The following is a 70,412-nucleotide window of genomic DNA, read 5'->3' on the forward strand; positions in this document are numbered from 1 at the left end:
CGTGAGGTGTACAGAGGAAATGTTGAGTGACCGAACGCTGGGTGAGTCTGGTCGAGCATGACCGGACGTGTCCAGTCGTGAAATTTTGTGTTTGGAACCTTACTAGAAATGACTGGACGCTGGGGTCCTATGTCCGGTCACTTTCTAACTGACGCATCCGGTCATCACTTGACCATTGAGATCGGGTGATCGGCGTTTGAAGCCGATGACACATGGCAAGCATCAGGCAATCGGACGCTGGGGTCCAGCGTCCGGTTGAACTGACCGGAGCATCTGGTCACCCCGAGTTGTGCCTAGTGAAGGGGTGCAATGACTCTATTTCATGGGGGATTCTATTTAAGCCCCATGGCCGGCTCAAGCTCACTCTCTTGGCCATTTGCATTGACATAGCCTTGTGAGCTTAGCCAAAGCCCTCCCACTTATCTCCATCATTGTTTCATCATCATTGTGAGATTGGGAGAGAATCCAAGTGCATTGCTTGAGTGATTGCATCTAGAGGCACTTGGTGTTCGTGTTTTGCTACGGGATTCACTTGTTGCTCTTGGTGGTTGCCATCACCTAGACGGCTTGGTGCAGCGGAGGAGGATTGGCACAAGTCAGTGATTGTTTGTGGCCATCTTCGGTGATTGTGAGGGGATTTGTACCTTCCCCGGTGGAGCACCGAAAGGTAACTCTAGTGGATTGCTCATGTCATTGAGTTACCTCACTTATGGGTAGGTTCTTGAGGTGTCCAAATTGTGTGGACGAGGTTTGTGCAACACCTCTTAGCCTCCGAACCACCTAGTGTTGGTCGACACAACGGGGACGTAGCGTGTTGGCAAGCACGTGAACCTCAGGAGAAAATTGGTTGTCTCTTGCCATTTGGTATTCTCTGGGTGATTGATTTAATATTCACCTTGTGATTGGTTCACTCCTCTACACAGCAGTATAATCACCCTACTCACTCATTTATATTCTTGCAAACTAGTTGTGGCAAGCTCTTTAGTATAATTAGAATTGAGAGCTTGCTTTGTTATTTTAAGTTCATCTAGTGGAGCTCTTTAGAGTAGCAAGATTGAGAGCTCTTAGTGAGTAGTAACATTGCAAGTTGTGTGCCTAGTAATCATTGCAACTAGAATTGTTGGATAGGTGGCTTGCAACCCTTGTAGAGCTAGAGCAAGATTGCATTTCGCTATTTGTCATACTAATCAAATTGCTCTAGTTGATTTATAGATTTTTAAATAGGCTATTCACCCCCCTCTAGCCATATTAGGACCTTTCAAGTGGTATCAGAGCCATGGTCACTGTTTGATTGAAGACTTAACAACCTCGGTGTCAAATTATGGCTCAAGTTGTGTTCAACCATGTGGGGGGCAAAACACCGTTCTTTGATGGCACATGCTATGATTATTGGAAGAGAAAGATGAGGATGTATCTTGGTTCAATCAATGATCAAGTATGAGAGGTGACCGAGAATGACTATGCTATCATTGATCCCGATGACCCCACCAACCAAGACAAGATCAACAAGCAATGCAATACAATGGCTCTCAACACCATATACAATGCCATTGATTCCAAGGTGTTTGAGCAAATCAAGGATTGTGAAAGAGCAAATGAGGTGTGGAAGAGATTGGAGGAAACATATGAGGGCACACTGGTGGTGAAGAGTGCTAAGTTGTGCATTCTCAAGGATAAGTTGACAAGCTTCAAGATGAAGGAAGATGAGAGCATTCCAAAAATGTTCCATCGATTGCAAGTGATTATAAATGACTTAAAGTCCTTGGGAGAGAAGATCAAGGATGATGATGTCTCTCATCGGTTCTTGATGTGCTTACCTCCAAGATTTGAGATGTTGAGATTGCTTATCATAAGAGGAGGATTGAAGGAGATTACCCCTAACTAAGTACTAGGTGATGTCATGACCCAAGAGACATACCCTGTGGAAAGGGGGGATGACAAGGAAGACAAGAAGGAAGAAGAAGACAATAAGAAGAAGAGTATAGCATTCAAGGCTAGCTCATCATCATCCAAGAACAAGGGCAAGTCCAAGAAAGAATCAAGTGATGATAGTGATCTTAGTGATATTGATGATGAAGCTATGGCCCTCTTTGTACGCAAGATGGGAAAATTCATGAAGAAGAAAGGCTATGGTAAGAAAGAGAAGAGATCACACCAAAAGCAAAGAATATGTGAGAAGATGCTACAATTGCAAGAGTCCTAATCACGTTGTAGCAAATTGTCCCTACAATAGTGACAATGATGAGGATGAGAAGAAGAAGCACAAGAAGGATAAGAAAGAAAAGAAGGAGAAGAAAGAGAAGAGAATGACCTTCCAAAAGAAAAAGAAGGGTGGAGGCTATGTGGTCACTTGGGATCATGATGACTCTAGTGATGATGGTAAGAAATCTATCAAAAAAGCACTAGCAAGTATCACCATCAACAACAAGCCCTCCATCTTCGACACTCCTTCGACATGCCTCATGGCAAAATCCACCAAGGTAAAATATGATGTGAGTGATGATGATGAATGTGAAAGTGATGCTTGTAGGAGTGATGATGATGAGGAGGAGTACTCCAAGGAGGAGCTCATGGACATGTGTGAGCAAGTGCATACTTGCTTTGAGATGAAGAGAAAGGAGTGCAAGGAATTGAACAAGAAAGTCAAATTTCTTGAGCATTCCCTTGATGAGCTCAATGCCACTCATGAGAGGCTAATGGAAGCCCATGAGAAGCTTAGCAAAGCTCACTCTAAGCTTGAGAAAGCTCACTCCTCTCTCATCAAGCAAGTCAAAGAGGAAGCCTAGAAGGAGCAAGTGATTGTATCATATGATGTGGGACTAACTTGTGATCTTATTGATGAATCTTTTTATAAGCCCATTATAGTTGCTCCCACTAACACTTCTTGTAGCACTACTACTTCTACTTCACCTTTGAGTGATGGTCTCACTTGTGATGCCTCATTAATGGTGGAAAATGAGACCCTCAAGAAGGAGGTGAATGAGCTGACTCATGCCTTAGGCAATGCCTATGGTGGAGATGCCCGCTTGCTAAAGTGCTTGGGTAGCCAAAGGTTTTCTCTCAACAAAGAGGGATTAGGCTATACCCCCAAGAAAGGCAAGGTGGCCTTTGTCACTCCCAAAGTTAACTTTGTGAAGGGCAATGGTCGGTTTTGCAATAGATGCAAACAAGTTGGGCATGTAGAGCAATATTACAAGATTAACAAGAACAAGCTACCTATTGTATCCTCAATTAAATTTGATTCTTGTTGCATGCTTGTTAAGGGTTCCAATGGTGTGAAGGCTAAGTTTATTGGTACATCAATTATGGGCCCAAAGAAGAAGGCCATTTGGGTACCAAAGACTTTGGTAACTAACCTTCAAGGACCCAAGCAAGTTTGGGTACCTAAAAAGAATTGATCTTCTTTTGTAGGTCAATTACAAAGCTGGAGGAAGGCATTGAGTGCTTGATAGTGGGTGCACACAACACATGACCGGTGATCCAAGAATGTTCAATTCAATCAATGAAAACAAGAGCAATGAGATTGATAGTATCACATTTGGTGACAGTGGCAAAGGCAAGGTCAAAGGGCTTGGTAAGATTGCAATATCCAATGACTTGAGCATTTCCAATGTGCTACTAGTAGAAAGCTTGAACTTCAACCTTTTGTCGGTAGCTCAATTGTGTGATCTTGGTTTCAAGTGCATATTTGGTGCGGATGCTGTAGAGATTATAAGTGTAGATGGCTCTAACTTGATATTCAAAGGATTTAGAAATGAAAATCTATACTTGGTTGATTTCAATACTAGAGAAGCTCAATTGATAACATGTTTGATCACTAAGTCTAGCATGGGTTGGTTATGGCATAGAAGGCTTGGTCATGTTGGAATGAAACAATTGAACAAGTTGATTAAGCATGACTTAGTTAGAGGTTTGAAAGATGTCACATTTGAGAAGGATAAGCTATGTAGTGCATGTCAAGCTGGAAAACAAGTTGGTAACACACATCCTAAGAAGAGCATGATGAGCACGTCTAAGGCATTTGAGTTGATGCACATGGACTTGTTTGGACCAACCACATACACTAGCATTGGTGGAAACAAATATGGATTTGTGATTGTGGATGATTTCACTAGATACATATGGGTATTCTTTCTAGTGGAAAGAGTGATGTGTTTGCAACATTCAAATCATTTGTCAGGGGCATTCACAATGAGTTTGAAACAACCATCAAGAAAGTGAGAAGTGACAATGGAAGTGAGTTCAACAACACAAGAATTGATAAGTTGTGTGATGAATTTGGAATTAGACATCAATTTTCGGCCAAGTACACTTCACAATTAAATGGCCTAGTTGAAGAAAGAATAGAACTTTGATTGACATGGTAAGATCAATGTTGAGTGAGTACAATGTGAGTCATTCATTTTGAGCCAAAACAATCAACTAGGCTTGCTATTATAGCAACCGACTCTATTGTCACCCCATGATAGAGAATACACCTTATGAGCTATTGAATGGAAGAAAGCCCAATATAGCATACTTTTAGATTTTTGGTTGTAAATGCTACATATTGAAGAAAGGCACTAGATTGAGCAAATTTGAAAAGAAATGTGATGAAGGTTTCTTGCTTGGTTACTCCACTACTAGCAAGGCTTATAGAGTTTGGAATTTGGCTAGTGGTACTCTTGAGGAGGTTCATGATGTGGAGTTTGATGAAACAAATGGTTCCCAAGAGGAAGATAAGAATCTAGATGATGTAAGAGGCACTCAATTGGTCAATGCAATGAAGAACATGGACATTGGTGATATAAGGCCTAGAGAGATGATTGATGTTGAAGATGACAAGAATCAAGTGCTCTCTAACTCAAATGTGCAAGCTAGTGGTTCTCATGATCAAGTTCAAGCAAGAACTAGTGATGACAAAGTGCAAGATCAACAACAAGTGGCTAGTTCATCATCTCAACCAAGTGATCTATCAAATGCAAGCAATCAAGTGCAAGTGCTTCAATCAACCAATGTTGCAAGAGATCATCCCTTGGACACTATCATTGGTAATATTTCAAGAGGTGTGCAAACTAGATCAAGATTGGCTTCATTTTGTGAGCATTTCTTAGTTGTGTCATCCATTGAACCTAAGAAGATAGATGATGCTTTGAAGGATGTTGATTTTGTCAATGCTATGCATGAAGAGCTAAACAACTTCACAAGAAACCAAGTATGGGAGTTAGTTGAGAGGCCTAAGGATCCTAATGTGATTGGAACCAAGTGGGTCTTTCGGAACAAGCAAGATCAAGATAGGATAGTAATAAGGAACAAAGCAAGTTTAGTGGCTCAAGGTTACACTCAAGTTGAAGGTCTTGACTTTGAAGAAACATATGCCCCAATTGCAATATTGGAATCAATTAGGATCTTATTAGCTTATGCTTGTGCCCACACCATCAAGTTGTACCAAATGGATGTGAAGAGTGCATTTCTTAATGGATACATCAATGAGCTTGTGTATGTTGAGCAACCTCCCGGTTTTGAAAATGGAAAGAAACCCAACCATGTTTACAAGTTGAGAAAGGCTTTGTATGGATTGAAACAAGCACCAAGAGCATGGTATGAGAGATTGAGGGATTTCCTACTCTCTAAGGGATTCAATATGGGAAAGGTTGACACCACTCTCTTCACCAAGAAGCTTGGAAATAACTTGTTTGTAATGCAAATCTATGTTGATGATATCATTTTTGGGTTAACAAATCAAGATTTTTGTGAGGAGTTTGGCAAGATGATGGCAAGTGAGTTTGAGATGTCCATGATTGGAGAGCTTAGCTACTTCCTTGGTCTTCAAATCAAGCAAATGAAGAATGGCACATTTGTGAGTCAAGGCAAGTATATCAAGGACATGCTCAAGAAGTTTGGAATGGATGATAGTAAAGCTATTAGTACACCAATGGGGACAAGTGAAAGCTTGGATAGTGATGCTAGTGGCAACATGGTGGATCAAAAGATATATCGGTCTATGATTGGAAGCCTACTCTATGTGATCGTATCAAGGCCGGATGTGATGTTTAGTATATGCATGTGTGCTAGATTCCAAGCCTCACCAAGAGAAAGTTATTCGAAAGCAACAAAGAGAATATTGAGGTACTTGAAGCATACACAAAATGTTGGATTGTGGTATCCCAAAGGAGCAGGATTTGAGTTGATTGGATATTCGGACTCTGATTATGCGGGATGCAAAGTTGAGAGGAAGAGCACATCGGGCACATGTCAACTATTGGGAAGATCACTTGTGTCTTGGTCATCAAAGAAGCAAAATAGTATAGCACTTTCAACTGCCGAAGCGGAGTACATTTTGGCCAGTAGTTGTTGTGCTCAATTACTTTGAATGAAGGCTACTTTGAGTGACTTTAGAATTAAATTCAAGCATGTGTCATTGCTATGTGACAATGAGAGTGTCGTAAAGCTCACCAACAACCTGGTTCAACATTCAAGAATAAAGCATATTGATGTCCGCCATCATTTCATAAGAGATCACCAACAAAAAGGGAATATTTGCATTGAGAGTGTGGGCACCGAAGATCAACTTGCCGATATCTTCACCAAGCCACTTGATGAAAAGAGGTTTTGCAAGCTAAGGAATGAATTGAACATACTTGACTTCTCCAATATGTGTTGATGCACCCCCCATTATATGACATGCCTCTCCTTCAAGCAAAGCAAGGTAAAGTTGATTGACATGCCATCCATCCATTGCTAAGGACTTGTTTAGTGCATCTAGTCATTCCTATCATGTCCTAGGCTCATTTATTAAAATCAAATGACTTTGATGCTTGTATGGTACCACAATTGCTTGTATGTTTGAAATGATCTAGTGGTAGCATATGACATGTTTGTGGGCTTATAAACCTAGTGTTTGAACTAGAAAATAAGCTACAAGTGTTTAACTCAACATGGTACAAGATAACCCTTATTTGGAGGTGTGAAGAAGCTTGTCCTTGGATCAAACTGAGTTAAATATCTTTTGCAAGTAATCTAGATTGAACCAAATTGGGAAAATGATCCTCATTTCATATAGTTTCACCCCAACCTATCTATAATTTGGGCTCACCTTTTGTGCTAATTGTTGACAAAGGGGGAGAAATTCACAAATATAGTAAGATAGAAGGAGCAAACAAATGAAATGAAATGACATTGACATTGACATTGTAAGGGGATCATAAAAAAATACACACAAGTAGGGGGAGCAAGCTCATAAACTTGTATGTTGCATTTAAATGTGCATTTCATATATTTGCTTGCATGGCACAAGTTCTAATTTCAATATCCATGCTTGTGTGGTGTATGCTAGTTATATGCTTGAATGGTGAAATGAAAAACTAGCATGCATAGGCTAGAGTAACTAGACTTATGTTCATTTTATGGAAACTAGACCCTTGCTTGTAATGTTGATATCATGGGGTATTCTAGTTTTTATGTATGTATAGTTACTAATGGTGCTAAGGATGATATATTGGTGCACTCAGATTGGTATCATGCTTCAAAGGTCCATCTCTTATACCTTAGCATCATACGGTAGAAATTGTCTCCTATATTTCCTATCTAAGCATATGTGCAAGCTACAATCCAAACTCTTAGCACATATGTAGGGGGAGCAATTGCTACCATTTGGAGTTCATGAAACTTGTCCATATTCTTTTACACATGGTAAATATGCTTGGGCAAGCAACATGGATTCAATTAAATCTCAATTCATATCTTTATGTAAGGGTTGTCATCAATTACCAAAAAGGGGGAGATTGAAAGCTCTAGTTTGGTTTTGGTTAATTGATGAAACCCTAAGTGCTAACCTAGTTTATCAAAGTGATTATGAGATAGGTAGCACTACTCCAAGTGATGAAGCAATGGCACAGATCATGACGATGGTGATGGCATGGTGATGATCAAATGCTTGAACTTGAAAAGAAGAAAGAGAAAAACAAAAGGCTCAAGACAAAGGTATAAATAGTAGGAGCCATTTTGTTTCGGTGATCAAGACACTTAGCGAGTGTGATCACATTTAGGTTAGATAGTCGTACTATTAAAAGGGGTAAAACTTGTATTGAAATGCGGTTATCAAAGTGCCATTAGATGCTCTAACTCATTGCATATGCATTTAGGATCTAGTGGAGTGCTAACACCCTTGAAAATGCTTGTGAAAATATGCTAACATATGTGCACAAGGTGATACACTTGGTGGTTGGCACATTTGAGCAAGGGGTAGAAACTTCATCGGCGCCCTATACAGAAAAGACAGGGGTTCACAGAGTGACCGGACACTGGTGGTGCAGTGACCGGACGCTGGGTTTAGAGTTCGGTTAGTGACAGCAGTAAGCACATGGTCTCGGTTTTGTGACCGGACGCTGGTGTGTAAACTGACCGGATGCTCATGGTCTGAGTCTGGTCAGTGCTGACGTACGCTGATGTGAGGCACACAGAGGAAACGTTGAGTGACCGGACACCGGGTGAGTCTGGTCGAGCATGACCAGACACGTTCGGTCGTGAAATTTCATGTTTGGAACCTTACTAGAAACGACCGGACGCTAGGGTCCTGCATCCGATCACTTTCTAACTTACGCATCCGGTCATCACTTGACCATTGAGATCAAGCGATCGATGTTTGAAGCTGACGACATGTGGCAAGCATCGGGCGACCAGACGCTGGGGTCCTACGTCTGGTCGAACTGACCGGAGCGTCCGGTCACCCTGAGTTCTGCCCAGTGAAGGGGTACAACGGCTCTATTTCGTGGGGGCTTCTATTTAAGCCTTATGGCCAGCTCAAGCACTCTCTCTTGGCCATTTGCATTGACATACCAACCTTGTGAGCTTAGCCAAAGCCCTCCCCACTCATCTCCATCATTGTTTCATCATCATTGTGAGATTGGGAGAGAATCCAAGTGCATTGCTTGAGTGATTGCATCTAGAGGCACTTGGTGTTCGTGTTTTGCTGCGGGATTCACTTGTTACTCTTGGTGGTTGCCACCACCTAGACGGCTTGGTGCAGCGGAGGAGGATTGGCACGAGTCGGTGATTGTTCGTGGCCATCTCCGGTGATTGTGAGGGGATTTGTACCTTCCCCGGTGGAGCGCCGAAAGGTAACTCTAGTGTATTGCTCGTGTCATTGAGTTACCTCACTTGTGGGTAGGTTCTTGAGGTGTCCAAATTGTGTGGACGAGGTTTGTGCAACACCTCTTAGCCGCCGAACCTCCAAGTGTTGGTAGACACAACGGGAACGTAGCATGTTGGCAAGCACGTGAACCTCGAGAGAAAATTGGTTGTCTCTTGCCATTTAGTATTCTCCCGGTGATTGATTTAATATTCACCTTGTGATTGGTTCACTCCTCTACATGGCGGTATAATCATCCTACTCACTCATTTATATTCTTGCAAACTAGTTGTGGCAAGCTCTTTAGTGTAATTAGAATTGAGAGCTTGCTTTGTTATTTTAAGTTCATCTAGTGGAGCTCTTTAGAGTAGCAAGATTAAGAGCTCTTAGTGAGTAGTAACATTGCAAGTTGTGTGCCTAGTAATCATTGCAACTAGAATTGTTGGATAGGTAGCTTGCAACCCTTGTAGAGCTAGAGCAAGATTGCATTTCGCTATTTGTTATACTAATCAAATTGCTCTAGTTGATTTGTAGATTTTTAAATAGGCTATTCACCCCCCTCTAGCCATATTAGGACCTTTCAACGACACTTGCCTTTGACCCTGTCTCCACTCCCTCCACGGGCTAGATGACATCTTCCCAGCGCATGTCTTTAGCCATGGACAAACGACGAGCCTCCATCACCCACTACGCGGTGACCTGCTCGGCAACCATTTGTGCATGTGGCACCAAACTCTCCCCCAGCGCATGGATTTCGTCTACGCTCCACCTGTCGGTGTATCCTCTATAGATGGCCATGAAGTCTAGATTGGGGTGATGGGTCGCCACCAAGGTCAGCACCCCTGTCGTTCCGTAGAACATGTTGTCAGAGATGAGCGCCTGAACTTCATTCAGAACCTCCGCTAGCTAGACGACGGGCGTACTATTGCTCGGTTCTGACCTAAACACCTCGGAGACGACCACCTATGTGATGTTGCAAATCTACTCGAGCTCCCCCTCGAGAGCGCGTCACTCCTCAAGGGAGTGGGCTAGCACCTCTGTGCCCCCACCGACCACCACTTTGACCATCTCTAGCTCTTGCTCTAGAGAGCCGATCTTTCCACCCAGTTCTGGAAAAGCCAACAAATTTAGAAGCAAAGGAATGGAAAAATAAAGGCATCAACCGAGGGCGAAACATATATGTACCAAGGTGGGCGCTTTTGAGAATGGAGAGCCCTTCCTCTTGCCGGGTCACCCTCTCGAGTAGTTGAGCATTCGACTCCTCTACCCCGAGCATCTACCCCCAGAGCGCAACCACTTCTTGTTTGGCGTCTGACTGGGCCTTCCGCTCAGCCTCCAGAGCCTCCAAGGACTTCTAAAATGCCACCTCAGTCTCCGTCAAGTGGACCTTTGCCACGTTAAGTTCCCACTCGGCAGCAGTCGCCCGCTCGACCGCACGTAGCTCCGCCACCCGTGCCCCCATCGCCTCGGTCGCCTAGTCTTGGGACTCATGGTGGCCGAACTCCAGCTGGTGCCTAAGCTCATCAACCCACCATGATGCCGTTGCATCCTGCTCCATCCAACCGTGCTCCTCCCAAAGAAATCAGGACTTATGGATTGACATCATCTCTAGATCCTGTGAGACAAGAAGCAGGCATGTTGAGACAACCATTGAAAGGCCAAGGAGTCAAGGATAACACCAAAAACATAGAGAACTTACCTCTGCAATGCATGGTAGGTCAACTGTCATGGCCTGATGGATGAGCTCAACCCTCTCTAAGGCCTCCTTGAGCCTCGCCTTGGTAAGGGTGAGATCAGACTCCATCAATAGTCCTCTCTCCCTGAGAAGATGCCATAGCTTCACCTCCTCCTTGTCATGAAGGATGAACTGGGCCTTTCTCAGCTCGCTGGGGCAAGGCCACACCAGCTCGTGGGTCACCCCTGACCTGCTGGAAGATCTAGCCATCGCAGTATCATGCGACGATCGGATCATCACCAGCTCTCAGGACGGTGGGATGGTCGGCGGCTCCACCCTGGTGTCTTCCTCACTGGAGAAGGGGATGTCCACCACTAGGACTCCATGGCTCGCTAATGGATGCACTACCTCCGGCCTGGCCATGGTTCCTCCCAACCCCTCCAGCTCTGACTAGGCGGCGAACCATGCTCTTTTCCACCAGGCGAGGCAGGGAGCCTGATTTTCCTCCTCTCCTCCTCCACAACTATTGGGGGAGGGACTGCAAGAGTCACCTCCGGCCCAACCTCTGCCATCACCACAGGGATTGCCGCCATCACAGCCATGGCCATTCTCACGACCGACCGGGAAGACGCAACCCCTAGTAGGGAAGATCACGCCGCCGCCAACCTACCTCCCCCACCGCTCATCGTGACCCGCTGCAGGCTGGGTCTCCACTCTTCTCGCATAGAAGGTGGGGAGATTCCCAGTCCTGCCAGCCCCTAGCCACTGTCAAACAAGCGCAGGTTAGTCACACTCAAAAACTCAACTATGAGAACAAAAAGGAGCATGAATGCATACCTAGACGAAAGCGGTAGAGCCCTAAAGCCCTAACTAGCTAACGACAAGCCAACCGGATGGGGATCACTCGTGGGTCATGACCCACGCCCCCTCGCATCGGCCGAGGGAGGGGCCAACCTGACCGGTCCTTGATAGGCCTATGAACGGCCATGACCGCCAGCTCATGACAAAACCACCGGAGCAACTAGCGGGGCATCCCCCCTTTGGGGGTCGCACACACGTGCCGACCCCAAAGATGTAGGGGAACGATCACATCCCCCCGACCAATCGGCGTGCTCCGCCACATTTAGAGTAGGGGGCATGAAGCCGATGACGCCTCCAAAGGGTGCGGCGACCGCGCCTACTTCGCCTCTCGTTTAAGGGTGGTGTCTTCACTCACAGCACGCTTCCTCAACTTAGGAATGTCACCACGCGTATCCACATCATGCCCACCGCCGACGGACACAGCCATGGGCTCACGGTGCTCCACCGAGGTCACAACAGCGCCCCTGACTCCTTAATGCTCTGAGGCACTTGTGTCATCACCCATCTCCATGGGCTCCTCTGACTGGAGCTCCACCTCCATGTCACTCTGGCTCTTGCCCCTCCCCCTCGGACCCACCGGTTGATCTCCTTCTCCTTATCGAACCTCCTTCGGGCCTTTTTGGATTTCTTCTTCTTCTTGGCAAGCGCCGCCTCCCTCTAGGTAGCTTGTCGTGCTGCACCTTCTGGCCCTCTCGAAAGATGTGGCCAGGATTTATAGCCTGCGAGTCCCTTCAAAACGGGCAACTCGGAATTAATCAAAACTTCAAAACAAGAAGGAAAAGGTCACAAAAAGGGGGGCATACCAAATTGGATAGCTTCGCGGCATGAAAGGGACTGGGCATCCCTTCGAGGGAGTCTTTATCCCTCAACTGTAGCACCCGATCGAGACGACTCCAGACTTCATCCTTTGGCAACTCCTCCAGCGGCGCGCGGTCGGGATCCATTGGGCCAGAGTATTCCCACATCGGTCACGTTCTTTTCGCCAATGGGGTGACCCGATGGTGGAAGAAGGTATGGAAGACCCGCAACTCATCGAGGCCATGCTGCATAAGCCTTTGAAGCTCCATCTTGATAACCTCCAACTTGTTCTACCGACCAGCGGGACCCCACGACAAGCTTTCCATCCTGTCCGACCTTTCTTGGTGAACGTCGGGAATGGTGCTTCCATAGGGTTCCTGATGTAGAACCACTCACCATGCCACCCCGGTTGGGGTCACAGGGGGGTACGCAGGGTAGGGGACCAACGACTTTGGCTTCTTCTGCAAGGCAAATCCCCCAACCAGCGTGATTCTAGGCGGCTTCTCCTCGGACAGGGCTCGCCCACTAAAGATCTGTCATAAGAGGTCCACGTGTGGCTCCATCCCGAGAAAGGCCTCACAGATGGTGACAAAGCTAGCGATGTGTAGTACCCTAGTCGGGTTGAGGTGCTATAGGTCCAGGCCCCACTCATTGAGGAGCCCACGCAGGAACCACTATGTGGGATACCTAAGCCCACGCTCGTGGAAGGCGAGGAAGGAGACGACCTCGTTGGCCTGGGGTTGCGAAACAACTTCCCCGACGTAGGAGCCCTCAAATGGGCCACCTCCTTCGACGAGAGCAGCCCCTTCTTGGCGAAGGTGGCCAGCACCTCCTCATCCACGTTGGAAGGCCTCTAGTTCAACATCGTGCCTCAGATTTACGAATAAATCTGTGAGTCCTCCTCTCCGTCGCTCTACCCTCCTCTCTCCTAGAAACCGCCAGGACACACAAATAGACTTGGCGAAAAGGAGGAAGTAGGAACGACAGTGGTTGAAGGAAGGCGAAAGAATGGGAGGAAAATCCTCTCCCTTCCCCCTATTTAATGCGGAAAGGCATGCGGCGGGATGTGGCCCTGGCTGAAGGGACGCGCCGTGCCCGATGAAACATCGCCCGGTTAGTAGGACATGGCCTAGGTAGGGCCCACCACTACCACAACCCAGGGCGTAGGAAATAAGGCGCAACCGTATGCAAACGATCCTCCGCCTTCCCTAGGTAGGGTTTGGTAGGGCCCACCAATAGAATCTCTATCGAGGAGAGGCCAACAGAGTCACCCAAGTCGATCGGATGGCTCAGGCAACTGCCAAGAGATAGGTAAGGAGCAGCGAGATGCCTCATGTGGGTTATGTCGACCCCGTCATGAACGACTGGACACGGATCCCATTCAGACATATCCAATAGGAGCTCCCTAGACCCGTCACTCGAGCCATAGAGGTAACCTTACCAAACCCCCTTTTTTGTTTTCTAGTGCATAATAATTCATTCATCCATTCTTATGCATGCATTCATACATTCATCCATACATTTATCCCATACATTCAAGCATTGCATATGCAATTATTGCATCACAACGCTTCGTGTTGCATCACGAAGCGGTAGTCGCCTCATTCGATATGAGTGACAATCGACCAAGGTTTAAAGGCCGACCCACAAATGGCTCGAGGCCACCTCGCGTCAAACAGAGCCAGGGAAGAAAATGCAGATGAGCCCTAGTGGCCCTCGCCCAATCCACTCAGAAGCGGACAGGGTCATCTCAACCTTTGCGTTCGATCCTGACCTCAAGCCATGCCCATAGAATCTCCTTCGAGGGGAGGCCAGCGGGCCACCTGAGTCGGTGTCCAGAATGGCTCGGGCATCTGCTAGGAGGTGGGTTAAGGAGCAGTGGAATGCCACATGAGGGCTATGCTGACCCTGTTACAAACGACGAATTCAGATTCCACTCTGACGTACCCGTTATTAAGCTCATCGAGCGCGTCACTCAAGCCATCGAGGCAAGCAACATTAGCTCAACCCCTCCGATTGTGGAAACCACGGATGGGGTAACACACAAAACTTGCCCGACACTCGGCCATGCCCGACACTTGGGTTGGCGCTCCATCTCGCTCGACCCCTCTGCCGCGCCCGACGCTTGGGTTGGCGCTCTGTCTCGCCTGACTCCTCAACCGTGCCCGACACTTGGGTTGGCGCTCGACGCTTGGGTTGACGCTCTGTCTCGCCCAACCCCTCGGCCACGCCTGACACTTGGGTTGGCGCCCCACGCTTGGGTTGGCGTACCATCTCACCCGACCCCTCGGCCGCGCCCGACACTTGGGTTGGCGCCCGACGCTTAGGTTGGCGCTCCGTCTCGCCTAACCCCTCTGCCGCGCTCGACACTTGGGTTGGCGCGCGATGCTTGGGTTGGCGCTCTGTCTCGCTCGACCCTCGGCCACGCCCGACACTTGGGTTGGCGCCCCACGCTTGGGTTGGCGCACCGTCTCGCCCGACCCCTCGGCCGTGCCCGACACTTGGGTTGGCGCTCCGCCTCGCCCGACCCCTCGGCCGCGCCCGACGCTTGGGTTGGCGCTCCATCCCATCTGACTTCTCGGCCGTGCCCGACACTTCTGATTTGCGCTCCGTCTCGTCCGACGGCGACCCACGATCTTACACCTATCGGGTGCGCTCATGAAACGAGTGTAAACAACACCTTCACGACTTCACAGAAGTCCCAAAAGGGTTCGGGGGCTCCTATCGGGTTTATAAACCCAGGGTCTCCAATGGACCCGCTTCCTTGCAAAAACTCGGCCCAGCAGACAGCATAGCGATAACGCGCACCTCCTGGGCCGGCCCAGATACATAATGATAGGCCGGGAGAACGATCCGGTCCTCGACCGGAAGGCCTGGCCAAGGTGGGAACACAGTTTGACTCCAACCTCCTTTCCGACCGGGGATACGTCAGACCTCTGCTCGTGGCTCTTCCCCGACCGACATAGGTCGGGGCCGACTGGAAAACGACCGATCGGGGACGTCTGCTCGGTGAGGGCCCAGAGATCGGGCGGAGCAGATAACGGTAAGGTGCTCAAGTCAAATCGTAATACCGAGGACCGTACCCTGCCTATACTCTGCTGCACCTGCAGGACGGTGCCATCAGGCCATGCCTAGATGGGCACTATGCAACCTTCTAGGCATGTCAAAATACAAATAGTATTGTAGGCGCCGACGTTTGTCCATACCAGACGAACACGGTAGAGCCTGCCACATGCATATGGACATAAACAGTATTGTGGGCGTCAACGACCGTCTCGTACCCGATAGCGTGGACAACAAGACTAGGTACCACACATATACATTCCCTCTCTTTCTCTAACTCATAAGGCCATCCCCTTCGACTATAAAAGGGGATGAGCTCTCTTCTAAAAAGCAGTCTGGCTCTCTAAAAAAAGAGAAGCTAGACGATTCTAGCACTCGAGGACCTGAGAACTCAAATAGATCAATAGTTCTAAAACTCTAAAGCTACACAGAGCATACGCTCCAATACTTAGCGCACGTTAGAGCCCCCGTCACTCTCGGCCCTTCAGTTCAGAGTCTGACCGGGCTTTTAACACCCCCTTCTTATTTCTACTCGTTTGTAACCCCACAGCAAACTTCGAGCACCTGGACTCAGGAATAAAGTCACCGACCGACTAAAACTGGACATAGGGCACGTTGCCTGAACCAGTATAAATCCTGTGTCATTGAGTGCTAGGCCACATCCGATCACAACATATGGAAAAACTACAAATATTTATTTATTGGTCATTTTTCGCACCGACACATGGATAGTATACTTGTGCTACCCTTAAAAAAAGATAGTAAGAGTGTGATAGGGATGATGAAAAGGACACGAGCTGCACGAATCATTAATTAAGCTAATATATACGTATACAGTATAGTGGTAGTAGAGGAGTCAGATGGACCGCTCGTGAGCCAAGGCACATGCAGATCGGGGAGCAGAAGGCACGCACGCGGCGTGACGGCGAGGCGGAGGCGGAGGCGGAGGCGCACGCGAGATGCATATTCCGCCACGGCCGATCAACTGCAGACCCCCGGCCCGCTCCGATGGATCAGCAGCCAATAAAACCACCTACTACCTTGGACTTGGAGTGCCGTGCCGTACCACGCTGCATGCTTTTTGAAACAAAATAATGCTCCACGCTGCATGTTCTCGCGCCTGGGCATGCACCACATGGCCTGGCCAACTGGCCAAGGACAAGGAGGGCACCCAGGGCCAAATTGCCGCTGGTAGCCGACGACACAGATCTGAGCCGAGCCCGAGCCCGATCCCGATCCAGCGACCAGCGGGACCGGACAGCCGCACGGAGATCTGTGAGCTGGAACTGGAATGGAAAGGGGAGCCAGCCAGCAAGGAAGAGGCCGAGCGTCCTCTGATGACTGATCAGGGTTTTCATTTGCTACAGTCAGTCGCCCCCGATCTCCTCTCGAGAGTTGAGATTGAGACGACGGTGCTCTGATCTGGTCGAGAGCCTGCGGGCGCATATCAAAGCCACAGCTCGCACAAATTACAGATAGGAGCAGCGCTTCGTTGCCTTGGACGACACTCGGGATGTGAGGTCGCTCGGTTGCTCAACTTGCTCCCAATAACGTTACAACTTCCCTTTCCATATGTCTGATTGTAGTGTTGCTGTTTACTGTACAGTACGTAGCTGCGCACATCTTTTCTTTTTAAATAACGAGTACAATCGATGGCTCTCCTATCAGATTTGTTTCTTTTATTACAGTGAAAATAACTTTCCGACGAACATGACGCAAACATACCCAATCGACTAACCGAGCACTTCCCCCAGTATACATCTAAACCAGGTAGTATTATATAATATAACGTAGTACGTAGGATCCAATGGCCGGTCAGAATCACTTTGATGAAACAAAAGATGATAGATGCGTGCAACCTGCAACGGTTTAGTAGAGATAGTATACCCCTACTGTCCTACATATATGGTTGTACACACTCAACCATGTCACTGTCTTTCGAATCATCATACTTGTATATACGAAACGGAATCTTGGGGGGGGGGGGGGGGGGGGGGGGGGGGGGGGGGGGGGGGGGGGGGGGGGGGGGGGGGGGGGGGGGGGGGGGGGGGGGGGGGGGGGGGGGGGGGGCGGGGGGCGGGGAGGGGTAGTTGTTCCTTTGTCTTGCACATGCAAACAGTAGCTATAGCGTCAACGTCCCCGCCACGACCGACGGACCGTCCGCTCTCCACCACGGAATCACGAAGGTCCGTTGGGAAAATCAGGAGAGAACACACGCGCGGCCCATGCATTTCCCAGTATAGATATTTATTTATCCTACCCGTCGCCTCAAATAAGTGAGGGCCAGGTCATGGCAAAACAAACAAAAAAATTTGACGATATGCACTTCGATCGCAAACAATAACCTTTTTATGATCTTTGTGAATCGTGAGGTACAAGTAAATTAAACATGTGCTACCACCAAATTGAACCAGAGCATAAAGATACCGGAAATTTATGCTTCTACACTAGACACTGAAATTTGATACTCTGTTGTTATTATCTATGACTTTTGTGGTTTGATTCGGATTGCAACCGTAAAATGGATATGTAGAGTCTGAAATGGAAGAGATAGGCATGTCATATCGCGCAGCATAGTTTTACTTTCTTTTGACGGGGAGATTGAATAGTTGATATTTCATTTAGAAATATACTACGACGCACGCACGCACGCACGCACTAGGTCATCTCAGAGATACAAAATCACGAGTGATATTCTGGAATTGTAAGGCCGGGCCAAGAAAAACGAACGTTTGCTGCCTCAGCTGCACCGCGTGCTGAGGTAGTTATCCGTTTAAATTTGTCCTGTCACGTGCATGCAAACAGTAGCGTCAACGTCTAAACCACGACCGTCCATCCGCTCGATCACGATACATCGAGAACGAGCGCCGTGATTGTAAGACAATGCATTTCTAAAGTGCCTTTTCATGACTTTGAGAGGTCCGCAGAGGAGTGCTACGAACTGAACCATGGAAATGCTGATAAAGTTCTATCACTACTACGTAATTAATGATTTTAGAAAAATAATTATTTTTATTTACAGAGACGGTTAAAAAGTTTATGTGTCCCCAAAAATAACTATTTAATTTTAGAGACAGTCGGTCCATTTACATAAACAGTTTAAAAAAACAAGGCGAGCCAAGTTTACTTCCCAAAGTGATTATTATTGTAGGCATGTCTCTTAAGAGTGCAGTTAGTTGTGTCCAAAAAAATCATAAAATTTGCCTATGAAGTCGGGTCAAACTTTATACTAAAATTATAGAACTCAAAAGATCAACAATTTTGCCGTAATTTTGCCGTTCACAAGGTTTTATTTAAATTTATTTACAGACTTAAAATTTTATTTGAAGTTCTCATATTTGAAATTAAAATTTAGAGTTTTCATGTGACCTCGGACATTGACATGGTATACAAAGTTCGTAGTTATAAATCTGATCTATAACTTTATTGTTGATTAGTTTTTTTATCCAAAGTCATTTAGTGTACTGGGTATTTATTTTGTTCTTTTAAAAATCAAAATTTTGAATTTTGAAACAACTTCGGACATTGACATGATTTATGCCAAAGTTTTAGTTGTCAATATGGTCTACAACTATATAGTTGACAATTTTTTACTTGAAAAGATTTATATCCAAAATATTTGTAGATTTAGATATTTGTTTTTTTGATTTTTCTAACGGATTTTTCCGTGCTAAAATGAATTATATAGCCATGACTATGCATATCCAGGTGTGTAATTCTTATGAGGTACTTGAATTTGATAGTTTCATATATGGTCTTGCTGTACCAGTTAACTGTAAAATATATAAAGTATGAAATTGAAGATATAGCCATATTATATTGCGTAGTGTAAGATGATATTCATTCAGAAATATTGTCAGATCCTTATCTAATGGAAGCAGATATCCCCTTTAAAAAACATCGTCAGATTAGGTCAGTTCAAAGATACTATTTATTGGTGCCCCATGATGCTAATGGTTTGCTGCTAATTTTATATAAAATCCTTAATGTACATAGTATAAGAGAACGTGCATGTAGTGCAGTAGCAGAAATGCAAAAATGTGATGCATAAATATAATCTACAGACTGGGAGTTCGATTCCCTATTTTCACCTTGCCACTTATGCTATTTTATGAAATACATGGTGCACTAACGGCCGCACCATAATATGTGGTCGTGTCCTCGTCGCTAATAGCACGTCTTGAATGATCCGGATTCATAGTCTTTCCTGTCAATACCTCGGGAGAGATCTTACTCTAGGGTCGAGTTTTTTAATGCCATAGTACAAATGTTTTAAAACATAAGATAGATTTCTCTATATTCTATAGATCGACCCCAATAGCTATTGACCCTGTTCGGCTTACCCCATATTCGACTTGTTCTACTTGTTTTTTCAGCCGGAACAGTATTTTTCTCTCACAACAATTCAAGCCATAACTAGTGTTTTCAGCCAAGTTTTAGACCAACGAACGGAACCTATTGTTGTGATCTACCCCTCAGCATACATAGCCCTAAACCTCTGAACTATATACCGCAGGATAGGAAGTAAGTCTAGATTAACTAGTTTGGTGAAAAGTCGAACCATTTCTCTTCTTTTTCCTCTTCTCTTTTCTCCATGGCTCCACCTCAACATACAGCTCATCTAGAGCTCTTTATTATACTTACTCTTAAGGGTATGTTTGGATTATAGCTCGATTATTATAATCTAGATTATACATAGGATTATTATAATCTAAATTATAATAACCAGAGTGTATGGGTGTTATGGATTATGGTCATTGATTATGATTGGTTAAAGTGTGAAGTTCCTATTTTATCCTTTATAATTTGGCAAGTTGGATAATAAATGGGGGCAAGGTGGACTTTAGCACCCATAATCCTTTATAACCTGGTCTCTCCTAGATTATGGGATTATAGTAATCAAGAGTTTTGATTATTAATAATCTATATCATATCATCGGTCCTGTTTGGATCAAAATTTGATTATATAATCTGATTATAATAATCAGAGAAGTTATGGGATAGCTGGCGGCACTGCCCGTTTTATGTTCTACCTCCACTGGTATCATATCATAGAAATTGAAAAAGAGCACCAATGCTGAGAAAAGAGACTAACCACGCTGTTACCATAAGAAACGTAACCCCCGCCCCCCCCCCCCCCCCCCCCCCCCCCCCCCCCCCCATTTAACCTTTCGCTACTGTTACCACTTGCCAGTTAGCACACAATCTTTCAGCCCATGTTTAGTTCCAAAATAACTTCCTAAAAAGTGCTACGGTACCCATCACATCGAATATTTCGATACGTATATGGAGCATTAAATGTAGACGAAAAAAAACTAATTACACAGTTTGGTGGGAAATTACGAGACGAACATTTTGAGGCTAATTAGTCCATGATTGAACACTAATTGCCAAATAAAAACGAAAATACTACAGTAGCCAAATTCTAAAATTCCTTCCAACTAAACACGCGCTCATTCGTGTTTACATGCGGTGCCATTGCCACCGTGCGAGAGAGAGGGAGCTTTTGATTGCGGGAGGAGGATGGAGGTGCGGTTGGTGGCACAGAGCACGCCGGCTGGCGGTCGCAAGTATAGCTAAGCCAGGAAAGGTAGGTAGGTGGCGGGCAGGTAAAAGAGGAAACGAACCCAAGCGTCAGACGGGCAGCGCGGCTGCGCGGGGAGGCCGCCGCCGTCCGTCCGCGGTATAAAAACGGACGGCAGCCGAGGGGGACCAACCGAAGCAGCGACAGAGCACCTCCCTCCCACCCACACGGCGCTCGGCGCTCGCTCCTCCAGAAATCTCGCCACTGGTCAGTGCTCTGCTCTTCCTTTTGCTTTGCAGCGCAATCCCGCACCTCTTTTTTATTTCCCCCACGCCCAGCCGGGGGTGCCGCCTGCTTCGGCGAGTCCGAGGTTTCTCCGTCCGGTTCTGTCGTCGTCGCGGCTAGCTTTTCACCGGCCGAGTTTAACGGTCGAGCTTCTCCTCGGGAAACTTGCTTCTTTATTAGGGGTGTTGGGTGTCGCGATCGCTTCGCGTTTTCACTAGCCGCGCTCTAGATTCTTTCCTCAATCGCTAACGGCTCCGCGGCGGCGGCGGCTCTGCTTGCCGTGGATCTTGTGCTGCCAAAGTTGCAGATCTTTTTGTCCCCTATTCGGTGGAGTGAATTCTGGTAGCCTTGAGCTGCTTTGTTTTCGGCTTGGGGTTTTAGCAATTTTCTCTACTCGTTGGAATCGTTTCCTCGCCTCCGGCTGTTTCGTAGTGGCTATTTTTTTTTTCTTTTGGTTGTTGCTGACTTGCAGGGAGGTTCATTTAATCATTTTGCATTTTTGCTGCTAGGAATTGGGAATTGGTCGAAGTTTTTGGCTTATTAACTTGAGGGTATTTTACTTTTCGTTTCTATTGCTAAAATTAGCCACGAGTGAGGACTTGTGCTACTCCTCGGATGTTAAAATTAAATTGAATGGGTTTAAGCGGGTACTACTCTGTTGACCTTTAGATACTGGTGCTTTTGGTGTCCTCGGCAGGTAGAGAGATCCAAATTTCAAATTATTTTTCTCTGAATACAATAAGCTCAGATTCCTTTGGAAGAATACAATATTTGATATGCTCTTACCTATAAAGCATGAGGCACATCGAGTCACTATAAGATGTAATTCACTACTTCACTTAAAGGGGGGGCGAACAGGAGTGTGATCTTAGATCTGATCATGTCCAGTTTTGGTCTCAAGTTATGAGGCTGCAGTAGATGTTGTGCTCTTTTTAGCATAAAAAATGGTGTTGCATGGACCAAGACTAACTAACGTGTTGTGCTAGCTTGCCTGCCTGTTCTTGGACATGAAAACAACACAAACATGTTTATGATAAATTTGGGTCACTGCAAGTTCATTAGTATCTTTCTCACTTGGATATGTGTATTATTGTAGCAGGTAGAAGAGGCTCGTACTATTTGTCATGTCAGGAGGATCAACACCATCATCAAGGCGAAACAGCTTTAATTCTTTGTCTAGAGACCTAGACCTTCCTTCAGTGCAAGGTTGTCTCTCCATTGTTGTACTTGGGGCTTCTGGTGACCTTGCTAAGAAGAAAACTTTCCCAGCCCTCTACCACCTCTTTGATCAGGTATTAACTATTCCTTATACAATTTTACAACTTAGAGTATAACTTAAACTGTAATGCGCATTCAATTGAGCATTCCAGAGCAAGTAATCTGGACTAATTTTCTTATTGTAACCAGATCACAAGTATAAGCACACATAAATGTACACTTCTCCTGTACATGATATGAAAGTGTAGAAGACAATTTGAAGGAATGATGGCAAACATCAGATCAAGCTTCTACACAATAACTAGTTGTGTTGTAGTCCATACGTAAACATATAAATTTATTCTTTACAGACATGCAGCATCTGTGCAGTTCCATTTGTTAAAATCTTTGCGGTTCTGTGATATACACTATGATTATCAAGCCAGTGGATGTATTAACTGAAGTTAATATTCATTGTTACAGGGATTTATACAATCTGGTGAAGTCCATATATTTGGTTATGCTAGATCAAATCTTTCTGATGATGGGTTAAGAGAACGCATTCGTGGGTAATGTTCCTGATGGATGGAGCTAGTTCTTAAGTCGCATAACACAGAAGTTCTGTTTACTGCACGAAGATTTCGTTTCTGTCCATACAAGACATGAAATTATATATTTTCATATTTCTACATTTGGAAACGTGTAGGCTCAGAATGAAAATTAACGCTGATCTGTAATGTATTGTACATTCCTAGATATTCAGCAGTTGCATGAAATTGAAAAGACATGCATCTTTACTCCTTTCAGTCATAGGTGTTCTTTTTATACAGGTATCTCAAAGGAGCCCCAGAAGATCTTTCAGAATTTTTGCAATTAGTAAGTTGTTAAAACTACAATAATTTTTTTCTAGGGCACAGACATCATTATGGTAATTTTGTGTCTCAGATAAAATATGTCAGTGGTTCCTATGACACCGGAGAAGGATTTGAGAAACTGAACAAGGCAATATCAGAGTATGAGGCGTCAAACAAATCAGGAAGCTATCGCAGGCTCTTTTATTTGGCATTGCCTCCATCTGTCTACCCTTCAGTGTGCAAAATGATCAGAACATATTGCATGAATCCATGTAAAAGTTTCTTTCCTATGCTGAGTTTTTTTTATTCTGATAAGCTAATGCAAATCCTTAGTATGAACAAACAAGTATGGTGGAGTTAATGGAAGCTTCAAGTTTTAGAAGCTTAAGTTTTATTAAGGTTCTATTATCTTTGCTTTCCTTGAAGCGAAATAAACTTTTACATTGTTATTCAAAACTTCCATTTGTTCAGTAGTAACGAAAGAGCATGTTCATTTTTAAGCTTGTGTTCCTACCTTCTGACTACATTCAAAATATGAAACTGATTTGGAAAAGATTGGTACAAAGGACATTCATGCTGTTCATCAAATATTCTTTAATATTTAGTTCTTCACAAAGGGAGAGGAAATAAACCAATACCAGTTAACTTTTTAATATATACAGAATTATAGATTTAAAAATTCGAGCACCATTAGTACTGTCAAGTCTGGGCTTCACATTAGTGTTGTGCTTGTGCGTGCAGCTTCTCACCCTGGATGGACCAGAGTCATTGTTGAGAAGCCCTTTGGAAAGGACTTGGATTCCGCTGAAGAATTAAGTGCCCAACTTGGGGAGCTATTCGAAGAACACCAACTATACAGAATAGACCATTACCTGGGAAAAGAGTTGGTCCAAAACTTGGTAATGGATGTAACTTTTTTCTCAACTTGCTTTACATTTCACAAATACTTGTCTAACTATTTTTTAACCAATATCGCGTTACAGCTTGTCCTTCGTTTTGCCAACCGCTTGTTCTTGCCTCTTTGGAACCGCGACAATATTGATAATATACAGGTAAAGATGTTTTGTATTCGGTAGCTAGCAGTTGGCAACTTTATTTTGCTGGTATAAGCTCCATGCACATAAATTGCAGTCCCTTTATCATTCAAGGTACTCTGTAGTTCTGTTCATAAGTTATTTGACTTGATCCGTTTGTGATTATAGTAGGGAGCTGTTGTATTCTACTGTAACAATTTACTACAGTTTGAAATGAGCCAAACTGAACCTAAGATAACTGAAAGCATTACAGTATCAATGACATGGCATGCTAATTACTCAAACACTGCAGATTGTATTCAGGGAGGACTTTGGAACTGAAGGGCGTGGAGGATATTTCGACCAATATGGGTATGTACAAGCATTTCTTTTCCTCGCAAAAGTAGAAGCACTAGTGTACCATATTTCAGTAACATTTTTATGAAATTTTTCTAGTCTAAAATGATACCCTTACAAGCTAAAGTACAAATCTTCTGCGTAATGTATATATAAAGCATGGTATTGATGATAAATTTAGAAATACTTGAATTCCTGGTTGGTTCTTAACAATGAATAGATGTATTTTGTATTTTTTGATCTGAATTGCCCAAAAAAAGATCATATCACTCTCTCGTGCAATGGTTGAACAGATGAGTTGATGGTAATCAGCACCAAATGATTATGCCTATTTCTGTCACATTGATTAAACATTTTTGTGTTTCTTTTTATACCTTCTTTTTTTTCTTTCCCTTTGCTCTATAAATATCTGACTCTGCTCCTGTTGTTGCAGAATCATTCGTGATATCATTCAGAATCATTTACTGCAGGTAAAATATAAATAAGATATATTTCCATATGCTATGATTCTGTGTTCTGCAATCATTTTCATAATTGAGTCCAGGTTTTAGAGGTTTATTAGTATTTTAGTGACTATGGACAATAAAGGCATCTTTTCCCTACCTTCTTCCCACTATTTATATTTATGGATACATGCTCAATCTTGTGGATTAACTAGCCATGACAGAATTTCCTGAAGAGTAGTAGTGAGTGAATGCCTTCGTGTGTTAACAATCTTAGTCATAAATTCTTACAATCTGCAGGTTTTCTGTTTGGTTGCGATGGAAAAGCCTGTCTCCCTTAAGCCTGAGCACATCAGAGATGAGAAAGTCAAGGTCCAACTCTCTTTACTCTATTGATGTTACTACTTTATATTGCAGCTTCGCCAATTTTCTTGCTGTGGTTTTATTTGCTCTCTGAAATGTGGCAGACTGCACATCTTATGTTTTTTTTTGTTTGGTTAGTGCTCAGAGGAACTAGTTCCGTGTCTTAATCTCAGGTTCTGCAATCTGTGAACCCTATTAAGCCTGAAGAGGTAGTCCTCGGGCAATACGATGGCTACAAGGATGACCCTACAGTGCCAGATGACTCAAATACCCCAACTTTTGCATCTGTTGTTCTTCGGGTACACAATGAAAGATGGGAAGGTATATCTTTCCTCCACATGACAGTATCTGTACATATTACAGTTGAAATGGATATACTTGAAATACTTGCTCTCTGTGTTTTTTTTTTCATTCAGCGTGCCTTTTCTCAACCATAATATATTTACTTTCTGTATCAACCCTCTAATATTCATGCCGTGCAGGTGTTCCTTTCATTCTTAAAGCTGGTAAAGCATTGAGCTCAAGGAAAGCAGAAGTTCGGGTGCAATTCAAGGATGTTCCTGGTGACATTTTTAGAAGTATGTGCTAGAAGTTAATATTAATGGTGTAGTTTACTCTTATTAGCATAGATTTACCTGTATAGGAGGGGAGTGCCTTTACATAACCAGACAGTACAAAAGCAAGATGTTCTTTCATAAGTTATCATGGGATCTGAAACTACCAAAGGATTGGCTAAAGGTTCATTGACAATGCAGAATGGGGTTGGGCAGGTCCATGCATTGATACTGGAAAGCCATGACAGTGGTCCCTTTAGATTGAATGAAATGCAATGGTGCAGAGCACGTGCATTGCCGTTTAACTTCTCACTGAAGTTTGTCTACATTAGCTGCCATATTGGTAAAATTAGTAAATTGTTAAATTAACTCAAGCTGGACTAGACTAAATGTGTTTCTCACTGAAGTTCAGCATGCAATTGTTAGCCGTAGGGTGGATGGATGAGACTCTTTGTTCATTGAAAACCAAAACAATACTAAGGATGACGATTTTCCTCACCTTATAGCTTCATGGAATGCCTCTCTTATTGATGACCTGTTAAAAAAAGGGCAGACCCAGTGCTGGAGGCTCCCACATGAGTGGGGTCTAGGGAAGGGAAAAACCGAGGCAAGCCTTCCCCCCGCAAAATCTGCGGAGAGGCTGCTTCGAACCCGCGACCTGGTGACTCAGTGAGATAGCTCTCACCACTACACCAGGCCTGCCCTTCATTGATGACCTGTTGCAACGAATATTTTATATTGGTTCATTATGTTGTTCTGTTATGTCTATGTAAGAATTAGAGATCTTGGTAATTGAACTAAATATAAATATAAATATAACCTGGTGAAGGTAAGAAGCAAGGGAGAAATGAGTTTGTTATACGCCTCCAACCATCAGAAGCCATGTACATGAAGCTAACTGTAAGTCCTGCTACTTCTCTAGGGTTTACTTTCTTGTTTTCATCAGTAAAACGTCGTGAAATTTCTTTGGAAACTGGACGTCGATATGGGATTTGAATGTGTAGCAGAATCTCATATTAATCTTTGAAAATTAAATTGCTGCAGGTTAAGAAGCCTGGGTTGGAAATGGCTACTGAACAAAGTGAACTTGATCTGTCATATGGGATGCGGTACCAAAATGTCAAAATTCCTGAGGCATATGAACGCCTTATCTTGGATACGTAAGTGTCATCCTTTTCATCATTCTAACATATCATTCATTACAAAGAAATTCTCTCATCCTGAAATCGTGGATAACTCTGTATATATCATGTCTTGTGCTGATAACTTCTTCTATGCAAAATTTTGCTTTTCTTTACTGCACCTGCACTGATCCATATCCATGTTTCTACAGAATAAGAGGAGACCAGCAGCACTTCGTTCGCAGAGATGAGCTAAAGGTTTGTGCCACCCTGCATATTTGTGCCCTCTTGTTGGATCCTTCGTTAGCAATAACTCTTTTGTTTCTGTTTTGCTAACACGAGGATCCTTTATCTGCAAGAACTCTTTCATTTCTGTTTTGCTCTATCCTCTAACGCGGCACCTTTCACTTTTTCAGGCTGCTTGGCAGATTTTCACTCCTTTGCTGCACGACATTGACGACGGCAAGCTGAAGGCCCTCCCATATGAACCTGGCAGCCGAGGCCCCAAGGAAGCCGACGAACTGAGCGCTAGAGTTGGATATGTGCAGACCCACGGTTACGTATGGGTACCACCGACCCTTGCATAGAAGAGAATGCCGGTTCCATGGCCTTATAGGAATTGTGTGTATCTAGGATGAGTGCCCTACAATAAAGCTGCGCATATATATTGCTCATTTTCGCTATATCGCACGGCGTTGTAATAATGTTCTGCTGAATATCCCAACTACGATATGAAATAAAAATGCATGTTCCATTCAGTACGCAATGAACAGCGATGAAATGCTGTTTGATCCTGCAATAGCAATACCGAGGAGTTACAAAGAAAAAAACATGTTCTGGCAGACTTTAAGCAGATACTCTACTATCTCTGTTCCAAATTGATTAAACTTTAGCTTTGTTCTAATCACTTTTTTTTTCAAATTTTGATCATCGGGTACCTTAGAACGGGGTACCCCAAGCAAACATCAAATGGGTCGCTAAAATCTCATCTAAAAAATAAAGCTAGAAGGTAAACCGTGGGCCCTTCACCTGCCACGACCGAGCCCACTGGGTCCTCCTCCTCGCCTCGAGCCTCGAGCAGGAGGTCTCGGCATCCTGACACAAACTCCGCCTCGCGCGAGGCTCCCCAGGGAAGGCCTCGGCAGGGAGCGTCGTCTCCGTCTCGCCCGAGGCTCTCCACGGAAGGCCTCGGCAGGGGGTACATTCTCCGTATCGCGCGAGGCGTCTCGCGCAAGGCCTCGGCAAGGAGCCCGATCTCCGTCTCGCGCGAGGCCTCAGTCTCCGTGTCGCTCGAGGCCGGGTCGCCCGCAGCCCGTCACCCCCCCACCTCGACCAACCCTCCAGACAACGCGTCATGTCTCATTAATGCTTCAACCACTCCCGCAATCTCAGCCGGACGACGGCTCAACGCCACAGAATGGCCGACGCGACCCGAGGTCGCATCAGCGCCATACCGGCCGGGACAGGGCACGGCGGGTATTACCGGCCACTGTGTCCTAACACTGTGTCCACGATCAGCGCCATACCGGCTGGGACAGGGTACGACGGGGATTACCGGCCACTGTGTCCTAACGCTGTGCCCACGATCAGCCGCCCGCTCGAGGCCTCGGCACTGTACACCAAGGTCTCGGCGATCTTGGGGTTCACGCCTGCCAAGACCCCTCCACCGCGGGGCAGCCTCGGCACCGACCAAGCCTCGGCCTCACGCACAGTCCGTCCACAGTGGCTTGCACGTTCACCACCGCACCCACTCCGAGGCAGTCCCGGGGTTCCCACGATGCACAGAATCTGATGGGACGACCACGCCGCTCCAGTGCTCCAAGGACGGACCACTCCGACGACCACGCCGCCACAGGAACAGGCTACAGGGCCCGGACACGCCGCCTCTGTTCACACGACGCCGTATAGTTAGCTCATGTACCGTCCTAGTCCTCTCTTCAGGCTATAAAAGGAGAGGACTTGGGCTGTTTTAGGACGACGAAGAAGAACACCTTGTAACACACACACGCACATCCCTGCCGCCTGAGAGCAACGTCTCAAGCGGCCCGCACGACACCCTGCCGAGACCTGGGACCAGCTCCCTCTCTCCTTTAGCTTGTAACCCCCTACTACGAGCACTTCGGTGCAAGGAATACAAGATCAACCTCTCAGACTGGACGTAGGGCCTCGATTGCCTGAACCAGTATAAACCTTGTGTCTCTTTGCATCACCATCCGGAATCGGGAGCACGCAGAACAAATTCACTGATTGGTTGAGGACCCCCCGGTCCGAAACACCGACAGTTGGCGCGCCAGGTAGGGGCCTCTGCGTGTCGGTTTCGTCATCCCAGCAGGTTCCGGATGGCAGACCCCGTACGACCATTGCGTCTCGGCACCGTGGTTTGGTTCGGGAGCCTAGAGTTCATGTCTCTAGGGCATGAGTACGATATGGTACTCCTCACTCCTCGAGCCCCACCGTCCGACGATGAAGTTACGCCCCGGCAGCCCAGGCGCAGGCGGCGCCCGAGCGGCCGCTCTCGCCGCGCTCGCCAAGCACGACATGAACAAGGCCACCCCGACGCTACGCAAATCCGGGGCAACACGCCACCCCCCGCCGATATCCTACGACCAGCTGTTGGCACAGGGTCCCTGGCTGAGGACCTGTCTAGCCTGAGCTTGGACAAAGGAAAGTTGCCTGTGGCACGCGGCGATGCCCAGTCGTCAAGCTCCGCTCCACCACTCCCTGAAGAGCCAACCCCGGCGGGGTAGAATCTGGCGACGTCACCGTCCCCATACCCCTTTGGGTTGAGAAATGCCGCCGCCTCTTACGCCTACGCTTACACTACCGCTCACGAGCATCCCTCAGAACGCAGCCAGCGCTTCGCTCTCGACCTGAGCACCCACGCCGACTCCTCGGGTGAGAACGAGGCATGGCCCGGAGTGGATTTCTCCGGACTCCACGACCCTGGGGCTTTGCGCCAGTTCTTGGCCGCAAGCGACTACTGCTTCGGCTACTCCGACTCCAACGACGAAGGCACCTACGACCCCACTCGCGAGTGTTTTCACGTCGGGCTCGGGATGCCGAGGGCGGGTGAAGAGGACGAGGGGGCAGGTAGCCGTTCCCCGCTTTGCCCAGGCGCAGGCGCCGTCACACCTCCACGCGCCGTGCCCTGTCCCGGCCATGGACGAGACCCTCTTGCTCTACGTCGCCGCAACGACCCAAGTGGTCAGCGCCGCCATAGTGGTAGAGAGGCAGGAAGAGGGGCACACTCTGCCCACCCAACGACCTGTTTATTTCATCAGCGAGGTGCTCTCCGAGACCAAAGCACGCTACCCCCACATCCAGAAGCTGGTCTACGCCGTGGTCCTAGCCCGGCACAAACTGCGTCACTACTTCGAGTCGCACCCAGTGACTGTGGTATCATCTTTCCCCCTGGGCGAAATAGTTCATAACCAGGAGGCCTCGGGCAGGATAGCCAAATGGGCTGTCGAGCTTATGGGGGAAACCTTGACCTTCGCGCCTCGAAAGGCGATCAAGTCTCAGGTCTTGGCCAATTTCGTGGCTGAATGGACAGATACCCAACTGCCACCCACTCAAATTCAGATGGAGTGCTGGACCCTGTACTTCGATGGATCCCTGATGAAGACCGGGGCAGGCGCGGGTCTGCTCTTCATTTCGCCCCTCGGAGTACACATGCGCTACATGGTGCGGCTCCACTTCGCCGCCTCCAACAATGTGGCCAAATATGAGGCCCTCATCAACGGCTTACAAGTCGCCATCGAACTTGGGGCGCGATGCCTCGACGTCCGAGGCGACTCGTGGCTCGTCAGAGATCAAGTGATGAAGGAGTCAAACTGCCTCGACCCCAAAATGGAGGCTTACTGCAAGCTGGTACGACGCCTAGAAGACAAGTTCGACGGTCTCGAGCTAAATCATGTCGCGCGGAAGTACAACGAGGCCACCGACGAGCTGGCAAAGATGGCCTCGGCACGGGCCCTGGGCCCCCCGAACGTCTTCGCCAAAGACCTCCACAAACCTTCCATTGGATACACCTCGGCAACAGAGGAGGGCCCACCTATGGAACCCGCGACGAAGCTCGACGCCCCCTCTGCTGCCGAGACCCCCTCGACCAAGCCTGAGGTCATGGAAGTCAACGCCGAGCCTCCACAGACTGATTAGGACGCGGATTGGCGAGTCCCATTCCTCGATTGGCTCGATCGGGGGGAGCTTCCTTACGACAGAACCGAAGCACGACGGCTTGCGCGGCGAGCCAAGACCTACGCCCTCTACAACGACGAATTGTACAGGCGAAGTCCCTCAGGTGTCCTCCAATGGTGTATCAGTTCCGAAGCGGGCCAAGCCCTGCTTCGGGACTTACACGCAGGCGCCTACGGGCACCATGCGGCGCCTCGGATGCTCGTAGGGAACGCTTTCCGCCAAGGGTTCTACTGGCCGACGGCAGTCGCCGACGCTACCAAGCTGGTACGCTCCTGCGAAGGATGCCAGTACTATGCTCGACAGACACATCTCCCGGCCCTGGCCCTACAAACCATCCCCATCACGTGGCCATTCGCCGTGTGGGGGCTCGACATGGTTGGGCCTCTGCAAAAGGCCCCCGGGGGCTTCACCCATCTATTGGTATCAATCGACAAGTTCTCTAAATGGATCGAGGCTCGTCCGATCAATCAAATCAAATCCGAGCAGGCGGTGCTGTTCTTCACTGACATCATCCACAGGTTTGGCCCGCTTCACCGGCAAAAGGTTCCTGACGTTTTGCGACGACCACCACATCCGTGTGGCCTGGTCAGCCGTAGGACACCCAAGGACCAACGGGCAAGTAGAACATGCCAACGGCATGATCCTACAAGGCCTCAAGCCAAGGATTCACAACCGGTTGAAAAAGTTTGGCAAGAAATGGCTCACCGAACTCCCGTCGGTCATCTGGAGCCTGAGGAACACTCCAAGCTGAGCCACGGGACTCACGCCTTTCTTCCTAGTCTATGGGGCCGAGGCCATCCTCCCCACCGACTTGGAATATGGTTCCCCAAGGCTGCAAGCCTACAACGAACAAAGTAACCGCACCACCCGAGAAGACGCCCTTGATCAACTGGAGGAAGCCCGAGACGTCGCGCTACTACACTCGGCCAAATACCAGTAGAGCCTGTGGCGCTATCAGGCCCGATGCGTCCAAGGCTGAGACTTGAAGGTAGGCGACCTGGTGTTGAGGCTAGCACAGAGCAACAAGGGTCGCCACAAGCTGACCCTGCCATGGGAAGGACCGTACATCATTGCCCGAGTGCTGAAGCCCGGGACCTACAAACTGGCCAACGAGAAGGGCGAAGTCTTCACCAACGCTTAGAACATAGAACAGCTACGTCGCTTTTATCCCTAAATTTCCAAGCATTGTATATATCATTTCTCGAAATACAATTAAAAAGCGTTCTTTAGTTGGTCTAACTTTTCGAGAAACCCCCCAAGCCCATCGTAGGCCTCTGCAATACAGTAACACGGCAAGGGAAACTCGGTTCTGCCTCGGCAGAACCAAGCCTCCCTCGGGGGCTAGATAGGGGACCCCCCTAGGCGTCCCCTAGGTCCCATGCACCATTCTTCAGTTGTTTTTCGCAAAAAATTCCTGTGCCAAGTCCCTAGCAGGCCCTGACGAATCAGTTGTAAAAACCCCTCGGACCAAGGTGTGTTTCCTAAGCAAGAGGCCGGTAGAGTCGCGAGACGGCCTACGCCTCCGGGCTACGGCACTCCCTCACTACCTCTCACTCAAGGAACGGCTTAGGCCCCAAGGGGGTGTTTTGCAAACGAAATCCGATCAGGAGCGACAGAGGGCAGAGGCTCGGAAACATAAGAAAAACAACTAAGAAACACAAGTACTTCAAAAGTAAAGGCCTCGACGGCCACAAGCGTTACAATACAAAAAATAACCCCTATTCTATTTTTACATAGCCCCCGGGGCCAGATCAAGGCTCAGGGCCTTCAGCACCGGCAGATGGTAGGGGAGGAACCACCTCCTCTTCGAAGAGCGTCGCCAGCGCCGTGCCAGGGCCTTCCGCTGCCTCCATCAGCTTCGTGACCGCCGCGTCGGCCTCCTCGTCATCATCAGGCAGAACATAGCCATCACTGATGGCCGGGAGGTCGACGCCAAGGTAGTGAGAGGAGATGACGGCCAGCGCCCGCTTGACACCCGTGTGCAGTGCCCCTCGGAGCTGCTCACGCATCTGGCTGCTCAGCGCAATCAAGCAGCTCCCAAGGGAGCTGCCTGACTAAACCCCCTCGACCTCCAAGGCCTCACAGGTGGAAAGGGCAGCATGCTTCAGCGCCTCGTGCTCCCCGATCTCGGTCTCGAGCACCGTCTGCACAGCGCTGGAAGCCTCGGCAGCCCGAATGATCTCTGCCTCTGACTCTGCACCGCGGAAAATGGAATGAGGTCGAGCGAGAGAAAGGACAACCTAAGTTAGGGACGGAAGCCCATGGAACTCACCCTTGGCCTTCTACTCCCAGTGACGGGTCTCAGCTTGATAGGCCTCTGCCTTCTCCTTCAACCGTTGGGCCTCAAACCTAGAGGCCTCGGCCGCCTTGGAAGCTTCACTTCCCAGCTCTGCGTCATACAAGGAAGTCAGGGAGCAAACATAAGGAAAAGGAAACAAAACAAGGGGACTGGGACTCACCCTCGACCGTCCCCTTCAAAACCACAACCTCAATTTGTGAGGCCTCAACCGTAGCAAGGGCCTCGTTCAGAGCGCCTTTGGTCAGTCGGTGCGCACTCTCCTCTGCCCCCAGCTGCTCGGCGAGGGCCTTGCCCGAGGCCGTTGCTTCTTTGGCCCAGGACCTGAAGGCATCCCGATCGCTGACTGCGCGGGTAAGCTCTTCCTCTAGCTCCTTGACCCACGCCGCCAAGGGGGCGAGCTGCGTCTGGGCTGTGGCCGCCTTGACCTTTGCGTCGGCACAACGAAGGCGGAGGTCCTCCACCTCCGCGCTTCGCGCCGACAGAAGCTCGTCAGCGTCAGCAAGAAGGCCCCTCTGCCACTGAAGCTGGTCCTAGACGCCCCTCTCCCGCCGGAGAAAGACCGACTTCCCAAGCGACCGGGTCTCGAGCTCCTGGGGAAGCAGAACGAGGGTCATTGGTCACAACAAAACCAGGAAAGGAAACGTCGCGCGAGAAAGGAAAACACGAACCTAGGCGACTCCAGGCAGTTCGTCGGCCACCACGGACAGCGGCGTCCATAGCGACCGCTCCGCCAGCTGGTGGTACTGCTCGAGGGTGTTCCAGCGCTCGCCCTCGGCCGCGTCCTCAAGGGCGAATAGAGGCTCCCCCTCGGGGTCGTCCCGGCTCTGCCACAGTACTCGCGGGTGATCCCACCCGCGCGGCTCGGGTCGCACCTGCACGAGGGCCGAGCTTCCCTCGTCCAAGAGCCGTGCCGGCTGCTCCACGGCATCGGTCTCCTCGGCGTCGACCACCTCTCGTGCCCGGGAAGTATCGTCGGAGGAGATCGGATAGACCTCCGTCTCCCGGGCGCTCTCTCGCAACAACGGCAGGCCCTGAACCAAGGGCACCACCGAGGCCTCTGCCGCCTGCATCTCCGCCTCCTACACAGACGGCCTCGCCGCCATCACGACGGCCTTGGTGACCTCGGGGGCTCTGGCCTCTGCAATTACAGCCTCGGCGGTCTCGGGGGCTCTGGCCTCCGCCATCGTGGCCTCGGCAGACGCAGAGACACCGACCGCGGCCACTGTGGTCCCGGCGGTCGTGGGCGCCGTAGCCTCCGTCGCCTCAGCCTCGGAGACCCCAGGAGCCTCGGCAACAAAGGGCATGCCGGCCCCATCCGACTCGTGAGCCTCGCCCCCACGAGGCGGAAGCGCTCCCTCCCTCGTCTGTGTAGGGGCTGCCTCGGCAGCCCCTCCTTGGGCGGCCGGCCCCTTTGGGTCGACCCTCGCCGATGCCGCGCCGTGTTGGATAGCGGCTTGTGCCTCCGCCACCCAGTGGGCGGAGGAGCCGGGGCTCGCCTTAAGCGCCTTAAGGGGCGCCAAGGGGAGGTCGTCCGAAGGCCGCTTTCGACTAAGGAAAATTAATCTACAGGGTTAGCGCAAAACCAAAAAAGCGACTGGAAGGCACCATGACCCTACCAAGAATACACTTGCCTTGAATGGGGTGGCCCCCGCTTCGCCACGGCAAACCTCATCCGCAGCGGCGGAGGCGGCGGCAGAGGCGTCGCCTCCGTATCCATCGACACCGGTCGGTCTTCAGCGGACCCCGACGCCCCTTCGGTCCTCTGCAGGGGCGGTGGCGTCGCCTCCACCACCACCTGCTCCACCACGGCCGCCGAGCCTACCGGGCTGACGGCGCGTTTGCCTAATGCCCGCGCTTCGGGTGTGTCGGCCTCGGCCCCAGAGCGGGCAACCGCCGGCCCCGGGTCTGCTTCTCCTCCCCTTCCCAGGGGTGCCGGGCTGCTTGCCGGCACCCCGGGCGCCACCTCCACAACGTCAGGAAGGTGGTCCAGGGGACCTCACCCTCCCTCGCCCTTGTCGTTCTCGTCCGAGGCCTCCGTCGACAACGACGTCGACGGGGATTCCTCCAACGGGAGACCATCCTTCCGTTGTTAACGGCGGCGCTTATCCAGCTCCTCGCGCGCGAGGATGTGCTTCGTGCGCTTCGCCGCCTTGGCATCCTTTCACCTCTTCTGCGCATCGGCGTGAGCGCGGTTGATCGCCCGCCGCCCCGCGTCCTCGGGAACGGGCGGTGGAGAGGAGCGCACGTCCCTCATCCCCTGAAGGAACGACAAATGCGCATGAGGGAACAAGGGGTAAGGGGAGACTGAGGAGGTTCAGAGGCGACAGCGGCACACGACTTACCAGCGAAAGGAACCCCCGCGACGGCCGCATCGCGATAGGGGTTAATTTGCCACCCTGCAGCTTCGCCTCTACCGTCTCCCCCACCCGACGAAGAATTTCCTCGTCGGAAAGGGCGGAGGAGGACATCCGGGTGCCCTCAATGGGCTCACCCGGCTTCATCTCGAACAGCCGCCGCCGCCGAGCCATCAGCGGCAGCACCCTCCGGCGGTGGAAGGCGGCCACGACCATAGCCACGGTGAGGCCATGGCCTCGCAGCCTCGCCAGCCCCTCTAGGAGCGGCTCCAGCTTGGGCTGGTCGACCTTCGGGACACCCCACTTCCATTTCTCCGGGCAACTCCCCACAATCCGCCCGGTGTAGGGGGGAAGCCCTCTGTCGTCGTTACGGAGGTAAAACCAACTCGTGTACCACCGGCGGTTGGGACGTGAGTTGGGCTAGGATGTAGAGGTGCAGGCGGTCCTGACGCACTTGGAGAGTGCAGCCTCTGGCCCTCGCCGCCTTCCTCTTACTCGACGTGCCCATCGGCTTGGTAGTATGCCCCGCCCGGAACAGATGGAGCCACAACTCCCAATGGGGAGCGATCCCTAAATACCCCTCGTAGACGGCAACAAAGATAGCCGCCTGAGCGATGGAGTTGGGATTAAAATTGTGGAGCTCCACGCCATAGTAGTGCAGGAGCGCCCGCATGAACCGGTCCGCCGGGACGCCGAGGCCGCGCTCGTGGAAGGAGACGAAGCTTACGACGTAGCCGTCGCGAGGCCTCAGCTCTGGCTCGCCGTACGGAGCAATCCACTCTGGCCTAGTGGGGTCTGTCACTGGGCGGAGGAGTCCACCGTCGACAAGTGACTGGAGCATCTCCTCGGTGACATCCGACGGATCCTAGGGGTCCGCCTCGATAACAACGATGTCGCCGGCCATGGGTGCGATGGAGGAATCAGGTGTGGCGGTGAGTTTTTTCTCTCCCTCCCAGGCTCTCACTTTTTTCTCGCTTTCTCCCTAGGCTCGCTCTTCCTCCTCTTCTTCTCGGCACCCGCTGCTCTAGCGATGGCTCGACGGGGGCGGTGCTAATGCAGGCAAGGTAAGACGAGGAGGGGTGAGAGTCTTCGGGTATTTATGCGGGGAGGAGGCGAAACGAACAGGCGACGAAATCGGGGAGGTTTTCCCCCCCCCGATCCGGCGTGGTTAACCACGAGCCGATTTCGTCGGCCCACGCGCCCACGTCTCCCGCATTAAATGCGAGGACAGTTACGTCCCATCCACCACGCCACGCTCGGCCACTACGGCAGCAGGTGTCGTTTCGACTCCCCATGAAACTGCCTCAAAAGGCGCGCCGCCCATACCGAGCCAATAGGGAAGATATTCCATGCGGCCTATTCCTTTCGTATGAAGGAACCGGGCTCTGAACCTATTATGATCCAGGGGTTCGAAGGCTGGGCCCCAAAGGGTTTCAACAGCCGCCCCAGGGTAACAGAGTCAGGGACGACCGCGGGCGAGCCCATACGAGGCCGAGGCCCAAGCAAGCGAAACGCTTGGGACGCCCAAAGTTGTGTCCGAGATCGGAGGAAAGTCTCCGAATGGGATCCCACCGTAGGGAGGCACCGAGCCACTGAGGCCTAGCGAACGGCCTCGGCACCCACTAGAGACATCCTCTGGTACTCTTAGAGTGTGTCTCTGGACCGCTAGCCGTCCCCTAGCGAACGGGGTATGGGCCTCCACTCGGACTACCCGATAACAGCTCACCGGAAGTGCCACCGCTCGTGCCCATCGAGGGTAGCGAGGCACATTCCACCCCTCCTTCCGAGCGAAAAGGAAGCGCGAGGGTCGCACAAAAAGTTAGGGGAACCCCCGACGGCCTTCTCGTTTTATGCAGAGGCTAGGGGGCTCTTCCTGCAATCTTGCCGAGACCCAGCGACCCCAACTCGCACTCAAAGGGGCTCAGCAAAACAAACCCTCCTTCCGAGCAAAAAGGAAGCGTGAGGGTCGTACAAAAAGACAGGGGAGTTCCTGACGGCCCTCTCACCCTGTGCAGAGGCTAGGGGGCTCTTCCTGCAAATACACCGAGACCCCACAACTCGGGCCCGCGCCCAAAAAGGGCCTCGGCAAACAAACCCTCACGCGCGAGGGGCGTATAAAAAGTCAGGGGAACTCCCGACGGCCCTCTCGCTCTACGCAGAGGCTAGGGGCTCTTCCTGCAACCTTGCCGAGACCAGAATGGGCTCGGCAAACAAACCCTCCGTCCGAACGAAAAGGATATGTGAGGGGCAGATGAAAAAGTCAGGGGACCCCCGACCATCCTCTTGCTCCAGGCAGAGGCTCGGGGGCTCCTCTTTCACCCAAAGACCAAGACAAACGGTTCAAAGCCACGCTAGAGGTTTCACTACAAAACACGATAAAGGGCACCGAGCCCGTTACGGTCCAGGGGTTCGAAGGCTGGGCCTCCAAGAGGTTTCAACAGCCGCCCCAGGGCAACAGAGTTAGGGACGACTTTGGGGCGAGCCTACGAATGGCCCAGGCCCGAGCGAACAGTCGCTCGGGGCGTCCTAAGTCGTGTCCAAGACTGGTAGGAAAGTATCCGAATGGAATCCCACCGTAGGGAGGCACCGAGCCACCGAGGCCCAGCGAACGGCCTCGGCACCCACTAGAGAAATCCTCTGGTACTTTTGGAGTGCGTCTCTGGACCGCTAGCCGTCCCCTAGCGAACGGGGCTCGGGCCTCCACTCGGACTACCCGATAACAGCTCACCGGAAGTGTCCACGCTCACGTCCATCGAGGGTAGCCTGGCACATTCCACCCCTTCTTCCGAGCGAAAGGAAGCGTGAGGGTCATACCCAAAGTCAGGGGGGCCCCTGACGAACCTCTCGCTCCGTGCGGAGGCTAGAGGGCTTTTTTTCTGCAGCCTCGCCGAGACCCCCGCAACTCGAACTTGCGCTTATGGGCTCGACAAATGCAATAAGAACTAATTGCTCAAACGCAAAAATGGAGAAAGCCCCTGGAGGAGTAACTTCACTCCTCCAGGGGCTCGGGGGCTACACCCGGCGGGTGCGCTCGCGCGCACCCACCGGAACCTCAAAAAACAAACCAATTCCTACGGAGCAGGCATAAACCCAGCCTCGACAAACCCTTAGGGAGAGTGCACGCACTCCCCCCGAGGCTCGGGGGCTACTGTCGGGTACCTTAGAATGGGGTACCTCAAGCAAACATCAAATGGGTCGCTAAAATCCCATCTAAAAAATAAAGCTAGAAGGTAAGCCGTGGGCCCCTCACCTGCCACGACCGAGCCCACTGGGTCCTCCTCCTCCTCGCCTCGAGCCTCGAGCAGGAGGTCTCGGCATCCTAACACAAACTCCGCCTCGCGCGAGGCTTCCCAGGGAAGGCCTCGGCAGGGAGCGCCGTCTCCGTCTCGCCCGAGGCTCTCCACGGAAGGCCTCGGTAGGGGGTATATTCTCCGTATCGCGCGAGGCGTCTCGCGCAAGGCCTCAGCAAGGAGCCCGATCTCCGTCTCGCGCGAGGCCTCAGTCTCCGTGTCGCTCGAGGCCGGGTCGCCCGCAGCCCATCACCCCCCGCCTCGACCGAACCTCCAGACAACGCGTCATGTCTCATTAATGCTTCAACCACTCCCACAATCTCAGCCGGACGACGGCTCAACGCCACAGAATGGCCGACGCGACCCGAGGTCGCATCAGCGCCATACCGGCCGGGACAGGGCACGACGGGTATTACCGGCCACTGTGTCCTAACACTGTGTCCACGATCAGCGCCATACCGGCTGGGACAGGGTACGGCGGGGATTACCGGCCACTGTACACCAAGGTCTCGGCGATCTTGGGGTTCGCGCCTGCCGAGACCCCTCCACCGCGGGGCAGCCTCGGCACCGACCAAGCCTCGGCCTCGCGCACAGTCCGTCCACAGTGGCTTGCACGTTCACCACCGCACCCACTCCGAGGCAGTCCCGGGGTTCCCATGACGCACAGAATCTGATGGGACGACCACGCCGCTCCAGTGCTCCAAGGACGGACCACTCCGGCGACCACGCTGCCACAGGAACAGGCTACAGGGCCCGAACACGCCGCCTCTGTTCACACGACACCGTATAGTTAGCTCATGTACCGTCCTAGTCATCCCTTCAGGCTATAAAAGGAGAGGACTTGGGCCGTTTTAGGACGACGAAGAAGAACACCTTGTAACACACACACACACGCACATCCCTGCCGCTTGAGAGCAACGTCTCAAACGGCCCGCACGACACCCTACCGAGACCTGGGACCAGCTCCCTCTCTCCTTTAGCTTGTAACCCCCTACTACGAGCACTTCGGTGCAAGGAATACAAGATCGACCTCTCAGACTGGACGTAGGGCCTCGATTGCCTAAACCAGTATAAACCTTGTGTCTCTTTGCATCACCATCCGGAATCGGGAGCACGCAGAACAAATTCACTGGTTGGTTGAGGACCCCCCGGTCCGAAACACCGACAGATACATTAACATCTGCCAGGTTCAAATAAAATATACTATCAAGACATACAGATTTTAACAAAACTAGTTTGATATTGTTGTTGATATATTTTTCTAGGTTTAAAAAAAGTTTGATAATAAATTATCGCCAGTGCTAGCATCCGGATATTCAGTCCAGACGCCTGTGGCCGTCTTCGGCTGGCTTTAAGCCGGCTGGCTGGCTAGCCAACCAACTCACGAAATTACTGTTCACGTCCTACCAGAACAGTATTTTCCTCTCACAACAATCAGCCGGAACAGTATTTTTCAGTCCGGCTCACAGCAATCAGCCGGAACAGTATTTTTCAGTCCTGCCAAACAGGCCCTGTGCTTACACTCTGTTTCGCGCGCCTCACGCGGGCATGTGCCGCCCTGAACGTCACTGGGGAGGAGGCAGCACCCGTCCGCGCCTCTGGTTCGGATGCCCAGCCGGTGGCGAGAGGAGGAGGAGACACCGTGGCGAGGCAGCAGAAGACGAGGAGGGAGATACAACACTCAATCTACTTTTAAAACATCTAGATGCAACACTTACAACGTACGTTTGAAGACAGATAAAACACTTGAAACAAACATATATGTACAACCATTGCAATATATGCAACATCTCGACCTACTTTTACAATATCCCTATAAAACACTTTGCAACTATACCTATGAAACATCTGAAACGCTTAAAACATAGACTTGCAACATGCTCCTTCAGCGCAACGTCTTTACGCTTTTTGCGAAATGAACGCTCGTCGGCACGTGGAGTTAGAGCTTACCGGTGGCGCGGACCTTACGGCCTCGGTGGAAAAGGCCACATCAGGCCTGGTGGAGAAGGCCGCGGTAGGTCCACGCGTTGGAGAAGTCCGCGGCGGGCAAGAGATGCAGTGGAGAGGGAGGAAGACCAGCTGCCGCGCTTGGGCACAACGGAGATGGCGGCCGGGCGTGATGGAAAGGGAGGCGCGGTGGAGAGCGCGGTCGCCGAACGATGCTGCGACGCTACGGTGAGTTGGGTTTTCTTTAGAACAGTCGCGGGATGAGTGGGCTGGCGTCGCGGCCCAGCACGCCCGCTTCCTAGAAGTACCGATAAATTACTGTGAAAGCGCATTTAGTTAGGTTAAGAACATTGTACACTGTACGCTTGGGCTTTGGGAGCACCCCAGCCGTCGGATTTATATCGGACGGTCCTGAACGAAACGAAACCCAAATATCTGGACGCAGACACTGGGCCGCGCTGCTTCTCCGTCCCACTGAATCGTCGCCGCCGGCTAGCCGCAGGAGCTCGCCGCCGCGCCGAAGCCGAAACCGCCGTCGCGTGTTTGTGAAGCTCTCGAAAAAGGGGCGCGCAGCATGAGAGCGGCCGTGAACACACCACCTCCGCACTGCTACTCGCGCCGCCGCGCCAGCGCCACGCTGCTAGATGCGCGCCATGTGTTCGATCACGTGCCGCAGCGTGGCCTGCCGACCCTGGCTGCGGAACTCCGCGCGCGGCCCGTGGCCGCGGCCGCCCGGAGGCCCGCGCGGCGGTCAGCCGTGTCTGCGGCTGCCCCCACCTGTGGCGCCGCTTCAGGTACTGAAATTGGAGCCTTTTCATGGTTTGCCCCCTTCTTCAGATAAGCTTGCTGCATGCACTTACCTTTGGAGCTGCCTCATTTGTGCACTGGAGTGGAGTATCATTTGGTATTTGGCCAGTGGAAGCATCATTGGATTGTTTGCGTGTGTTGTTCAATGACCCTTTAGGTTCGGTGAGATATTGGGAGTTGAGGACTGTAGTATCTTTTTGTGGCACAAAAGGACAGTGGGTGTTCAAGAATGGGAGCAAGCTTCAGTCTAGCTCGCAACTAAAAAAGTAAGAAATGCTACTAATTATTACTTAACCAGGCTACCCCAGGAGTCCAGAGTGTGTTGAATCTTCCTTACCGATTGAGTTGGGTTGCTCGATGTTTTTGGGTTTGTGCAGCGCTATGTTGGGTTTTCGTGACCTGTTTTCTTAAAAAAAAAACTGGGCCAGCACATGTTTTCGTTTCTCTTTCAAATAAAACTTACGTCAAAGCTTTTCCTTTTGAAAAAGATTTGGTGTGTTTGAAATGGTAAGAATCGAAGAGACAGGGAGAAATAAGAGAGAATAGGATTATAAGGTTTCGGTGTTCAGAAATTTGCCCTCCGTGTAATGTAGATTTGTTTGCTCAGAGGTGCACCAAATGAATTCAACTCATCTATTTCGTCATGTTTTATTGTTGGCCAGTTGACACTCTTGCTTTGTTCCCTTAAACCTGAACCCCCTGGAACTAACTGTTCTTACTGTTTTGGTAATCTGTACCTGCCATCAATCCTTGAATTGGACTTATTGACACTTAGCCTTTATTCAGTTATGTGTTTTAGCTTTATAGGATTAACAATGAATCTTTGATTTAAGGAGAGTGGGGAATTAAATTTATGGCAACTTTTGGTTTCATTGTCATCCGGGTTGCATCAAAATAGATGGAACAAAATAGCATATATGATGGTTGACCTCAAAGTGAAACTTGACTGACTTGCCTGGTAAATGCAACACACTTTGAACTTGGAAAATGCTTAGGTACACGTACAGAAAATTTGAGGCGGGAAAAGTAGTTTTCTTTGTTTTTGATTGTTCTTATCTGTTTGGAGCATCAATACATGATGTACATCATAGCGTTTTACATGCTTGTTGGGAGATTGTATCAATTTGCATGCTGGTTGGGGGATTGTAGAGGTTTGCAAGGTGTCGTTGTTCACTTGCTAGAGTTTGCTTCTTTGTAGTGAACATCATTGCTTGAGAGGCTGGGATCTCTTTAGCTATCTCTCTCTAATATTTACTTGTCCCAAGCAATGTCTTCTTGCTGAAATTGGGTAAGGTATAAACCCTTGCTTGCAATATTCTACCCCTGCTTCATTCAAGAAGTGAAGCAAGTTCTTCATATAAATGAAGCATACTATTGTCATGTATTGCGCATTCTGAGGTTAGCCATTCTTGTTGGGTACTTCCTACATGCTTTCCAAGATTAACTTCTCAACTTTGTTAAGATATGTCATACTTATCCAAACCACAACATCATTGACAAGCTTTCTAACCATTGAGCAGTTCCTCGTTTGTTTAGGACATTCCTGCAAATTCCAGCGGCCTCTTCTTCAACTTCTCGCGTGCGTTTAGCTCCGTCTGCATTCTTGCCATCAAGACGGAATTATGAAGGCTATATTCCTCGTAGCTGCTCCAGTTCATCGCTCCAGATCTATAGCCGGTCATCTCTGTTAAATCTATCACCATCTTCAGCTCTCATGGTGTCCTCCCAGCTCACCTCCTCTGACGTGGCCCAACGTTCAGAGGAATGGTTTGCTCTTCGCAAGGACAAGCTCACCACGAGCACCTTCAGTACTGCTTTGGGTTTCTGGGCTGGCAACAGAAGAGCGGAGCTGTGGAATGAGAAAGTCTTTGGAGCAACAGAGATCAAGCTCGCGGATACTGCTAGGTCTGCCATGGACTGGGGGACGCATCATGAAAGCGTAGCCATAGAGCAGTACACAAGCATCACAGGAAGACTGGTGGGCACCCTTGGCTTCGCGGTGCACACCGAGGCCAACTCAGGATGGCTCGGAGCTTCGCCTGACGGAGTCCTTGGGTGCGAACTGGACGGCGGGATCCTGGAAGTCAAGTGTCCGTTCAACAAGGGCAAGCCCGAGCTCGCTCTGCCTTGGCGGGCCATGCCGTACTACTACATGCCACAGGTGCAGGGCCTGATGGAAATCATGGGCAGGGACTGGGTGGAACTCTACTGCTGGACACCCAACGGGAGCAGCCTGTTCCGGGTGCCACGGGACCGCGCATACTGGGAGCTCATCCACGAGGTGCTGCGCGACTTCTGGTGGGGCAACGTGATGCCCGCGCGGGAGCTGGCGCTCCTGGGGAAGGAAGACGAGGCGAGATCCTTCGAGCCTCAGCCCAAGCACCGGCTCACGAACCTGGTGCTGTATAGGAGCAGGAAGCTGGCCTCCGAGGCCAAGCTATTGTGTATTGATGTTGGCGGCCATGTAGAATTCTTCAAATGAGAAGTTCTGCCGGTGATTGTACACTATGTTATGACTATTCTTTAATTTAACTCATGAATTTGTTACCTTCCAAGCGTCCTGTTCTTCTTTTTTTTTTGTTATTATGTTTAATAAAGAGTATATTCTTCCAATCACGTCTTTTTTTGACAACGACCACTCACATGTCTTGTGATGGTTTTGCGCGTTCATCAGATTTGATGTATTTGCATTCGCTGAAACTATGGAATCTGGAAAGGTTTCAGATTAGAACTTAGAAGGTTAGCTCAGAGAATGGATTTGGTGGATCGGCCAAATACAAGTCCAAATTTAATTATTTGTGGTTCTCCTTCTAGCATATGGACACCAAGCTGTGTCGTGGCACCAGGGATTTCCTGCCTTGTGCCCATTCTAAATTGCAATGCTTTTGGGTTGGCCTTTGCTTTCCCTTGTACGCAAGGAGAAGTGACCGAATCAGACAGCGATTGCCTGCTTCCCGGATATTCTCATTCCCTCCGTCCTGGAAGTCCAAAACGGCATCCACCTGCCTGTTGCTTCCGACTTCCGAGCTCTCAGGAATCCTTGTCTCGCCTTGCCTGTGGGACAAGCAAGCCTGTCTGCAGGACTGCAAATCAGCCACGCCTCATGTGGCCGGCACCTGGCTTGGCAGGACAGGGCCTAACATAACCTGGTGCCCCGGTCAAGAACATACAGCCTGTTCGCTTGCTCGTAAACGATCGTAAATTTCCAGCCGGGAACAGTGTTTTTCTCTCACACCACGATACGATACGGCCTCCCGAACATGCTGATAATACGCAGGAGGCGGACCTGTTCAAAACTCCAAGCCAAGGCCGGTAAACCATGCGCTTTGTAAGGCGGCTTTCTGATTATAGCGCAGCATGCCGCTACCCTCGGTTCTGTCATTGTGGATGTTGAGCCATGTGGTCGGGAGCGACCAGCACTGTTTGGTTCAGCAGGTTTGCAGTTCTATAATATTAGAACAGCAGGGAGCACTGCCCTCCTGTCAGTTTTGTGGATCTTAAGCCATGTGGTCACGAACGACCAGCAGTCCAGAAAGTTTGTTGGTTCAGCAGATTTGTGGTGTCTGTCTATAATTAGAACAGCAGTGCTCACGCTGCTGATCCACAATCCATGACCAAAAAGGCACCCATTCTATTCCAGATGTCTTGCGTATATTGCGTTGTTTAAGCGACCATGCGTCTTTTCTGTCCAGAAGAACGGGACCAGACACTTTGTTCTGGGAGGCAGCACTAGCAAAAACCTATAAAAGGGAACGTAGCCTCTCGCATGCTTTGTTTCAGCTTTCATCAGCACTAGCAAAGGATGGCCATTTATTTCCCTCACCAGCACAAAAAAGACGGACACATGTCCCAGACTTGCCAGAACGGGATGACAGATAATAGCCACCAGAAAGAAAAAAAAAATGAAATGCACCTGGCTAAAACAGGCACCTGAGCATCTGCAGGCGTGAAAGAATAGCTAAGTTAGATGTTGTCTTTATTTATTCTAATAAATTAGGTGGTACAGAGTTTCTACAACCCAGACAGTAACTATTACATTTGTCAATTGTCAAGTAACAGCACGCAGCACACACAGGTAGATTGGTAACATTGGACAGATAGATACATCCTCCGAATTTATTTTGGGGCCAATGAAATCAATTACTTCTGATGTTCCAGGAACATGCAGCATCAAGCAACCGGCTGGAAAAAAACTATAATGTCGTACTTCAACACAACTGAGCAGAGCACTTCATTATTCCAAAAGGAAATATCCCTGAAACAACAGTACAAGCAAAGACTCAGCAAAAAACTGAGGCCCGATTTGGAGGGCAGTATTCTAGTTTCATGCATTAACTGAGCTAGTACAAAATTTCTGCAAGGACCAAAAGAATATTACTATAAGTATAACATCACCTACCGCAATTGTCAGCTTGTCACCATTCACTGCTCACACCTTGATAGGGAAACCATACTTTCATCTTCTGATTTTCTGGGTTATACTGTTTTTTTTTTCTTTTTCTTGCAAGCAAAAACAATATATCAGCTGCTGCACCTACACCGATAGCAAACTGGTATACCTTTCTCTCTTTTTTTTTCTTTTCCTTGTTAGAAATACTCAGTCAAGATGACTGATGGATGGGAGCATCAACCAACAGAAGAAATGCTATGTTAAAACTGTATCCATCCAATGGATATAACAGAATCGAACATCTATTTTCCTGTGGGGGGTGAATCTTCATACTTGACACAGTCACGACAAAGGTTCTCCAGAAGAAATGTCTCTTGGAACTCACTGTATATACATTTCCCACATCGCAAACATCTCGAGATGCAAACAACACACCCTCTGCAAGTACTAGGTCCGCTGGTCTTGCATTCCTTTGATGGGCAATCATAAACAAGCTTGTAGTTCGGACAAAGAGGGCACTTCTCAATATCAAGAGCATATTCATCATGAAGATCTGGTACGAAAGAATCAGGAACATATCCACCATGAAGATCTGGTAAAAGATGATCAGCATGAAAGATCCGAGGCTCCTGTTTGTGTAATGCCAGCTCCTTGTCTATTTTCATCAAGGACAACAACTCTTCATATTGCGCTTCTGATGCTGTGACACGATTTGTAACTCTGAGTCTCTTGATACCAATATCTGCTTTCATATTAAATGACCTCAGATTGTCAATAAGACCTTGATGAGTAATCCGGAAAGCACCAAAAATGCCCAACTGTATCAAAAAATAAATAAAGAGACAAGAGGCAGTTAAGTAAATGGAGAATTGTGGATTGCCAAAACTGGTAGCACAAGTTTTTCATACCAGTTCAACTGCTATGCAACAAAACTGAAACACTGTAAAGCAAATAAAAATTCATGTGAAAAAAAAATACTAAGCTTTAATTGAAAAATAACTAACCCTTCTTTGAATTCTGTTGTAAAAACATGCAATATTATCAAGGTAAGTGCAAGTAAGTAGTCCTATCTAACTAGTGTGCATTCGAGTTTGTGGTCTGGCAAATATTATATAGACAAATGAATGAAATTAGCTAAATGAAAAAATATGTAAAATCTAAGTTTCCAGTTCATCTCATAGATCCAAACAGAGGGTAGCCAAGGTAGCAGCCTTGTTCCACAAACGTATATTAGCACCCAATAACATTGGCTGGATGCTCAGAGCTGTAAGTACGGAAAATGTATCTAGAGCTATCAGAAGCATGATGCAATTCAACAACAATGTAGAATCTTTTCAAGACAATAACAATCATATAAGATGGTATAGCAATATAACGCTATAACATTGGATTGCCAAGAATATCACAAGATAAAACTAGATTCCTATGGAGATGTATCATGATTCATGAATAAAACAGATTCCTATGGATCACACCATACTAACCTTTGTTAGCTGTAGATTACTCTCTAAAACAGCTTTCAATCCCTGATCTGTGATGCTTAGACAGCCCATAAGACTCAGGCACTGCACAGAACCCGGGGACTTCTGTGTCAGGCACAGAAGATCAACATCAGACACCTTCTTGCCCAAGTGTGAATCAATATGGATGCATTTCCATAAAAAAGGTTCGTTCCGGACAGCTGAACGCAGGGACTTGCACACCATCTCAACAGAGAGGATGTCACGTAAGCCAAGATAGCTCAGAACAAACACCATTGCTTCATGTGCATCATTTCCCTCCTGGACAGGAGCAACATCAACCATATCACAGCATGGCAAGGCTGTGTCACAAGAGCTAGATGGGTCCTCTGTGACCCCAATAGGCTCTGAGCAGGATGCACTAGGAGGCAACCGTGACAACTGTTCCATGCCTCCAGCACCTGAGAGGCCTCTAGACACAAAAGAATCCTCAAAAACACCAGTATAGGCACCACTCCATGGCTCCGGAGTGAGCACAAAAGCCTGATTCAAGTAATAACTCAGGTCGGCATAGAAATCATCATCGTCACCGCTTCCAAAATGCCCAGCACCAGACATGACTGCGAGGTCCCCAATGCAACTGGCAATCGCAGCTGTGAACGTAGTCTCCAGGTTCATCCCGAAGGGGTCCGCGGGTAAGAGATCCACAGGATCCGACTCCTCCACCTCCTCCAGCTCCAGCTCCAGCTCCAGCTCCAGCTCCAGCTCATCCCACCACAGCGAATTCACCCCGCAGGATGACAGAGGGGAGGCCTCCTCCGACCGACACCCACAACCAAGCATCATGCTGGCACAATCATCGGTCACCAGGAGCGAGCGTGACGAGCAATTCAGCGCCATAGCCTCCAACCTCCCTTCTACTACCTCCTCTATCTCTCGCTCTCTTTTTTTTTCTTTTTTCTTTTTTTTGATTTTATCTACAGAGGACGATAGAACACGCGGCCCTAGATCTCCTCAAGAGAACCCTCTATTCCTGGTCCGGGCCGATCAAAAAACACAATCCCAAGGACCAAAAACTTCACGGAGCAGTCTCGATCATGGATCCCAATCCAATAGCAGAGAAGCTAGGCGCCCTAACAACAAAAAAACTAATCCGAATCCCCTCTACCAATCTACCCCCAAATCTAATCACCCGACATCACCAACACCACTCAGCCTGGATAATCACGCCCAAATCGCCAAAATCAATTAGCACCAAAACAAACACTCCTCCCAGATCCCCGATACAACCAGCAACAGTAATAACAGTGGGAAAGGGAAACCAAAATCCCCAAACCAGTACGACGAGGCTTCTCGAGGGGTCGCGATTAGCTAATCGGGCTGCAGGCAGATGCACAGCTCCAAATGCGGCGGCCGGCGGTAGGACGGGTGGTGCTGGGATTGGAGTGGAGACGGTGGCGCGCGGAAACCCTACGCGGGAGGCAGGCTATGAGGAGAAGGTGGTGGTGGTGTGGAGAGGGGGGTGGCGTGGGGGTTCCGCAAAAAATCTCGAAGCCTCCTCTTCCTTCCTGCCGTCCCCGTTGGCCTTCTACCGCGCCGCGCGAGGGGAGCGGAGGAGAAGGAGGGGTGGGGAAGGGACGAGAGGGTGTGGCGGCCTCTGCTCTGGTGGGGGCCGGGGCAGCGGGCAGCGGGCAGCGGCTGGCTAGGCGAACGCGATCTGGTTTTTCTAACTCGCCTTTTCTTTGCGTTCTGGTGGGGGGTTTCCTTCCGTCCGAACGGGGGATTTCCTGAAGATGACCCGCCCGCAGCCGCGGCCGCGCGCGCGGATTCGCGCCGTTGGGGGTGACGGCGGAGGCGGACCGCGCGAGGCGAGGGTTGGATTGCTGCGCGGTTTTGCTATTTGGAAACTCTTCTGGGCTTAATTTTCTGAGCATGTGTTTTATGTAATTTCAATATGTGATTTTTTTTTACGTTATAAGATTAAGATTCAATAGCCTTCAGCTTTCTTTTACTTTTAGACAATCATAAGATCACAGAATCACAGATCACAGATAATCGGAAATAATTTTTTTTCTATAGAAGGACAAATCATAAATCCGTCGCCGCCACCATCGTAGGTTGCGTTGAGGACGAGTGGCCGGTAGGACGACACACGTATGCAGAAAAACGTGTGCCCCTCTGCATACGCTTTAGGTAAAAATTAGTCTACCTGTTGATTGCTTGCCTCTGTTTTCAGTAATCGTGCATGCTGACACCTCCTCGACACATGATTAATCGATCGAACATGGCAAGTTGTTTACCATTTCATCTCTTGCAATGTATTTTTGCAACTTGTGCAGGTGCAACGCCTATCGTCACATGGTTCGCTGGTTTGATGAAGCGTACGTGCACTACCGTGAAGCCGACGACATTGCTTCCCCATCAGGTGAGTGGACCGAAGCAGCAGTGTATCGTGCATGTACATAGATTGCATCAAAAATCCATATGTTTTTTATGCTAAAACACATATATGTTGTATAGCATTTCTATTTTTTATATCTGCATTCTTGGAAGACGATCAAAGAGCGTGAATGTATTTTCGCGGTGAAAATGACAATTCTAAATTCATGGCCATTCTAGATGCCGCGGCACTGTGGAAGAGCCTGGATCCACAAGAAATTTAATTGATATATATGAAGGTTGAATCACCCCCTCCCAAAAATAATAGCACCTATATAAAATCAATAACAAAGACACCATATGGATATGTGATGAAGTGGAATATCAAATGATGCGAGTGAACATTTTGTGCAATCATAAATGTATTTTTTTCTTCTAAAAATTTAATTGATATATATGAAGATTGAATCACCCCCTCCCAAAAATAATAGCACCTATATAAAATCAATAACAAAGACACCATATCATGTGAGATGAAGTGGAATATCAAATGATGCAAGTGAACATTTTGTGCAATCATAAATGTATTTTTTCTTTTAAAAAATTGGTCAGCTTCGTCTCGCGGTCTCGCCTCCCCAAAGTTTTACACACACCGATGAGAATGAAGTAGCTAGAAGGGAACATACTTTTTACATATGAGACTGAGCATTATGACCCTATTTGGTCCCTTGGGACTACAGACTAAAGACTATATTCTAGTCCATAAATTGCCAAACAGACAGACTAAAAGAGAGACTAGTAATATGTAGTCCAGTAGTTCCTCGAGAGGTGCTATTTTGGGACTACTAGCTCAAAAGGACAGTCCATACCCCTTCATTATTGCCCGTCCCCACCCTTAATTCTTCTCTCAAGGGGGTATCTTGGTCTTTATTCAGCAGCTTTAATGTCCTTTAGTTCCCTCTAGTCCCTTGAACCAAATATGTTAGCAGTCCCTCCATTTTAATCCTCTAGTTCCGTGAACCAAACAGGTCCATCTTTCTCCTTGCAGATCTGATGATGTCCATCTTTCTTAAATCCTTAGACGGTATGGAAAAGAGATAGCAAAGCAATAGACGGCGGATAAGACCAGCCATTAAGCCAGAACTAATGAACAGTAAGTACACACTAATTTTCTTGCCACCATCCATAATGAAAACAATAGTGATAGGATGAAAGAATAAAAGAAATCTTCAATAAGGCAATGGTGTTAGAGCATGAACGGATCTAGTGGAATGTCTAAATATGGCAAGGCATACCCTAAGGTCTAAGCCTAGCCCAACAATAGAATTATCCCTCGATTAAAAAAAAGAGCTTTTTAGCTATATAATCTTCAAAGAAATGTCTCTTTTTTGTATGGTCTTTTTTTTTATAAACTTAGCTGTATGCCCTGAAACGAAATTTTATTACCTCTGTATGGCTTTCGGTAAGTGTACTAAGGGTACTCTGTTAGTGGGCACTAGTTGAGATGTGAAAAGACAAAAATACTGTTTCTGCTCCCATCCAGTTCGACACCGACGCCGCATATCGAATCGAGAAAAAAAAAACACCGACGATGGGGGAGGGTGCCGACGCCGCCGCAGCCGGCCAGGGACCGTCGCCGCCGGGAGCTCCCGCCCCGGATCCGCCCGGCCTCACACCCGTTGTGTGTCGCCGTGGCGCGGCCCCGCCACCCGGGCCGTCCTCGTTGCCGTCCGCCGCCCGCCCGCGGCGCCCGCGGCCGCACGCCTCCACGCCCCGCGACCGTTCGCGGTCCCGTGCCGCCGCGTCCCGTCCGCCTTCGCCACCTCCTCCTCCCCGCTCCTGTCCGCGCGGTAAGCGATCCAATCCAACGTCCCTACTTCCCCGTGGAGCCCTGAGGGACGGTGGTGGTCTGACCCGATATATGGGATCGGGGTGTGGTTTTTGCAGGCCTCTGGCGGCGATGATGGGGTCCCCGGTGACGGTGGCCGCGGTGATGGCGCGTCTCACGGCGCGCCCCGGTGCCAGCGCGCGGGCGTGCTGCGAGCTCTCCCAAGGCACGTTGCTTCCCCGCACTTGCCATCTAAAGTCGTGCTGCTGCATCTGATGCTATCCAATGTTCTTGTTAATACTTAAGTAATGCTGATTTGCTCGTTGATGCGAATGTGTGTCGCCTGCGAAGTTCACTTGGAACACTGAATGGATATATGTTGTAGATGCATTTAGCCATTGACTTGTTTCATGATTTCAAACAAGTGAGGCTTATAAATGGAATGTGGTTGTAGTTTCGAGTGAACCTAGTTCTATTGTTCATTGCATGGCATTTTATTATTAATAGGTATTAGGATCGTGAAACCAGTATCTCATACAAACTCTTATTTTCTTCATATCACTATAGCACAAGAAAAAGAATACAAAGCACCGGCTATAGGAACCAGTTCAAACATTATATGGTAAGGGAAAAGGAACAGATGCACCGTTGATCAAATAGAACTACCAAGTCAGGGCCTAGTTTTTGTTTCCAGCCTGCAGCTTGCCGCAGGGTCCCTTCCTGCCCCACTGATCTGACCCCACCAAACTACACTAGCAACAGCTCAATACGAAAGATTGCAATTGTTCCTGTATTTCAATAGTTCACAAGCAATAAGATCAATGAGTGTATTCAGTCATTTCTGTGGTTCCTTGTTTACACTTGATCACCACCAATCCAAATGTTTTCTATGATGGTACATAGTTTCAGTTCTCTAGTTTCAGCTGTTCTTGAATTCATTTTCCAACTTCCTGTCTATATGGGGTTAGTATTGATTTTGTCAGTGTGGTACTATTTTTGTGATTGGCATGTGGGGCCAACAATCATGTTATCTAAATTTCTTATCTTTGCTGTGTGCCCTGATCTATGCTTCCTTTTTGAAGTTGTTGTGTAGATTTACAGAGTTTCAGTTCTCTAGTTTCAGATTTTTTTTTTTCAGATTTGTCCGTTTGTTATTCTTGATGTCTCATATTACAGTGAGTTTTAAATTTCCCAAGCCTTTGCTTACCTTATGTGCTGCTATGTTGCAGGTTCTTGAAGTTGTTGTGTAGATCCCATCCTTTCGAAAGGATAAAAGATGTGTCTTTTGGGAAAAAAGCTATCATGGCATTTCTTCCACTGCAAAGTTAGAAGAATTTACCCAGCAATAGCCAGTTTCCTCGTTAGGATATTAGAATAGACTGAAATAATCTTAATGTTACATGGCATGGTTCATATGTGAGACCAATGTATGTTTGAACTTGCACTTTTGTGCGACCTTATTTATGTGAGACTGAAACTATGGTGGATTTGTGAACAATTAATGTGTCAACCTATGGTTAATTGCAATGCATTTGTGAAATTTTTTATGCATTTGATAAGCTCATTTTATTGCAATATATTTGTGTACTTGATTATGTGGTTATGTGTGAATTTATTTGCTTAATATTACTCCAAATATACAACAAACGAACAAAACTCTGCATTTTATTTTTTTGCCAGGGGTAAAATGGTCTTTTTACCCTTGACTTAACACCGTAAAGTGACAAAAACGGACAGAAGGCCATAGAGGCGATGAAATTTCGTTTTAGGGCCATACAACTAAGTTTTAAAAAAAGGATCAGGAAGAACCATTTTTTTCAGGACCATACAGCTAAAAAGCTCAGAAAAAATCTAACCAAGCCGAGCGTGCTCCTCTTCGTGTCGCCCGTCGCCCCGTCGGTGGCTCCTCTCCACTTCGCGCGAGTTCGCGACCGAGTGCCGCGCCTACCTCCGCGACCCCACGCCCGTAGCCTACCCAACGGCGCCATCAAGGACCCTTACGAGTGTTAGAATTATACCAACCATCCGTATTGCCTAGCCCAAAGGGGCAAATATACACTATACATATACAAAAAAGCCCTCCTAAGTAAGAGAAAATAGATATACATCCTATACATCTAACACCCCCCTCAAACTCATGGTGGATCTACAACACTGAGTTTGGAGAGCAAGAATCGATGATGCACCCCCCCTCAAACTCATGGTGGATCTACAACTCGAACAGTGGTCATGTGAGCAATAGGAGCAAAGGTCTCCTCATAATCAATATCGTACTCCTGTTGGAAACCACACGCCACAAGGCGAGCCTTGTAGCACTCAAGAGAGCGCGAGTCTTGACCTTGTACACCCACTTGTAGGTGATAGGATTGACATGAGGTGGCAAAGGGACAAGATCCCAGGTGCCAGTACGCTCCAAGGCAGCAATCTCCTCGGACATAGCGTGCTGCCACTCCTGGTGAGCAGCAGCCTCCCGATAGGTCATAGGCTCAGCCAAGACAGCAGCGGTGAAGCCAAGACGATCAGGAGGACGAGTGTGCTACGGTCACGAAGACCATAGCGAGGAGACTCAGGAGGAGGTCTAAGGACGGACGGGGAAGAGTCAAGCGGCGGTACAGACCGCGGCCAACGAGTGTAGTAGTTAGTGATCTCACGAGACACATCGGTGGTGGAGGAGATACTGGTGGTGGTGGTGGTGGTGGATCAACCGGAGACAAGGAGGCAGCCGGCAGGGGCGCAGGGGAAGACCCAAGGATGGACAGAGAGGAGTCTAGTGGTGGAACAGGATGCGAACAATGGGTGGAGCAGCGATTCAGCTCACGAAGGGAAGTAAACGGTGAGAGAGGAACAATCGGTGGAGGAGGAGCACCCGAAGGCAAAGGTGCACGCGGAGGTGGAGAGACAGTAGAGCAAAAACACAAATCAAGAAGAGTAAGGAATGAGAGGGATTCAACAGTGCCAGACGGACTGCTAGAGGACCGAGGATAGTAGGAGCAAGATTCATCGAAGGTGACATCCCGAGAAATCCTCATGCGGCGAGCAACAGGATCATAGCAGCGATAGCCTTTGTGTTCAGTGTTGTACCCAAGAAAGACGCACTCAATCGACTGGGCAGTCAGCTTGGTGCGCTCACGAGGTGGAAGAAGAACGTAGCAGACACAACCAAAACAATGGAGATGCCTATAGGAAGGAGAACCGAAAAGACGCTGATAGGGAGTAGAGCCCTGAAGAGCAGAGGAGTGTTGTCGATTAATAAGAAAGACAGTCGTAGAGACAGCCTCAGCCCAAAAGTGAGGAGCAAGATCAGCGGAATTGAGAAAAGCCCGAGCTGTTTCAAGAATATGGCGATGCTTACGTTCAGCAATACCATTCCGAGCATGAGCACCATGGCATGAGAACTGGGGAAGAGTACCCTAGTCAGCAAGGTAACGCCGATGTGCATCGGAAATGTATTCGCCGGCAGAATCACCATGAAAACACGAATAGGAGAACCATACTGAGTGCGAACCATTGTGGCGAACTGCTGGTAAATGAAAAAAAACTAACCACGAGAAGACATCAAATAGATCCAAGTGAATCGCGAATAATCATCAATGAATATGACATAGTATGAGTGACCCCCTTTTGAAGTGAAGGGAGCACGACCCCATACATCAGAATGGACAAGATCAAAAGGGCGCTGAGACATAGATTCACTAGAATGATATGGGAGTTGTAGCTGTTTGCCAAGCTTGCAACCCGTATAATGGAGAGCACTCTCACCAGAAACAAGGCATAGGACATCGCTACCAACTAGAGTGGATAGCCTGGAGCCTGATAGGTGACCTAGACATCGATGCCACTGAGCAAAGGTAGGAGCAGAGGATGCAACCGACACAGAGGCGGGAGAGTTGGACGGCTGGCTAGTGGAAGGGGACGAAAGAAGACGCAACCATTCAAGCTCCCAAAGACCCTGAGAATCACGATGTCTCGGCCTAGTCCCCACCAGAAGTCCCGTACGGATATCTTGAACAGAACAAAAATCTGCCTCAAGAATGATACGACAGCCGTGGTCTGTGATCTGACCCACGGACATCAACTGCATAATGAGCTGAGGGACATGCGAAACGGTAGGAACATGAAAAGAGGAGGTGGTGAGAGTGCCACAACCAACAATAGGAAGAGACGTTCCATCAGCGGTGTGCACAATGGAAGATGAATGGGGAGATGAGATGAAATGAGTTGGATCAGAAGTCATATGGAAAGAGGCGCCAGAATCCAAGAACCACTTGGAGGAGATGCCTGGGTGAGTAGGAGGGGATGCCAAAGGCGACACAGAGGTAGTAAGATGGTGAAACAGGGCAAGGATCTCCTGCTCCGCGACAAAAAGTGAGCAAGGACCTCAAAGAGTAGAGGCACCACAACGACCTCCAAAGGAATCCTCAGTCACCAAGGCAGAGGATGGGAACGACATAGGCGGCGTGGGCGAGGACACTGAGAGAGATGTGGCGGTGAAAACAAAGGGCACCTGCGGACGACTCACAACCCAAGACGAAGGTCAGGCTCCTGATCAGTAGGCAGCCGCATTTTTTTACATGGATGAAAAGCAGAGCAGAGTGCTACTAGCGGGAAATAGAGGAGCATGCAGGAGCGGACAAGCCGCGTTAGGCCAACACGACCAAGTGAAAAGGAAAAGGAGGATGCGAGGCTGGAGGAGCAGCAGGAGGATGCACAAATCCTTAGCGTGGATGTGCCAGCCGGTGCCTGCTGTAGCTGCGACAGAAGCTAAGGCATTGGTGCAGTAGGTGGCCAGCATGCGAGGAGGGCTAGTGACCTGCGCGGGCGGACGCGGCACAGGAGTGGGTAGGCGTGGGTAGAGCGCCCAACCGGGAAGGGCTATGGAGGCGAGGGCGCGCGAGGCAGAGCCGGACCGAGCGGAGAGGCGCGAGCCAGAGGCAGTGGCCCGCACGGGCGGGCGGCGCAGGGGATGCCCGGGAACGGCATCCAGCGTAGGGGGCGGCATGCAGGCGGGTGTATGGGTGGCGCAGGGGAGCCAAGCAAGGTTGGGCAGCGGTGGCCAGCGACGTAGTTGGGCTCGCCGGCGGCTTAGCAGGAAGGAGAGGATTGAAAACCCTAGCTTGATACCATATTAGAATGGGATATTTGGATTTAGGCCATTAAAATTCTTCATGTTTTGAGAAACGCCATTATAAATCCTCTATTCGGAGATAGGCCATTATAATTCCCGTTATCCCTGAACCTTGCCATTTTGTACACATGCCGCGTACTGGGGCCCACTGTCAGCACCGTATGCGTACATTGATGCAAACAAGCGTTATCTATCATCCTCCTCCGTTAAGCAGCTCACGTCGCTCTCACACGCTTTCTCCTCTTCCTGTTCCCCTTTCTTAGCGACGAACCCTAGCTCAGCCATTGAAGGCGGCGGCTGGCGCGATTGAATCGATTCTGCGGTGGCGGTGCAGGCGACGGCGGCAGGAGAACCAGAGTAGGTGGTCGGGCAAGTAAGCAGGCGGTGGTGGCTAGGGATTCCAGAGGCGACCGTGCCTGCACCGAAGGCAATGGAGCCCCCATAACCCCCACTGGTGCTTCGCGACAATTGGTGGCAACGGTGATGGAGGACGACGACAGCAGGTACCTTTCTTGCACTCTTGATGTCGTTTTGTCCATCATAGTGTTGGGATTAGGGTTCTATGTGCTTGCTAGTGTAGATGTACGTCATTCTGCATATTTACAATTTCATTTGCGTTAGGTGTGAGATGTTCGCGCTAGAGGTTAAAGTGGAAGCTTTTGTTTCCAATGGTTCTTATGGGAGGAAATCGTACACGAAAGGGAACTATTTTTAAGTGGGGTGTCGAGTTTGGGAGTTTGACACTTGAGTTGCTGCTGAGTAGTCTGTGTAAGGAGTTGAATTTATCTTCTGCTTAGAAACCTACAGTGTGGTTCTATGACAAAAGACTGCATGAGGATGTTAGGTTAGCTAATGAGATTCAGATGGTTGATATGTTTGAAATGTATAAGGAGGAGAGGAGCTATCAGGTTGTAGTTGGAGTGTTTGATAATGCAGCTTGTTCAGATGCTGAATTTGATGCACTGGAGCCACTTTGTGTGGTTCCTCCTGATGTAGAGTTAGGCAACCTTGATGCTAAACATGCCTACAAAGCCTACAACCAAATGCAATGTGTCTGTTGATGACATTCCAAAGGCAGCTGCTGTAGATGTAGATGTAGTGCTTGATATGTTTCATAATGTTGAAGAATATGTTGGAGTAGATGATGAAGCTATGTATATTCTAGTGCCAACTACATAGGCAACTGGGAATGCAGAGGTAGCTGATGACAATGCACAGTCTGACAATGCACAGACATTTGAAAATGCATTTGCTTCTGGTATTGATAATGATGATAATGTAGTTCCTGTTGTTGATGAGGCAGAGGTTGGTGATAAAGACCCTTTGGATGTTCATATTTTGCATGATCCTTTGAATCCAAAAATCCAGAAGGGGGAGCTATTTCCTGATATCATTGCATTCAGAAAATCCATAAGGCATTATATTGTCGTCAAGGGTTTTGAGTTTGCACCTAGGGTCCAAACAGACAAGACAAGGTTTATTGCGAGGTATGCTGCTAGTGACTGCCCTTGGCGCATACATGCTTCTACCATTTTTGACAAGAAAACTATACAGGTAAGTTCATATCAACCTTATTATGCCTTATACATGTCTATATGTGTGACTAAGTCATTGTAATATGTCTTTTTTAGATCAAAGTCCTACCTATCGAGCACAACTGTCCTACCACCAAGCTTAGAGAAGGCAAAATGGCTACCTAGGGTTGGTGTGCGGATAGACTTGGGGATTGGATTAAGAAGAACCCAACTAAGGGAGTGAAAGGTCCTAATGGCTAGAGGGGGGTGAATAGCCTAATAAAATTTTTACAACAACACTTAACAAAGTAGTTAGACAATTATGAGGCGAAGCAAGTGTTGCGCTAGCCTACTCAAAATGCAAACCACCTATCATAATTCTAGTTTATATAGTATCTATTCACACAATAGCTATGATACTACTCTATGTTAGTGTGCTCTCAAAGGCTAACTAAAGAGCCACACCAACCAAGCAAACAAGCTCTCACAACTAGCTATACTAAAGAGCTTGTCAACTAGTTTGCGGTAATATAAAGAGAGTGATAAAGAGAGTGATCAAGAAGGTTATACCACCATGTAGATGAAGAAACCAATCAATCACAAGGATGAATAACAATAAAGACCAATCACCTCGGAATCAATGATGAACACAATGATTTTTATCGAGGTTCACTTGCTTGCCGGCAAGCTAGTCCTCGTTGTGGCGATTCACTCACTTGGAGGTTCATGCGCTAATTGGCTTCACACTCCAAACCCTCAATAGGATGCCGCACAACCAACACAAGATGAGGATCACACAAGCCACGAGCAATCCACTAGAGTACCTGTTGGCTCTCCGCCGAGGAAAGGTCAACAACCCCTCACAATCACCACGATCGGAGCCAGAGACAATCACCACTCTCCGCTCAACGATCCTCACTGCTCCAAGCCGTCTAGGTGGCGGCAACCACCAAGAGTAACAAGCGAAATCCGCAGCGAAACACGAACACCAAGTGCCTCTAGATGCAATCACTCAAGTAATGCACTTGGATTCTCTCCCAATCTCACAAAGATGATGAATCAATGATGGAGATGAGTGAGAGGGCTTTGGCTAAGCTCACAAGGTTGCTATGTCAATGAAAATAGCCAAAGATGTGAGCTTCAACCGGCCATGGGGCTTAAATAGACGTCCCCACGAAATAGAGCCATTGTACCCCTTCACTGGGCACAACTCGGACTGACCGAACGCTTCGGTCATGCTGACCGGACGCTGAGCCCCCAGCGTCCGGTCGCTCACAGTCAACCACATGTCCTGACTTCAACGGTCATCAGTCTTGACCGGACGTTGCGCCTGAGTTGACCAGACACTGAACACCAGCGTTCGGTCATTTATAGTAAGGTTCCAAAACCGACTTTTGCCGACCAGACGCGTCCGGTCATGCTCGACCGGACCCTTCCAGCGTATGGTCACACTGTAACTTCTTACTGTGCTGACCGACAACACGACCGGACACAGCCCTTCAGCGTTCGGTCAGTTGACCGACGCCAGCATCTTTGCGACCAACTCCATTTCACCTCTAATTTCTTTACCCTTGCTCAAATGTGCCAACCACCAAGTGTATCACCTTGTGCACATGTGTTAGCATATTTTTACAAACATTTTCAAGGGTGTTAGTTCTCCACTAGATCCTAAATGCATATGCAATGAGTTAGAGCATCTAGTGACACTTTGATAACCGCATTCCGATACGAGTTTCACCCCTCTTAATAGTACGGCTATCAAACCTAAAGGTGATCACACTCTCTAAGTGTCTTGATCACTAAAACAAAATAGCTCCTATGGTTTATACCTTTGCCTTAAGCTTTTTGTTTTTCTCTTTCTTCTTTCCAAGTCCAAGCATTTGATCATCACCATGGCATCATCTTCATCATGCTATGATCTTTGTTTGCTTCACAACTTGGAGTGTGCTACATATCTCATGATCACTTGATAAACTAGGTTAGCACTTAGGGTTTCATCAATTTACCAAAATCAAACTAGAGCTTTCAATCTCCCCCTTTTTAGTAATTGATGACAACCCTTATACAAAGATATGAATTAAAATTCAATTGAATCCATGTTGCTTGTCCAAGCATATATACTATGTGTAAAAGAATATGGACAAGTTTCATGAACCCCAAATGGTAGCTATTGCTCCCCCTACATATGTGCTAAGAGTTTGGATTATAGCTTGCACATATGCTTAGATAGGAAATATAGGAGTCATTGTCTACCAAATGATGCTAAGTATAAAAGATGGACCTTTGAAGTATGATACCAATCGGAGTGCACTATTATACCATCCTTAGCACCATGGTTAGCTTGATACTACTTGTACACATGCTTTGAAAAGATACCACTTGGAAATACTTGAAAATGAAATCATTAGATATCCTATGCACGCTAGTTTTTCATTGTATCATTCAAACCTACACCTAGCATACACCACACAAGCATGGATATTGAAGTTTAAAACTTATGCCATGCAAGCAAACATATGAAATGCATCATCCAAGTTCATGAGCTTGCTCCCCCTACTTGTGTGCTCAAAATTTTAATTGATCCCTTTCCTTTTTCACTTCTCTCCCCCTATGTCATATATCAAGTATATCTTTATGTTTATCTCTCTTTATGATATTTCTCCCCCTTTTTCACTATATCTTTGTTTCTCTCCCCCTTTGTCATCAATGACCACAAAGGTTCAAAATATAGATAGTATTACTTGTAGGGTCGAGATTATCAATGTCAATCAATGGGGTGAGGATCAAAATTCCAAATTTGGTTCAAACTAGAATATATGCCAAAGATATTTAACTCAGTTTGATCTAAGGACAAGCTTCTTCACACCTCCAAATAAGGGTTATCTTGTACCATGTTGAGTTAAACATTTATAGCTCATGTTCTAGATTAAACACTAGGTTTACAAGCTCACAAACATGTCATATGTTACCACTAGATCAAGTACCATATAATCATCAAATTTATTTGATTTTCATGAATGAGCCTAATAACTTGAAAGGTCCTAATGGAAGTAAGAAATGACTAGATGCACTAAAACATGTCCTTAGCAAGGATATATGTCATGCCAATCAATTTTTACCTTTGATTGCTCGAAGGAGAGGCATGTCATATAATGGGGGGTGCATTAACACATGTTTGAGAAATCCAATATGTTCAACCCATTTCTTAGCTTGCAAAACCTTTTCTCATCCAATGGCTTGGTGAATATATCGGCAAGTTGATCTTCGGTGCCTACACTCTCAATGCAAATGTCCCCTTTTTGTTGGTGATCTCTTATGAAATGGTGACGGACATCAATGTGCTTTGTTCTTGCATGTTGAACCGGATTGTTGGTTAGCTTGATTGCACTCTCATTGTCACATAGCAATGGCACTTTCTTGAACTTGATTCCAAAGTCATTCAAAGTGGCCTTCATCCAAAGTACTTGTGCACAACAACTACCGGCGGATATGTATTCGCCTTCGGCGGTTGATAATGCAACACTATTTTACTTCTTTGATGACCATGAAACAAGTGATCTTCCCAACAATTGACATGTGACCGATATGCTTTTTCTTTCAACCTTGCATCCCGCATAATCCGAGTCGGAGTAACCAACTAGCTCAAACTTTGCTCCTTTGGAATACCACAAACCAACATTTGGTGTATACTTCTAGTACCTCAAAATTCTCTTTGTAGCCTTCAAATGACTTTCTCTTGGTGAGGCTTGAAATCTTGCACACATGCATACACTAAACATGACATCCGGCCTTGATGCGGTCACATAGAGTAGGCTTCCAATCATAGACCGATACAATTTTTGATCCACCATATTTCCACTTGCATCACTATCTAAGTTGCCATTGGTTCCCATTGGTGTGCTAATGACTTTGCTATCAATCATTCCAAACTTCTTGATCATGTCTTTGATGTACTTGCCTTGACTTACAAATGTACCATTCTTCAATTGCTTGATTTGAAGACCAAGGAAGTAACTCAACTCTCCAATCATGGACATCTCAAACTCATTAGCCATCATCTTTCCAAACTCATCACAAAAATCTTGATTGGTTGATCCAAATATGATATCATCAACATAGATTTGCAATACAAATAGATCTTTTCTAATCTTCTTGATGAAAAGAGTGGTGTCAATCTTGCCCATTGTGAACCCTTTAGAGAGTAGGAAGTCCCTCAATCTCTCATACCATGCTCTAGGTGCTTGCTTCAAGCCATACAATGCCTTCTTCAACTTGTACAAATGGTTGGGCTTCTTATCATCTTCAAAACCAGGAGGTTGCTCAACATATACTTCTTCATTGATGTAGCCATTTAGAAATGCACTCTTACCATCCATTTGATAGAGCTTGATGTTGTGGGCACAAGCATAGGCTAGCAAGATTCTAATTGCTTCCAATCTAGCAACCGGGGCATATGTTTCTCCAAAGTCAAGACCTTCAACTTGAGTATAGCCTTGTGCTACCAATCTTGCTTTGTTCCTTACTACTATCCCATCTTGATCTTGCTTGTTTCTAAAGACTTATTTGGTTCCAATCATATTGTGTCCCTTTGGTCTTTCTACCATCTCCCATACTTGATTTCTTATGAAGTTATTCAACTCTTCATGCATAGCATTTACCCACTCAACATCCTTCAATGCTTCATCTATCATGCTCGACCGGACCCTGCCAGCGTCCGGTCACACTGTGACTACTTACTATGCTGGCCGATAACATGACCGAATGCATCCCTTCAGCGTCCGGTCGCTGAGCGACCTAGCGTCCGGTCAATTGACCGACGCCAGCATCTTTGCGATAAACTCCATTTCACCTCTAACTTCTTCACTCTTGCTCAAATGTGCCAACCACCAAGTGTATCACCTTGTGCACATATGTTTGCATATTTTCACAAACATTTTCAAGGGTGTTAGTTCTCCACTAGATCCTAAATGCATATGCAATGAGTTAGAACATCTAGTGGCACTGTGATAACCGCATTCCGATACGAGTTTTACCCATTTTAATAGTACGGCTATCAAACCTAAATGTGATCACACTCTCTAAGTGTCTTGATCATCAAAACAAAATAGCTCCTATGGTTTATACCTTTGCCTTAAGCTTTTTGTTTTTCTCTTTCTTCTATCCAAGTCCAAGCACTTGATCATCACCATGGCATCATCTTCATCATGCTATGATCTTTGTTTGCTTCGCAACTTGGAGTGTGCTACCTATCTCATGATCATTTGATAAACTAGGTTAGCACTTAGGGTTTCATCAATTCACCAAAACCAAACTAGAGCTTTCATCAGTTCAACTAAAACCAAATCAGAAAAAATAAAAAAAAAACGCTGCAAATCCTCACCTTTTCGTTGTTGGGGCACTTCACGAACCACTCGTTTAACGAGTTCGGTTGCTTGCTCTGGATTCAGATCAGAGGAACATGGCAATCGGGGCAGTCCAGTAGTGGGGCCTGCCCCCTTCTGGTGCCACCAACGGTGGAGCTCGAGCTCATATCCATGAGCCCCTTGCATCGCCGTCGTCAGGTCCATGATGCGCCGTCGCCGTCGCCGCCGCCACCGTCGCCGGCACTTCCTCCAAAACTCTTCCCTGACACTATATCACTATTTCTAAATAAGACTAGATCCTAATCTCTGAAGGACTAAATGACTAATCTTCTCTTGAATGCTTGGCTCTGATCCTATCTAGGGTTTCTGGATTCTAGAGAAGGCTCAAGGTTTCTGCCCAGGATGAGGATGCTTTGAATCAGGGGATACAGGGCCGTATTTATAGGGGGGGTGCATCAATTCTAGACCCTCGGATCAAACCGACCTTGAGCAACGGCGTAGGGGGGTGCATCAATTCTGGGCCCTCGGATCAAACCGACCTTGAGCAACAGCATAGATGCAATCTTTAAGGCTGTGGAGGAACCGACGTTGAAGGAGAGGCTGACTGGTGGGACCCATAGGCCGATCGGCCTGTGCCTCTGGCTGGCCGGCCCCACCTGTCAGAGGGTTGGGGTCTTCTTTGGTGGAGAGCCCTCTCGTGTCCTCTAGAACCTTCTGGAGTTGGTGCCCGCTCGGAATATGCTTTTTAATATGATGGGTGGGTCCTCTTTTGCTCTTTTCCTGTTTAATCCCTGTGAAAACATAGATTCACTAAAACTCGTGGAAATGGTTAGTTTAAATCCTAGTTCTATGTTGGTGATCACTTTTATGCATTTATTTCAAGTTATATTGAGGTTCATGATGGATGTTAACTACCGTCAACACTGCAAAGGAGAAAAGTTGAGGAAAAATTTCTCGTAGGGGCCTATCGTTCCTGTCATTCCAGGGTTCTTCCCATAGCCTGATTGAGTTGCCTTTTTTTTGGAATGCACCTTGCCAATCCCCTGGATGTTTGAGAGAGTTTCAGTAAGTCTTTCCACCAATATGATCCAATTAGGCTTCTGGCATGTGGTGGGATGTGATTATTTGCATACAACTTATTCCAAGTCAGGCTTACCCAAGGTATATCTGCATGATTATAAAATTTGTCAAGGTGTTTGATTAGCAATGCTGAGTTTTGTGCCTTCAGGTCAATAATGCCCAAACCACCACCTTTTTTGGATCGACAGGCTGTTTCCCAGGCTGCTAGGCAAGTGTCTTTTCTGAGAGAGAATTATTTATTTGGCACTGAAACAAACCAGTGTTTCGTATTTGGCACTCAAAAATTTGAACTTTCTTATCTGGCATCAAGTTGAAATTTCCTTTCGTAAATGGCACTACCGTCCGTTTTCATCGGTCATCTGTTAGTTGACTGGTTCGACCGTGTCAGTTTTTTCTCCGTATGTCCAATGTATCCGTCTGCTAGATACGAAACCTAAAATTTGGCTGAGCCCCCGTAATCCCAGATCCCGGACCTTCTTCCCCGGCTCTGTGCCACTGTGCGAGGCTCTCCTCCACCGCGGCGTGCCGCGCCTCGTACAGGCGCTCGTGCGCGGACCTCCTCCTACCGCCGCGGTGCCCCGGTGCCCCGCCCCTCCCCTTCACGGGTGACGGAGACGGAGATGGTGACGATGCGCTTGGCTTCGCCGCCACGGTTGGCGCAGTTGGAGCAGCGTGGTGGGAATGCTGCTGCAGGTGGTGGGTGGTCTTGCCGCCGTCCGACGTGCTGCGGTGGAGCAGGTCCTTGAGGAACCCGCCCCAGCGGCGGGATCCCCGAGAGGACGAGGACGACGTGGAGGAAGCAGAGGAGGCGGTGGACGAGGACGACGACGAGCGCGACGCCGCGGGGGTCGCCGCCACCGGATGCTGCGCCTCGTCGGCGAACTCGGCCTCCGGCACGGGTTGTGCAGGCACGTGCGACGCGGTCCGCCAGTGTGTGCGGAACGGGGACATCGAGCGCGCCTTCCGGCGCAGGGAGCGGCTCCGGACGCGGCCGCGGTCGTCGGCAGCCTCCTCCTCCACCCGCTCGGCGTCAGCGCGCCGCGCGTCCGCGGCGGCGTGGGGGAAGTCCAGCAGCAAGGCCGGGTCCGGGTGCGGCTACAGCAGCGCGGCGGACGGGGCGGATCTGGCTGTTGTGGAAGAGCTCATCGGCGGAGGACATGGTGGCGGCGGAGAGCGACGGGAAGCGCGAGGAGAAGTCGAAGTCGAAGTCGAGGACGTCGGGGATGGTGTCCTTGCCGCCGCCGTCGGGGCTGGTCGGCGCGCTGAAGAAGAAGTGGGACGGGGACGGGTACGGGTCCCGGTCATGGGTGGGGCTGGACGGCGCGCTGACGAAGGGCGTGGAGCAGGCGTGCTCATGTAGGCCATGCTCACCTTCGCGCGGCCATGGCGGAGCGGAGCTCCAGGCGCGCGCGCTCGCCGTTGCCATGGCCAGCCTGGGGCAAGGCCGACCACCATCTGCGCGACAGTAGCGCCCCCGGCCCCTGCGCGCAAGACCGGCGGCGGCTCGACAGCTCGCTCGCGCGCTTGCCCGGCAGCAGCGTGACCGCCTGCTCGCGCGCGCTCGCCGGCCATGGCGCTGCCTTCTCGTCGGCGCCGTCCATATGAAAATACTTGAATTTTCCTATTTGGCATCGTAGGTTTCTACTGTAAACAAGGGTATTCGTGTCTTTTTGTCAGCCATTTAACACCGTTACTGTCCTAAATGGACGGCAATGCCATTTACGAAAGGAAATTTCAACTTGATGCCAGATAAGAAAGTTCAAATTTTCGAGTGCCAAATACGAAACACTGGTTTGTTTCAGTGCCAAATAAATAATTCCCCCCTTTTCTGATTATATCACCTCCATTCCAGAGACAATGCTTCCTGTATCTATCAATTTGTTGTATTACTTGGGCAGAGCTGGATGGTGCACATGTAGAAGGTTGGGAGAGCTGAAAGAACAGAGTTGACAAGGATCAACCTTCCTTGGTAGGGAATCATTTTACTGAAACCAGAAACTCTCTTTTCAATTCTGCAAATGAGGGGGTTGAATTCCTGGATAGTGGACCTGGTGGTTCCCAGTGGCAAACCAAGATAAGTTAAGGGTATGGAGGCAACATTACAACCAAAGGTCCTGGCCAGATGTAAAGTTTGCTCTGCACTGGTATTATGTTTTCTGTCCTAACTTTCTCGAAACCGATTGGAATGGATCTCTAAAGCGATTCCAACCTAGAATGTTATGCTAATTTATACTCTTTCCGTTTTAAATTATAACCCACTTTGACTTTTTTGATTTATATATTTTGCCATGTATCTAGACATATTATTTATCTAGATACATAATAAAATGAATTTACCAAAAAATTCAAAGCGACTTATAATTTAGAACAGAGAGAGTACTTAAGGATGGCAACGGGTCGGGTTCGGATCGGGTGGAGTCTCCGTGCACCCAAAACCGGAACTCGAAATCGAAACCCGAATCCGCCCCGAAAACCGATTCGGGTAGAAATCCATCACCAAAACCAAACCCGCGGATACCCGAAACCCAAACGGATACCCGAAATCCGAATGGATACCCGAAATCTGCGGATATATATACACATATTCACATGTATAAACAAGAGGCAACAAATAATAAATATTTTCATGAGTCAACTTTAAATAAATTTAATAATCTAAGTAAACAAATTATTATTAGTATATTATAAAACATGAGTTTTAATTCCAAATGATTTATTTCGGATATCCATTGGATATCCACGGGTGAAAAACCAAACCCGAAACCGAACCCGATTGGTTTCGGGGCCCCGAACCCGAAAACCGTGGGTGAAAAACCATCCCCAAACCCGAACCCACAGAAACCGAAACCCGCGGATATCCGCCCCAAACCCGATCCGTTGCCATCCTTAGGAGTACTCTCTTTGATTACCTGGAATGATTAGTGGTGGAATCAGGGTAAACGAGCGAGCCCTTAAAAAACCGATGCTATTTTCGTCGGAAAAAACCCGATGCTATTACGACAAAGAATATAGAAACAGAGAATCTTTTTTAAATAATATTTTTTTAACGATTAATTACAAAGCTAGCAGCTGGACAGCGGAGGATCCTATCGGTATCTGGAGGGCCGATATAGTACTATCGGCTTCCCAGATGCCGACTGGAGCCCCGACTCCGGCAGAGGGGTTGCCGCCACCGCCGCCCACCTGGACCGCACGCGCCCCCGCCCCCCACTTCGCCTGCCCGCATCGGCACCGGCGACTACTGCATCTCCATCATCAACGGCAGCTTCGGCGTCAAGATGCGGAACATCGACTGCGGCCCGGGCCACGGGATCCGCATCGGGAGCCTCGACAAGGGCGGCGCGTTCGCGGCGGTGGCGGACGTGGCGCTGGACGGCGCGCGGATCAGCCGCGCGCAGAACAGGGTTCGGATCAAGACGTGGCAGGGCGGCGCCGGCTACGTCCGCGGCGTGCGCTTCGCCAACGTCGCCGTCGACGGCGTCGACCACCCCATCATCATCGACCAGTTCTACTGCGACGTGCCCCGGCGGGGCGGCGACGGCGGCAGCCCCTGCGCCAACCAGACCTCCGCCGTGGCGGTCTCCGACGTGTCGTACCGCAACATCAGCGGCACGCCGCGGCGCGCTGAGGCCATCAGGTTCGCGTGCAGCGACGCCGTGCCCTGCACCGGCATCGTGCTCAGCGACATCAACCTGCGCCGCGCTGATGATGATGGTGAGGTGCAGACCGTGTGCAACTGCGCCGTCGGGTTTGACCATGGACGCGTCCGGCCCGCCGCTGACTGCCTCCGCAGCAGCACCTGCGGCGGCGCGCCTGATAAGCACCCCCGACGAGGAGGAGGAGCAGCAGGGGAAGGACGAGGCCGTCGTCCTGCACACCGAGCTCTGAGCAAGCAGCTGCAAGTTGACTGCAACCAATGGTCGTCGCGCTCATTCATCCGACCTTCACTGCTAGTAGCAAATGCTAATGCTTGCCGAGATCAACTTTTACTTAGCAAGTTTTTCTTTGACAGTAAAGTCTGTTAATTAACCGGCAATAATAACCATGCCATAATTTCCTCTGTTTCACCGTGTGCTTTTTTTTATCAGGCGTGCTGTACATTTTTTTTGAGTAACTGTACATTTTTCCCGGGCAGCCCGCCAGCGGGAGGAACGATTGGCGCTGGCAGCCCAAGTAGCGAACCATTTTGAGGCCCGGCACAATCCATCTCGCTCGGCCCACTGTATCATTCCGGTCCGCTGTCCGGACAACATGCCCACAATGGCGAAGACAGGTTGGATGGGCCCGGCCCCTGATAACTTTACAGGTTTTTTTTTCTATTAATTATTATGCCCTTTATCTATATACCAATGGTGGTGTGCAGACCACCTGGGACATGGTCCCTCTATTCCTAGAGGCTTTGGTGACCAGCGAGATCGTTGCGTCTTATGAGACATGGTCCCTCCATTCCTGGAGGCTTTGGTGACCAGCGAGATCGCTGTGTCTTATGAGTAATAAAACCTGCATTCTTTAAAAAAAATATTAAAGATCTAAAATTTCTCTCCACCTATTTGTTGTCCAATCCTCTCTAGCTAATTATGTGAATATAGAAACAGTCTTTGTTAGTCTACATCCCTCATGTTTTATACAGGGCTTTGTAACATGTACCTTTTAGAATCCTAATTCTAATAGATCTCTCCAATCCTAGATGTTGATTAATATGAATCCAAGTCCAATACCCTAAGGAGATATGTGTTACGGTGGCCTTGAGACCTATTTAAATATGACTAATTTAATTAACAGATTTGTTTGCTGCTAACTCTACGTACAGAGAAGAAAGGTATTAGGTTTCTTTAGTCAATAGAAGCACAAACGCGTGCGGGAACAGATACGGATTTGATTGCACGCAAGTTGGAGATGGAATTGTATATGTGGTTTCAGATAGAGAAGAGAAATACCGAAGAGAATAAAGAGACAGAAGGAATAGCCGAATAGGACATGAAATTGGCGAATTGAATAGAGTCGGTGGAGTAAAAAAAATCAAACTCTGGCACGTTGCCGACCAAGCGGGACTCACTTCTTAAAAGTCAGGACGCCCAATCCTAAAACAGACGTCCAATCCCTAGATAAGAAATCAATGTAGACTCATAACGAACCACGTAATGTTATATGTGCAATAGAAA

The 70,412-nt window shown here is 48.5% G+C and overlaps 4 protein-coding genes, 1 long non-coding RNA gene and 1 pseudogene across 9 annotated transcripts; 4 read left to right on the top strand and 2 right to left on the bottom strand.

The window, feature by feature from the left end:
* The first annotated feature begins 21,099 nt into the window (after positions 1–21,099).
* Positions 21,100–27,975, top strand: LOC136490835 (glucose-6-phosphate 1-dehydrogenase, cytoplasmic isoform-like). Of its 4 annotated transcripts, none has more exons than XM_066487020.1 (16): positions 21,100–21,297; positions 22,412–22,607; positions 22,996–23,081; positions 23,343–23,388; positions 23,458–23,638; positions 24,108–24,265; positions 24,350–24,418; positions 24,693–24,751; positions 25,170–25,206; positions 25,480–25,551; positions 25,716–25,863; positions 26,025–26,120; positions 26,926–26,996; positions 27,141–27,256; positions 27,430–27,475; positions 27,634–27,975. In XM_066487020.1, exons 2-16 carry the CDS (start codon positions 22,440–22,442, stop codon positions 27,802–27,804), a joined length of 1,524 nt encoding a protein of 507 aa, XP_066343117.1. In that variant the 5' UTR covers positions 21,100–21,297; positions 22,412–22,439; the 3' UTR covers positions 27,805–27,975. The 4 variants fall into 4 exon arrangements, with proteins under 4 accessions (XP_066343117.1, XP_066343116.1, XP_066343118.1 ...); XM_066487019.1 differs by having other exon boundaries at positions 22,415–22,607; XM_066487021.1 differs by lacking the exon at positions 21,100–21,297 and adding an exon at positions 21,308–21,458 and having other exon boundaries at positions 22,415–22,607.
* Positions 27,976–41,536: 13,561 nt separating this feature from the next.
* Positions 41,537–45,289, top strand: LOC136493164 (uncharacterized). Of its 2 annotated transcripts, XM_066489214.1 has the most exons (3): positions 41,537–42,098; positions 42,269–42,377; positions 43,648–45,289. In XM_066489214.1, the coding sequence occupies exons 1-3, from the start codon at positions 41,879–41,881 to the stop codon at positions 44,591–44,593; spliced, it is 1,275 nt and encodes a 424-aa protein (XP_066345311.1). In that variant the 5' UTR covers positions 41,537–41,878; the 3' UTR covers positions 44,594–45,289. The 2 variants fall into 2 exon arrangements, with proteins under 2 accessions (XP_066345311.1, XP_066345312.1); XM_066489215.1 differs by lacking the exon at positions 42,269–42,377 and having other exon boundaries at positions 41,538–42,098; positions 43,632–45,287.
* Positions 45,290–46,064: 775 nt separating this feature from the next.
* On the bottom strand, positions 46,065–49,705 carry LOC136490837 (F-box protein SKIP14-like). The gene is made up of 3 exons (XM_066487025.1): positions 47,986–49,705; positions 46,511–47,319; positions 46,065–46,366 (listed from the first exon to the last, which is right to left on the bottom strand). Exons 1-2 carry the CDS (start codon positions 48,859–48,861, stop codon positions 46,804–46,806), a joined length of 1,392 nt encoding a protein of 463 aa, XP_066343122.1. The 5' UTR covers positions 48,862–49,705; the 3' UTR covers positions 46,065–46,366; positions 46,511–46,803.
* Positions 49,706–51,837: 2,132 nt separating this feature from the next.
* On the top strand, positions 51,838–53,695 carry LOC136490838 (uncharacterized). The gene is made up of 3 exons (XR_010767878.1): positions 51,838–52,190; positions 52,288–52,394; positions 53,398–53,695. It is a non-coding gene; the product is annotated as an uncharacterized lncRNA (long non-coding RNA).
* An 11,975-nt stretch (positions 53,696–65,670) lies between these two features.
* Positions 65,671–66,676, bottom strand: LOC136492005 (uncharacterized; annotated as a pseudogene).
* Positions 66,677–68,528: 1,852 nt separating this feature from the next.
* LOC136492006 (probable polygalacturonase At1g80170) lies at positions 68,529–69,275 on the top strand. The gene has a single exon (XM_066488175.1). The coding sequence runs from the start codon at positions 68,529–68,531 to the stop codon at positions 69,273–69,275; it is 747 nt and encodes a 248-aa protein (XP_066344272.1).
* Positions 69,276–70,412: the final 1,137 nt, after the last annotated feature.

The sequence above is a fragment of the Miscanthus floridulus genome, chromosome 11 (assembly GCF_019320115.1).
Source record: "Miscanthus floridulus cultivar M001 chromosome 11, ASM1932011v1, whole genome shotgun sequence".
NCBI classification, from domain to species: Eukaryota; Viridiplantae; Streptophyta; class Magnoliopsida; order Poales; family Poaceae; genus Miscanthus; species Miscanthus floridulus.

Bases quoted from the DNA above. Each gene is read 5' to 3' on its own strand.
- LOC136490835 (XM_066487020.1), top strand. From the start codon at position 22,440: ATGTCAGGAGGATCAACACCATCATCAAGGCGAAACAGCTTTAATTCT. The intron at 23,389-23,457 runs GTAAGTTGTTAA...TTTGTGTCTCAG, and splicing joins TTTCAGAATTTTTGCAATTA to ATAAAATATGTCAGTGGTTC. The intron at 24,266-24,349 runs GTAATGGATGTA...ATCGCGTTACAG, and splicing joins AAGAGTTGGTCCAAAACTTG to CTTGTCCTTCGTTTTGCCAA.
- LOC136493164 (XM_066489214.1), top strand. From the start codon at position 41,879: ATGAGAGCGGCCGTGAACACACCACCTCCGCACTGCTACTCGCGCCGC. The intron at 42,099-42,268 runs GTACTGAAATTG...ATGACCCTTTAG, and splicing joins CACCTGTGGCGCCGCTTCAG to GTTCGGTGAGATATTGGGAG. The intron at 42,378-43,647 runs GTAAGAAATGCT...TCGTTTGTTTAG, and splicing joins TCTAGCTCGCAACTAAAAAA to GACATTCCTGCAAATTCCAG.
- LOC136492006 (XM_066488175.1), top strand. From the start codon at position 68,529: ATGCGGAACATCGACTGCGGCCCGGGCCACGGGATCCGCATCGGGAGC.
- LOC136490837 (XM_066487025.1), bottom strand. From the start codon at position 48,861: ATGGCGCTGAATTGCTCGTCACGCTCGCTCCTGGTGACCGATGATTGT. The intron at 47,320-47,985 runs GTTAGTATGGTG...TTTTTGATACAG, and splicing joins GTAATCTACAGCTAACAAAG to TTGGGCATTTTTGGTGCTTT.